The sequence below is a fragment of the Rattus norvegicus genome, chromosome 2 (assembly GCF_036323735.1).
Source record: "Rattus norvegicus strain BN/NHsdMcwi chromosome 2, GRCr8, whole genome shotgun sequence".
Classification (NCBI taxonomy): Eukaryota; Metazoa; Chordata; class Mammalia; order Rodentia; family Muridae; genus Rattus; species Rattus norvegicus.
Window position 1 is genome coordinate 81,612,263 of NC_086020.1, and position 72,089 is coordinate 81,684,351.

The 72,089-nt window shown below is 36.2% G+C and overlaps 1 long non-coding RNA gene across 1 annotated transcript; it reads right to left on the reverse strand.

The window, feature by feature from the left end:
• Positions 1 to 6,211: 6,211 nt before the first annotated feature.
• On the reverse strand, positions 6,212 to 57,382 carry LOC102551357 (uncharacterized). The gene is made up of 5 exons (XR_005500762.2): positions 57,229 to 57,382; positions 53,410 to 53,532; positions 52,119 to 52,183; positions 32,942 to 33,000; positions 6,212 to 6,847 (listed from the first exon to the last, which is right to left on the reverse strand). It is a non-coding gene; the product is annotated as an uncharacterized LOC102551357 (long non-coding RNA).
• Positions 57,383 to 72,089: the final 14,707 nt, after the last annotated feature.

Consider the following 72,089-nt stretch of genomic DNA (forward strand, 5'->3'; position numbering starts at 1 on the left):
CTCTCCAGGAGTTAGCTGGTCTCCCATGAGTAATGGCACACAGGCATACAGGAGGGTCAAGTCACTGTCAGAGACATCCAGACCAGGTAACACCAGAGATGAACAGATGGCGAGAGGCAAGCTCAAGAACCTAAGCAACAGAAACCAAGACTACTTGGTATCATCAGAAACCATTTCTTCCACCACATCAAGTTCTGGATACCCCTACACAAGAGAAAAGCAAGATTTGTCTTTTAATGATGATAGAGGACTTTAAGGACATGAATGACTCCTTTAAAGAAATACAGGAAAACACAGAAAAACAAGTAGAAGTCCTTAAAAGGGAAACACAAAAATCCCTTAAAGAACTACAGAAAAACAGTATCAAACAGGTGAAGGAATTGAACAAAACCATCCAGGATCTAAAAATGAAAATAGAAACAAGAGAGATAACCCTGGAGGTAAAAATACTAGGAAAGAGATCAGGAATCATAATGCAAGCATCACCAACAGAATACAAGATATAAAAGAGAGAATCTCAGTGACAGAGGATACTATAGATCACATCGATACAATTGTCAAATAAAATGCAAAATGCAAAAAGATCCTAATCCAAAACACCCAGGAAATCCAGGACACAAAAAGAAGATCAAATCTAAAGATAATAGGTATAGAAAAGAGCATAGATTCCCAACTTAAAGGGCTAGTAAATATCTTCAACAAAATTATAGAAGAAAACTTCCCTAACCTAAAGAAAGGGATGCCCATAAGCATAAAAGAAGCCTACAAAACTCCAAATAGATTGAACCAGAAAAGAAATTCCTCCTGTCACATACTCCTCAAAACACCAAATACCCAAAACAAAGAAGCTGGTTCTTTGAGAAAAATCAACAAGATAGATAACCTTAGCCAGACTATCCCGAGGACAGAGAAGGTGTATCCAAATTAACAAAATTAGAAATGAAAAGGGAAACAAGGACAGAAACTGAGGAAATTAGAAAATCATCAGATTCTACTACAAAAGCCTATACTCAACAAAACTGGAAAATCTCGATGAAATGAACAATTTTCTACATAGATATCAGGTACCAAAGTTAAATCAGGATCAGATAAACAAACTGTCCTATAATCCCTAAAGAAATAGCAGCATTCATTAAAAGTTTCCCAATACAAGAGGCCATGACCAATGATTTTAGTGCTGAATTCTCTCAGACCTTCATTGAAGATCTAATACCAATACTCTCCAAAGTATTTCACAATAAAGAAACAGAAGGAACACTAACTAACTCATTCTATAAAATGACAATTACACTTATATCTAAACCACACAAAGACCCAACAAAGAAGTAGAACTTCAGAACAATTTCCCTTATGAATGTCTTTGGCAACATAGTCAATAAGATTCTCATAAACCAAATCCAAGAGCACATCAACACAATCATCCATCATGATCAAGTAAGCTCCATCCCAGTGATGCAGGGATGTTTTAATATTCAGAAATCCATAGAGGTAATCCACTATATAAACAAATTCAAAGAAAGAAAAACACATGATCATCTCATTAGATGCTGAGAAAGCATTTGACAAAATTCAACACCACTTCATGATAAAAGTTTTGGAAAGATCACAAATTTAAATCCCATACCTAAACATAATAACAGCAATATATGACAAACCAGTAGCCAACATCAAAGAAAATGGAGAGGAGCTTGAAGCAATCCCACTAAATATAGGACTAGACAGGACTGCCCACTCTCTCCCTACTTATTCAATATAGTACTCAAGGTCCTAGACAGAGCAATCAGCCAACAAAAGGAGGTTAAAGGGATCCAAATAGGAAAAGAAGAAACAAAAATACCACTACTAGTAGATGATATGATATTATACTTAAGTGACCACAAAAGTTCCACCAGAGAACTACTAAGTCTGATAAACAACTTCAGCGAAGTGGCTGGGTATATAATTAACTCAAACAAATCAGTCTCCTTTCTCTACTCAAGGGGTATAGAGTCTGAGAAAGAAATTAGGGAAATGACACCCTTCACAAGAGTCACAAATAACAGAAAGTACTTCAGTGTGACTCTAACCAAGCAAGTGAAAGATCTATATAATAACTTCAAATTTCTGAAGAAAGAAATTGATGAAGGTCTCAGAAGAAGGAACGACCTCCCTTGCTCATGTATTGAAAGAATTATTATAGTAAAAATGGCCATTTTGCCAAAACAATATACCGATTTAATGCAGTTCCCATGAAAATTCAAGTTCAATTCTTCATAGAGCTAGAAAGAACAATTCGCAAATTCATTTGGAGTAACAAAAATCCCAGAATAGAGAAAAATATCCTCAACAATAAATGAACTTCTGGGGGAAATCACCATCCCTAACCTTCCGCAGTATTACTGAGCAATAGTGATAAAAACTCCATGGTATTGGTACAGAGACAGGCAAGTAGATTAATGGAATAAAATTGAAGACCCAGAAATGAACCCATGCACCTATGGTCACTTGATCTTTGACAAAGGAGTTAAAAATGATCCACTGGAAAAAAAAGATAGCATTTTTAGCAAATGGTGCTGGTTCAACTGGAGGTCAGATGTAGAATAATGGAAATTGATCCATTCTTATATCCATGTACAGAGCTTAAGTCAATCTGGATCTAGGACCTCTACATAAAACCAGATACACTCAAACTAATAGAAGAAAAAGTGGGGAAGGGCCTCAAACACATGGGCACTGGGGAAAATTTTACTGAACAATACACCAATGGCTTATGCTCTAAGATCAAGAACCAACAAATGGGACCTCATAAAATTGCAAAGCTTCTGTGAGGCAAAGGACACTAATTAGGACAAAATGGCCACCAACAGATTGGAAAAAGATCTTTAACAATCCTACATCTGACTGAGGGCTAATACCCAAAATATACAATGAACTCAAGAAGTTAGACTCCAGAGAGCCCTATTAAAAATGGGGTACAGAGCTAAACAAGGAATTCTCAGCTGAGGAATATCGAATGGCTGAGAAGTATCTAAAGACATGCTCAACATCCTTAGTCATCAGGGAAATGCAAATCAAAATATCCCTGATATTCCACATGACACCAGTCACAATGGCTAAGATTAAAAACTCAGGTGACAACAGATGCTGGCAAGGATGTAGATACAGAAGAACTCCTCAATTGTTGGTGGTATTGCAAGCTGGTACAACCACTCTGGTAATCAGACTGGAGATGTCTCAGGAAATTGGACATTGAACTATCTGAGGACCCAGCTATACCTCTTCTGGGCATATGCCCAAAAGATGCTCCAACATACAACAAAGACACATGCTCCACTATGTTCATAGCCACCTTATTTATAATAGCCAGAAGCTGGAAAGAACCCAGATGCCCTTCAACAGATGAATGGATACAGAAAATGTGGTACATCTACACAATGGAATACTACTCAGCTATCAAACAGAATGATTTCATGAAATTCATAGGTAAATGGATTGAACTAGAAAATATCCTTCTCTCTCTCTGTCTCTCTCTCTCTCTCTCTCTCTCTCTCTCTCTCTCTCTCACACACACACACACACACACACGAACAAAAGCACACACACACACATGGTATGCACTCAATGATAAGTGGATATTAGCCCAAAAACTCGAGTTACCCAAGATACAATCCAAAGACCACATGAAGTTTAAGAAGGATGACCAAAGTATGCTTTCTTAAGTCCTTCTTAAAAGGGGAACAAGAAAATTCATAGGAGGAGATATGGAGACACATTTGGGAGCAGAATCTTAAGGAATGGCCATTCAGATCCTGACCCACCTGGGAATCCAGCCCATATACATACAGCTACCAACTCTAGATAATATTGGTGACATCAAGAAGTGCATGCTGACAGGAGCCTTATATAGCTGTCCCCTGAGAGACTCAACGAGAGTTTGACAAATATAGAGTCAAATGCTAACAGCAAATCATTGAACTGAGAACAGAGTCCCCATTGGAGGAGTTAGAGAAAGAATTGAAGGAAATGAAGGGGCTTGCAACCTCATAAGAACAATAATACTAATCAACCAGAGCTCCCAAGACTAAACCACTACCCAAAGAGGACACATGGACAGACCCATGGCTCCAGATGCATATGTAGCAGAGGATGGCCTGGTTGGGTACTAATGGGTGGAGAAGCTCTTGGTCTTGCCATGGCTGGACCCCCAGTGTAGGGGAATGTCAGGACATGGAGGCAGGAAGAGGAGGTGATTTGGGAGTGGTACCACTTTTATAGAAGTTGGTGGAGGGACATGTGATAGAGGACTTATGGACAGGAAATTAGGAAACAGAATAACATTTGAAATGTAAATAAAAGATATCCAATAAAAATAACTTCAAAACGACAAAAATGCAAATACATACAAACACACATACATACATGCATGCATGCATAAATACATAAAAAGAGTACACAGGGATGGACCTATAGGTCCAGCTGCATGTGTAGCAGTGGATGGATTTGTCAGGCATCAATGTGAAGAGAGTCTTTGGTCCTGTCAATGTTCAATGCATCAATGTAGGGGAATGCCAGGGTGGGGAGGTGAGAGGGAGTGTGTGGGTAGGTGAGGGAGAGTGGGTTTCTACATGGTAAACTGGGAAAGAAAATAATATTTAAAATCTAAATAAAAAAATATCCAATAAAAGAAAAGAAATCACCAATGCTACTTGCTTCTGAGCATTCCCTACTTTTCTGTATGACTATTTTCTACCTGGTTCTTATATTTCTTGTTTATTAATTTTGTTTCATTATTTCCTATTGATTCAAGGAGAATGGCAAGAGAACATTATTTACTGTACCGATGGTTAAGTATCTATTAATAGATGAAATGATACAAAGGTTAATAAACAATAAATTGCTGTTTGAATCTAAAAAAAATAACTTTACACTGTGATATGTTTAAGCAAGAGTAAACCTACAGGATGTTGTAGTGATTGAAATAAACCAGATATAGAAAAAATATGATCTTGTCAACATGTGGGGTTTAATTTTTTTAAATTGAATTAATAGAAAATATAGAAAAATCAGACTTGTCAGGTACTTAATGTAATATGAATTAGAGGTATCAATAACCCTCTATCAACAGGAAGCAGTGCAATCATAAAATGTAGATGCTTGACATATGGAATACGTATGATTATTAAAAGTAGTGTTATAAAAAGTAACATTTGAAATTTCCTAGGAGATTGGATTCATAGATATGTCAATTTGTCTGTGGAAATCATTGCACAATGTATACAATATCAGAGTATAGATTGCTAACTAATCATTGGACTATGAAACTTATACACATAGCTCAGGATGTGCTATTATACAATGCTGGCTCTTTTTTTCTTGAAGAGATATTTAAACCTATTTTTTCATCATAGATTGGATACCAATAAAGGACCCAAAAAGATACTCTGTCCTAGCCTAATTTAGTGAATGTGCGAGTGTATGGCTTACTGACAGGAGCATAAATTGGGGTTACTCAAAGAGTACAGGCCAGTGGTTACTAAGACATACAGTTGTGTCATTGTGAGGTCTATGCCATACTGGGTGATAATCTACAACTTCTGTGATCCTTGAGTCTCTGATCAATGTACAGGTAGCTTGTTTCTCTCTCTAGCAACTCTTCACTGTTCTTACAATCTTGGGGAAGATTGTGCACCTGTATACTTCATGTGTTTTCTGAGTTTTCTAAATTTATTTAGCTTTCTGAGTCCTTCTAGTCTCATCCTTCTCTTTATGGGAGAATAGTTCAAATTCTAGGAGGTGGCTACAGGGCACATATCTGACTGCACATAACATTGTTCATCATTTATACTCAAGAACACTTTATAAAATGGCAAAATACTATCATAATATTGCTTGAGAAAATAGTCCTTAACTATTCAAACTCAGTATTTGAATATATCTTGTTATAAATTGTCTTTGAGTAATATTTGTATATGTACTTACTTTTTACTTTATCAAGGTCAAATTTTAAAAACTGATGGTATCCTTCCCTGAGATCTTTCTTTCTCTGTCATCCACTATGTATAGGTAATAATTTCATGTAATTTGATAAAAATGTTATTAAAAATTGTTTTAAAGAAATTGAAAATACAAGTATAAATCATAATATTTATTAATAAGTCTTAGAATTAAGTATTATTTATTTATTTTCATATATTTTAAGAAATAAATCATTAAGGAATTAAATTTCACCCATACAGCACATATCTATTCAAGATAAGAAATATATGGTGTCAGTATAGCCTAATATCATTATTCCCATTCATAGATCCACTGATTAAGGTAGCATTATAAGTTGCACTGTGGTTGTGTATGTGAAGGGAGTGGGTGCATGGGCGGGTGGGTAAACACACTCTTTGAGGCAAAGCGAAGGGGAAATGGAGTGAGGAAATCTGGGAGGGGGTACCTGGAAGGGGACAAATTTGGAATGTAAATAAATAAAATAATTTAATAGAAACATATGAAAAATATAGCATTATAGAATATTCTATTATAATGGCATGCTCTCATTTTCTCTTTTATTATAAGGTTATAAATATTTATTTATTTTGCATTCAATACTCCACTTAAATGAAGATGCAATACTCCACTTAAATGAAGATGAACTTCTATAATTGATTCCTAGTATTAGAATTACTGTGTTAAAGTGTACTGTGCCAAATTTCTATGGGTTACCTGTATATCGCTTTTTTACCTCCTCACCACCCTTAGGAAGCGTTTGCTTTTTAGCTTCGATTATTTATCAGGAAAAAAGTCATCCTCCGGCTATTATAGTTGGATACTTGTTCTCAAGGGTGCTCACCTCCACTTCTTCAGTAGGCTGATCATCGTCCTATAGAATGAAATTAGTTGATAGGAATTACGAGGATGTGTGTGGGTGTCACTGTAGAGAATAAGCAGAGAGCTTCTAGGGTAGGTAAATATTCATATGAGGAGAAGGGTTTTTAAGATGGAGTAGCATAGAGGAGGCAGCAAAGACAATTCGCCAGTTCATCAGTATACGACCAACACAGCATTCAATTATGAAGGCCATTCAGGAATAATCGCACCCTTTGTCCTGGAAAAAATATAGTGTGCTTTTCATAGTCTCACAGAGTTAACAGAATATTTGCACTATTCATAAATGTGTGTTTCTCTACAATTAATTACACTGAATCTGAACCCGTGTCTGACCATCATATTTCCATAGTGAAATTTCTAGCAAAGAACACATTTAGCAAGCAAGAAAGTAAAAGAGACATTGGACCAAGACTTAATATGTTACATATAAAAGTGGAGAAAGATCATTTACCTACATGCCTGAGAGGTATTTACTGTTTTCAGGTTGTGATACTTTTAACAGGGCCTAAACAGGAAAGGGGAATATTTTTGATTCATGTTTGTTATTAACATATCCTTTATATGGTGATTAAAGCCAAATTACCATTTAGATACCTTAATTTGAGACAGGAAAAAAAACACAGAAAATCTGAGAACAAATAAAACCAAGAAAAATTAATGCATATAAAATGTATCCTACAAGAAGACGGAGCCAAGGGGAGATTTGTAATCACTAATTCTGTAGTCTCACCACAGAATTTATGCATGGATACATTCACAAATCCTTTATAGAAGAGATATTGATTGTCTAGTGTTGTCCTAAATTTTTGTAGTGCTGGAAAAGCAGAAGTTTCATGGTTATAGTTAAAACATTGGAGATATGGAATTTCTTTTTTTTTTTCCGGAGCTGGGGACTGAACCCAGGACCTTGTGCTTGCTAGGCAAGCGCTCTACCACTGAGCTAAATCCCCAACCCCGAGATATGGAACTTCAAGAGAGAATGCTAACCCTTGACAAATTTTCTCTTAATTTTATTATAACATAATGGAGCATAGTGTTAGAAACATTATTTGGCATGCAAATTATTCTTAAATGTATTCAGATATGTGGTAATTTTGCCTGGATTAATTTCGTCACTTATAGAGACTTTTGTGAAGAGGGCACTTACATCAAAACAAGTCACCAAATACATGTATGCATTTATGTTGTCAAAAATACCAAAACATTTTCACAAACATATATGACTTTGAAAAAGTGTCCTTCAATCATCAGAAAAGTGTAAGGTTTTATTCTTTACTTTGAAGTATTTGCAGCCATTGAACACAAATACTTCACTTAATTCCATTTGACTCATCGTTGAAAAATACTCCAGATCTACCATTTTATGGAAGTCTCAGGGTTTTTGCTTCTCCCTGGTTCTATAAAATATATTTAAAATGATGATCTAAAATTGGAAAACATTTACTTTTCATACAATATTACAATGATTCTCTCTTCTAAAAAGATCAGCCTCTAGGGATTAAAGAGGTCATTTTGCTGTTGGCGGATCAATGAAATTGGAAATACATACCTATACTACATCAGATGGCTTTTGTTACACGTTAAAGGAAATACCCTGTACACCAGGGAATTGAAAACCAGGGCTATCCTAAACCCAGGTGAGTGAGACCAGAATTAATGAAGAAGTTAATCTCACTTTCATTGTTCATTAATGACACATTCTCCTATGAAATTTGACTTTCCTACGTCAAGTTTTCTCGCTTCTCTCTGATGATGGTCCTGGTATTGATCCTACCTGAAATGTCTTAAAGGGCATCTCTAAAATTTTAATTAATTCTAATTCTTTGGTCTGTCTTCAAAGAATATAACAACTATAATTCTGGAGAGAGTTGTTATGAATAACTGGAGGTGCACAGGATATATAGTTCTGCAAGTTGTCTTTAAATGAAAGTTTGTATCAACAACATAAAAGTGAATAAACAGAGATTTTTGGTTTCTTTCTACCTAAAATAGCAGTATAATTAAGTCTGTGCATTATAGTAAATCATATTTGTATAATTGGTAAGTTTAATTTCAAAGTTCTCTCCCTTTACTGAATCATTTTGTAATGGATATGCTAGTTTACACTGTGCTATGTTTTGATAATAACAGAACAATTGTGACAGATGTTATTGTGTAACCTCAAATAATAATTCTGAATTCTTTAGTTAAGAAATAAAATGTATTTAAATTTGTTCTACAATGTATCATCCAGTGATCATTTTAAGTAATAAAACTTTTGACTCAATTAAGAAAGCCCTTGCTCCATAAATTCAAAGACAGGGTTCAAATGCTGAGGACCTACTTAAAACCTGGGCAAGCTTACAGACATCAGTAACCTCAGGGCTTGGGAGGCAGAGACAGGACCCTAAGGCTACCAAGCTTGCCTGAGTAACCACATCACCAAGTTCCATGTTTATTGTGAATCCCTGACTCAATAATAGAGCAGATTGTAGCCAAGCAAGACACTGGATGCCAACATCTAGCTTTCACAGGCCAGTAAACATATGTGCCTATGTCGCCTCTTGCCACACAAAAACACTACACACAGTTATAATAGTGAAACTGATTATGTTTTAGAAAGAGATTCTATTTTGTAGTAAATTCTGTATTTAAATGTATTTGCAATTTTATAAACAGAATTCTAGAATTTCTAGTTTTGGGGGAAAGGACATGGAATAGATGATTACTCTTATTCATATGGAATTCCAGTTACACACTTTTGCTGAAAATAAGTACTTCCTCACAGGGAAACCCATTAATATTGCTGTGAATGCTTTTCTCCTTGGGTCTTTCAATCTTACCTGGTTCTGTTATTTGCAAAATATCAGGGAATGGCTTAGAGAAATTGTCGAGCATTATGAAAGGAAAATGATGTCTGCTCTGTATATCATCTCCTTTCCATATCACTAATATCACATCTGTACTTTTTCTTTTGGACAGAACTTTTAAAGGATTTCTGAAATTGTCCTTTGATCCTGGATACTTAGACAATGTGATAAAAAAAATAAAAATAATTTATAGCAAACATAAGCTCATTTGTAAGAACTTCAAACAAATGTCATGTCTGGGTTGGTTAAGTTGATTCTGGATGATTCTTCTGGAATGGATCTGGACTAGAAATCATTTCACACAGTCTTTAGTGTCGTGTCTGCCTCCATTTCATAGCATATTAATGGCAAATATACTAAAATCCTCCATACTTCACTCTCATCTACAACACTCCAAGTTTATTTCTCTCTTACACAGAAATGTTCCTCCAAGCCCTAGGAGTTTTCTTTTCCTTTTTCCTATTTTTGCTTCAATTTAAGAGTATGCAATCTTTTTAATCATATACTCATTTTAATTTTTGCAGTACAACTTTCTTTGCTTTCCAGTTTTCCTTTGCTTGATGATAGTCTTAAGCTTAACACATTTCCCATGTTAAGGTATTTTGGGAGGGTATTTGACTTTACACACTATAATACAAATCATTTCAAAGCATCTGAGACATTTACTTAACAAAATAACTTTATAGCAAAAGAAGCACAAATTATAGTTTTTGAATAAACTTTATTGCCTAAGCATAGGACATGAAAGCAAAAAACAAACAAAGTTTATTTAAAACTTACAAAGAACTGCAAGGCAAATTTAGGGAACTATTCGATCAAGCACAGATGGCCCCTGTGAGTATACAAGACACATCCTATAAACCAAAGTCTACTTAACTATTTCTTGGGTTGGAGGGAAGGAATGAAGATGATATTGGAGAATATTTGGTTTCTGTGGCATTTTAAAAGAATTATGACACTATCGTTCACATATGCGGTGCTTTATGATAATATTTACATACATGCCCCTATCTTACCTTTTTAGCTATTCATCCTAACTCTTTCCCAATGACAATTTGATATTTCAAGGTCACTCCCCCTTTGTCTCTCTCTGTCTCTCTGTCTCTCTCTGTCTCTCTCTGTCTCTGTCTCTCTCTGTGTGTGTCTGTCTGTCTCTCTATCTCTCTCTGTCTCTCTGTCTCTCTCTGTCTCTCTCTGTCTCTCTCTGTCTCTGTCTCTCTCTGTGTGTGTCTGTCTCTCTGTCTCTCTGTCTCTCTGTCTCTCTCTCGGTGCAAGTCTGTGCCTATAGCCACATCCATTGTGTATTCATGATTGCAATGGTAATATCTTTTACCAAATAGTGTTATTCACAGTCATCCTCAACTTCCTGTAGTATGTATAATATTCCCCCTCCTTCTTCCAAACTGTTCCCTAGGATGGGGAAGGAGTATCATGCATGGCCTACCAATGTCCCAGGATTCAACAGACCCTTATCTTCAATACTCTGACCAGTCTCTGTATTAACAATTCTCCCTGTGAAAAGCTTAAGACTAAATGTAGCAATATCCCATTGGCATAATCATACATATTTAGAAGGTTGCTCGACTACCTGTCTACTTAATAAGATTTCAGTTTTCTATTCTCTATTTTGACTATGTGTTTCTGAGTAATGGGTTTTCATTAGGTTTGTAGTATTAGGCACTGTGATGGTTATTCTTGGTTGTTAACTTGACTATATCTGGAATTAACTAAAACCCAAAAATAGAGAGCAAACTTATGAGGCAGTTTGCTTAATTTATGTAAAATGATCCACTTCTCTTCCAGACCTTTGAAGTAGGAAGACACACCTTTAACTCCGAGGTTGAGTTTGGAAAACACCCTTTAATCCAGTTCATTGGAACTAGGAAAACCCACCTTTTATCTGGGTTGTGCCTTCTGTTGGAAAACTATATAAGGACATGGAAGCTAAAAGACTTTGATCTTTGCCTGGTTATTCATGCCTTTACCATGTTCATTCCTTCACTGGCATTAGAGCCAACTTCTTCAGGATTCTAGTGTCTGCTGAAGACGAGCAGAGACATCCAACCTTGTGGGCTGAGCAACTACTAGGTTCTTAGACTTTCCATTTATAGCCAGCATTGTTGTATTAACTCGACCGTGGCCTATATAAATCACTCTAATAATCCCATATAGATACATATATATGTATATCTGTGTCTGATATATACTGTATATAGTATATCTGTGTCTGATATAAATACACATATATATGTATATATGTATATCTATATTTCTATAAGTTTTTTACTCCAGAGAACCTTGATGTGTGGATGATAGGTGTGGATTTGTCCCTGAGCAGTAAGCTTCAAATTTAACCAAAATGATTTGCTAGTCTCCAAAAAAATTATGATAAAATTGTATTGGTAGGCATGACTTGGATGACTGGGAGATGGATGTTATAGTTCACATGGTCCAAAGCTGGATTAGTTTGTTCAGGACTTAATTTTAATTACTTTCTTTAAATAATAGATTAAATAAAGCATTAATTGTTCTGCCCAAGTGTTCTTTATCTTAGAGCCTGATTCAGAAATACTGATACTATCTAGAGTATATTAAAAATGCATATTCATGCCTGCCTTGACCTCTTGACTCAGCTTTCCCTTGTAAAGTGATAACAACATTCTGTTTAACAATGTACAGCAGCTTATATAAAAGTATTATGAAGGCTGAGAACACAGCACTCACTTACATCACCTGTATTCTGAGATCTCTGAATTTAGATAATTCATTTGTAGGCATTGCACAAGTACCATTTAAATCCATTAACTTTAAAAATATTACAAAAAATTGAAATTTAAAAAATGAAATATGAATAAAACTGGGCACATTATGGTTAAAATTGTTAATTCAGTAATAGCTGTCTTAATACTAAAAATGTATACAAAAGAAAATACCTTTTCTGTAGAGAATTTGAAGAAAATCTAAATAGTTTTGCAAGCAATTAACATAATTATATACTCCTTTATACAATCATCTTGAGAGAAAACACAGCTCTTCATAAAATTGTTCCTTAGCATCCGTATTACCTCATGCAATTCTTTCTTTTTTATATTATCTTCTTGGTGTTGATATGCAAGGATTTTAGTAGCTTTATAAGAACATGATGTTATTCATTGTTTGACAGAAATTATAAATTGCACAAAGATTTCTCCTTGAATTGCAAGTCTATGTTTGAGAAGAGACTTGTAGCCAATGAAGAAGAGCTAAGGAATTCCTTCTCACAGAGTTTTGGAAATGAAAATGTTTCCGTTTATTGTGTAAGTATATTATCACGTATTTACTACCACTGAAGAGTAAATCATGAAGCACACATGGCAGACTTACATCAAATTGCTACATTTGAAATCATTCCTAATCGTTTAGATAGAAAACCAATGGTTGTAAAGTTTTTTTTAAGGAACATTGCATTTCATACATATAGACTTTCATATACTCATGTATTTGTATGTGCACCTATATTAAATTATACTATTATGCCATATATATTCCTATAAATTATGTGTGTAATACATATTTATGTATATTATCTATATTGTTATAGATTATTTAAGTAGTGATTAATCAAAGTGTATATCTTTATGCTTATCTGAGAATGAGTTTATTTAAAAATTTATATTTCAACTTTCTGGGATTCAACAGATTCCAGCCTGTTTTTTCCCAGAGTCTCTCCAGCTAGTCTCTCACTATGGCTTATAGACTTGAATAAGGAATTCCTTTCACCTCTCCTGGTATCACTCTTTTGAGATTGTTACAAAGCCCAATGCTTCCCTCTACTTCCCTCATGTGATTCAGAGATTCATTTCTTCCTCATCCATTTGGGGCTTACCTGAGTCCTGCTGTCTGCCTGCTGAATACTCCTGATGGTTCACAGATCACTAAAACCAAGGAACACTACATATAGCTACATAAAACTGACCCACAGAAACTTGTTCAACTGGCCTCATGTGCCAGAGAGTAAATAACACGTAGGAACATCCTCAGGATAAAGCTATAGTGCTCTTTACCAGACAAAAAAGAATGTCACTATGAGATATTACTCCTATGAAGACCATGAATACTTCTGCTGAGAGAAGAAAGGTATCTTGAACAAGAAAGAAAGAAAAACTCACCCAAGACATTTACCCTAGGTTTACATATCCTCGCACAAAAATTTCTTGTAATAGGACTTCTCCAAAAATCAGGACTAGTAAATTGATGACAATTAATAAAAATAACCTAAAATTTGCAGACTGAGACATCAGAAGAATGGCCATAAAGATGCTCAGACAATGTGGGGAGCGGGTGTGGTGGCAGTCCCAAGATGACGCCCGGGACTGCAGCTAAGTCTCCTGACTAGCACCTGACTTCCTCACACCTGAAACTAGCCACGTCCACTGTGAGAGCTGCTCAGGCGAACCATGACACAAGATCAGGCCATGTGACGTGGACCTATGAACTGAGATTACGCAGTCTGGACTGAGGAGGCGGAGTTGAGGGAGGATATAAGGGAGTGTGCTCGGGGGCTGGGAGGGAGAGAAGAAAAGAAAAGAAAGATTCCTGTTTGCATGCAGAAAGAAAGGTTCCTGATTAAACTGCATTGAGAAGAACGCTGTGTCGTTGCTCTTTTCTGCGGGTCAGAGACAGAAGCGAAAAGACAACTCAATGAAGACATGAATATGCTTCAAGGGTCAAAAATAAGGATACAACTAAAATAGGGATATTGGTCCAAGAATCAAAGTTAACATTCAACAAAGAGCACTGTTGAAGAAAACTCAAATTGAAATTATGTGGGAAAATAAAATCTCAGTAAACTAAAAAAAATATCAGGGGAAACTTTACTGGGTCAATGGATTATGTGAGAAGCCTAGTATCAGGACTGGAAGACAAGGTATAGTAAATAAATCATGCTACAATGCTTTATATATTTTGAAAAACATACATATTGGAGGTTTCTGAGATACCATGAAATCACCTTCATAACATGGGCACAGAAGAGGATTTTAATTAAAACATCGAAGAAATGTTCCAAACCTAAAGAAAAAGACACCTATTTACATATAGGAAACTACAGAATACTCACTATATAGACAGGGCTTTGAAATAAACTTGTTCTATTGTTGTTAAAATATTAAAACCAAAGGAAAAACAAAGTCATCTATAGTCTACAATAAATACCTCATCACTTAAAAAGTCTTTGTTCAGAACAGTATTAGTTTATGATACTTTTATAGCCAGAAATGTCTAGAAAAGTACATTCTGAGTTCTGAAAGATGACAGTTGTCAAACTAGACTATTATATTCAGCAAAACTAACTATTAAAACTTATGGAGAAATAAAACTTTTAAGTGATAAAAGTAGTTTAAATAACTTATTATAACTGTGCTATTTCTATTGCAGACACTAGAAGGAATGATTTAGTATGAAGAATAGGATAGACTCATCTCAGTTAAAAAGTGAATATATATATATGAATGATACTGAGAAAGTTCCAATACAGAGCAAAAACCATACCACAAAAAAATCATCAAAATGACAAAACTGATACACATTGGTCATTAACTTCCCACATTAACAAATTTCCATTACACAAGAAAATGGCAAGAACTAGTAGGCTAGTTTATTAAATAAGATCCATTGGTTTATGTGCCCTAGAAATCTGTCTGAAGGTCAATGATAGATTAAAAACTTAAGGCTAAAATGTCAGGGGAATGTACCAAGCAATGTAAACTGGGAAGCAAGCGTACATACCCATTAGATTCTAGTTTCTGGTAAAATTGCTTTCAACTGAAAATATGTGAGAAGATAAAAAAACCTCTGTTCATATTCATTGAAAACACAATCAATATTAAGATTCTAACACTTTATGCAGCACATACTAAGTGTAAAATACAGATAACCAATGCCAACAAAAAAAGCATCCAATATGAGGGAAAACATTTGTGATATGAAATAATAAGGGAGAATACCCAGAGCTAAATGTTTGAGCAGGGATGCATTTGGGAAGCCATGAGAAAGGAAGGATATAGTGAGGGGTTCAACCAAAACAAAATATCTATGAAACTTATCAGTTTGTAAGTTAATTTAAATGATTTAAGTAGTTTAAAGGTACTATGCATAACTAACCACTGCTGATCCCAGAAGACATGGAATTAAATACAAATCTCAGGGCCAGGTTTAGGTTAACTTCCCTATGAGTTTTGGTCATAAACACGCCAATGGTACCTCCAAACAATACAATCTATAGACATTACTCTTGGCTGCCAATAATAACTAGACATGACATATTCCTGAAGATATTGTGCATTTTGTTTATAGGACAGAGAAATTAATTTTTTACTGAACAGCAAATTTCCTTTTGGTTAGATTGTGTAGTGCTACAAGATTCTATGTAGACTCCTGGAAATAACAGACATGTATGCTTATATAGTGCTGGACAATTTGTATACTGAAATACTGACCTGCCAGATACGATATGCATATGCATGCAATATAGCCAAGATTGATTATGGGAATAAAAGTAACCACTCTTAATTGGATTTGAGGCCTGATTCAGAGGAGAGGGTAGAAATAATGTAGAAGCAGGATGTTGTAGAAGAGTTCTGTAAAATGTTAGTCTCTGAACATAGCACAGTAGTAACTCACGTGAACATCAGCTATGATTATCTACCTTAATATGATGAGTAGAGTCAGTAACTCCATAATGTGTGGCACAAAGGGACTCTTGAAGTCTCTCCCTTGGATAAGGAGCTATGGCAGTTGACAGCAGCTATTGGGAGGAAGAATCACTTTAGGAGTGTGGCCACTGGTAGAGTCTCATAACAGTGAATGACGCCAGTATCATACAACATGGGGAGTGCTAATCAACTCAGTGTATTGAAGATACATACAAACATACATACATACATACATACATACATACATACATACATACATACATAATACATATGTACATACAGATGGGAAGAAGATGAAATAGGAGGGTCCTTAGAAAAATTGTAGGAAAGAATATGATCAAGATATATTGGTTATAAATGTGTATATGTGTGATGCATTAGCATGCCATACTTACCTTCCTGTCCATGATTATTGGAACACTGTACATAACAGCCAAGATATCAAACCACAGCTGATCAACAGATAAGTGGATAAGTAATACCTAGCATATATTAATAAGACTTTTATTCAGCTCCAAAGAAGGATGAAATTACCTTCTTCGCTGGAAAATAAACAGAAGGTGCTATCATCATGTTAAGCAAAATATGACAGGCTCAGTAAAACAAGAATAAGATGTACTTTGAATAAAGATGTCATTCATAGAGCCAAGTTTTAGAGTACTTGGTACCCCAGTAGTGGTGCATTTAGTAAGGGTGAGAAGGTGTGGCCTTGCTGTAGGGAGCACATCCCCGGGGATGGGATTTGTGAGTTTATAACTCTCTCTTCTCTCCCCTTGTGATAAACAATGTGACTGTTCAGTTTCTTAAGCATTTCATCATTCATACTACTCACCAGCATGCTGTGCCTCCTTAACCAACTCTCATTCCTTTGAAAATATAAGCCAAAATAAACTCCTTTTGTAAGTCACTTTTTTCATGATATTTTATTGCAACAGAAAATTAACTATATATATTTTTCATACTCTGAGTCTAGACAACACACACATAAAAAAAGGTGTTGAAGGGATCTAAAGTTAAGGAGAAGAGAGAAGACAAGAAATGCAAAATATCTTTCAATACTTTCTATTGCTTACTATGTCTGGAACTTATATTTTATGTATTACATGCATATGTATGGGTATACACATAACATATATTACATAAAATCAGTAGGGAGCCCATTCCATTTATATAAAGAGGAAAGCTGAGACCCACACAGGCAAGGAAGCTAAATACAAGCAAGTTTCAATAATCACATATAAATGGAAATATGACAATGAAACACTATCTTGTACCCTTTTAAAAATGTTTTTAAAAGTATCATAAAAAGTAAATTTTATTCTCTTCAAAAATGACTCTGGATAAGTGAAGTGCAGGTCAACATGGACAGTTTGATAGTGACTATGGTTCATTATCTAAAAGTGATGTTTCTACTTTAAAAAGAAGATTGAACGATAGATCCATGGTTAATGTTTAAATATTTAAAAACTCATAAGGCTGGATTTATTCTAAATCTTTAAGGTAATGTGATAATATAAAAATCATATGTAGGATTAAGAGATTTAAATAATTTTCATGGGAATTACTACTTTATAGAATTTTTCCACATGCCATTTAAGTTCCCTTGCCTGGGAGTATATATTTAATATTCAACAAATTCTCAAATATTTTTCTACTGTACAGATCTCCATCCTATTGAAAGATGACATGAATTTAACAGGTACATTTTTATTTCCCATCTAGTAAACAGAAACCCCTAATTGTAGTGATGGGAAGTAATTGAAGGATGTGGGCAGGAGGATCTGTGAATGACCACTGTCAAATTCACTCATTTCAACATGATTACCACATACAGAGTGCAAAACCTCCTGTGTGCAAAGAAACAGCTCATTCCGTAACTTACATCCTAACATTCTACTTATCTTATCCTTTAGCTGATTTCTTAGCTGCTTTTCTATTTTAGTTCAGAGACACAATGGTGAAGGTAGTTCATTAAAGAGAATATATTGAGGTTTACAGTTCTATTATCTTCAAGACAGGAACCATGGAAGCAGGTAGGCATGTATGAGATTGATCAGTAGCTAAGAATTTACAACTTAACCCCAATTCAGAGGCAGAGGGAGAGCGCTAACTGGAAATAGCATAGGATTTTAAAACCTCAAAGCCTATTTCCTATGCAACACCTCCTCCAAGAATTATCTCCTAATTCTTATCAAATAGTTCAAATCACTGAAAAACAAACATTCAAATATGTAATTAAATGGGATCATTCTCACTCAAACCACCAGTTTGTTACTACATAAGATATGGGAGGTAGAGATCACTGCGTGTAGATTGTATTTGGGAAGGTAAAGTTTCAGGGACATTGTCAACCACCTTAGTACATGGAGGATGCTGCTAGCTTCATGGTGGTCCATGCAAGCAAACACATCCATCCAAAACAATCCCTGCACCAAGGCAAAGCTGAGACTCAGTAAGAGACATGGCCATGATTGAGGTGAGTAAATTGTTTTGTGCTGCAGACACATACCTCCTGAACAATATGTCATATGTCATAAAATGGAAAACTATTGAACTATAAAATATTGTTCTGATACATGCTACAATGTAGGTCAACTTTAATTCAAAGCACCGAGATAAAGAGCTGAAGATAGAGGTTATCATGAAATTCTGCAGACAGGGTCAGAAACAAAGGCACTAGCCACTATGTCAGAGAACTGGCCTCCTTTATTTTAGTTACAATTTTTCTTTATTAGTGATAACATTGCATATGCATATAATGAAATATGATAATATTCCCCATTTCTGTTCTCCAAATACTCCAGTGATGATGACACCACCTCTGGTAAGAATAAAACTGACAATATAATCTTGCTTAACCAAGTATAAACCTTTAATGTTCTATATTAGTGTTGTTATGTAAAACACATATATCCATAGGATGTGATAAACCATAAAGTCTTAGATTAAATACAATTATTTTTTATTGTTGGCTGAAAAACCTGATTGTAAAAAAAATTCAGTTCTGTCATATTTTAACATATGAATTCTTTATAGTTAACCATTATAAAGGAGAGGGGTTTGAGTTAGACCCAAATAGCTAATGAGTCACTTCTCTGAATTATCTAACTTTCATCATGTAAAAGTTATCAAATGACTGAAATGAAAACAGATATCTGCACATTTTTGTCATCATTTCTCCTTCTCTCTGAGAGGAACTAATTCTTAATCATTTTTTTTCTATTCTTGCTGAACTTTTCTCATGAAACAAATAAACCATTGGCCATAGCAGAGTATAGCTTAATTCTTATAGCACACATTATTTTTGTCTCCATTCTTTTGTACAGAAAGAAGCCCATTAGTGGAAGTATGTCTTCATCAGGGTGGTAGTACAGAAAGTCAGGCCTGCCTTTGTTATTTCACAATAGATTTGTAATCCTGTGAATAAATAAAGCTTTGCCTGTGACTCTGAAAGGTGTGATCTCATCAGGAGGGTCAATAAAGATTTTCTTATGCTGAGAGGGGTTTCCTCCTCTATCCTGGACAAACTTTTCCATCTGGCATTAACAGTCTAATCTTTATGAGCACAAAAGAAAGAAGAATATATTCCTGCTATAAAAAAGGTGCAGGAGACACCATCAGAACCTGATGGGACCGAACGGGTAAACAGTTCTCTGCACCCAAATCCCATGGGAGGGAGAGCTCAACCTTCAGAGAGGCAACACGCCTGGGAAACCAGAAGAGACTACACTCTGCCCATATCTCGGACGCCAGAGGAAAACGCCAAACACCGTCTTGAACCCTGGTGCACAGAAGCTCCCGGAAAGGGCAGCACAGATCTTCCTGGTTGCTGCCCCCACAGAGAGCTCATAAGCAACACCCCACCAGAAAACTTGAGCCTCGGGACCACAGGTAAGACCAACTTTCCTGCTCAAAGTGACGTGCCTGGTGAACTCAAGACACAGGCCCACAGGAACAGCTGAAGACCTGTAGATAGGAAAAACTACACGCCCGAAAGCAGAACACTCTGACCCCATAACTGGCTGAAAGAAAACAGGAAAACAGGTCTACAGCACTCCTGACACAGGCCTATAGGACGGTCTAGCCACTGTCAGAAATAGCAGAATAAGGTAACTCCAGAGACAACCTGATGGGGAGAGGCAATCACAGGAAACCAAGCAATAGAATCCAAGACTCCATGACATCTTCGGAGCCCAATTCTCCCACCAAAGCAAACACAGAATACCCAAACACACCAGAAAATCAAGATCTAGTTTCAAAATCATATTTGATCATGATGCTGGAGGACTTCAAGAAAGACATGAAGAACTCCCTTAGAGAAACACAGGAAAACATAAATAAACAAGTAGAAGCCTACAGAGAGGAATCACAAAAATCCCTGAAAGAATTCCAGGAAAACATAAATAAACAAGTAGAAGCCTATAGAGAGAAATCACAAAAAGCACTGAAAGATTTCCAGGAAAACACAATCAAACAATTGAAGGAACTAAAAATGGAAATAGAAGCAATCAAGAAAGAACACATGGAAACAACCCTGGATATAGAAAACGAAAGGAAGAGACAAGGAGCCGTAGATACAAGCATCACCAACAGAATACAAGAGATAGAAGAGAGAATCTCAGGATCAGAAGATTCCATAGAAATCATTGACTCAACAGTCAAAGATAATGTAAAGCAGAAAAAGCTACTGATCCAAAACATACAGGAAATCCAGGATTCAATGAGAAGATCAAACCTAATGATAATAGGAATAGAAGAGAGTGAAGACTCCCAGCTCAAAGGACCAGTAAATATCTTCAACAAAATCATAGAAGAAAACTTCCCTAACCTAAAAAGAGAGATACCCATAGGCATACAAGAAGCCTACAGAACTCCAAATAGTTTGGACCAGAAAAGAAACACCTCCCGACACATAATAGTCAAAACACCAAATGCACAAAATAAAGAAAGAATATTAAAAGCAGTAAGGGAAAAAGGTCAAGTAACATATAAAGGGAGACCTATCAGAATCACACCAGACTTTTCGCCAGAGACTATGAAAGCCATAAGATCCTGGACAGATGTCATACAGACCCTAAGAGAACACAAATGCCAGCCCAGGTTACTGTATCCTGCAAAACGCTCAATTAACATAGATGGAGAAACCAAGATATTCCATGACAAAACCAAATTTACACAGTATCTTTCTACAAATCCAGCACTACAAAGGATAATAAATGGTAAAGCCCAACATAAGGAGGCAACCCACACCCTAAAAAAAGCAAGAAACTAATCGTCTTGGCAACAAAACAAAGAGAGGAAAGCACACAAACATAACCTCACATCCAAATATGAATATAACAGGAAGTAATAATCATTATTCCTTAATATCTCTCAACATCAATGGTCCCAATTCCCCAATAAAAACACATAGATTAACAAACTGGATATGCAACGAGCACCCTGCATTCTGCTGCCTACAGGAAACACATCTCAGATACAAAGACAGACACTACCTCAGAGTGAAAGGCTGGAAATCAACTTTCCAAGCAAATGGTCGGAAGAAGCAAGCTGGAGTAGCTATTCTAATATCAAATAAAATCAATTTTCAACTAAAAGTCATCAAAAAAGTAAAGGAAGGACACTTCATATCCATCAAAGGAAAAATCCACCAAGATGAACTCTCAATCCTAAATATTTATGCCCCAAATACAAGGGCACCTACATATGTAAAAGAAACCTTACTAGAGTTCAAAACACACATTGTACCTCACACAATAATAGGAGGAGATTTCAACACCCCACTCTCATCAATGGACAGATCATTGAAACAGAAATTAAACAGAGACGTAGACAGACTAAGAGAAGTCATGAACCAAATGGACCTAACAGATATTTATAGAACATTCTATCCTAAAGCAAAAGGTTATACATTCTTGTCAGCTCCTGATGGTACTTTCTCCAAAATTGACCATATAATTGGTCAAAAAAACGGGCCTCAACAGGTACAGAATGATAGAAATAATCCCATGCGTGCTATCAGACCACCACAGCCTAAAGCCTAACAATAAGGGAAGAATGCCCACATATACATGAGTGTTGAACAATGCTCTAATCAATGATAACCTGGTCAAGGAAGAAATAAAGAAAGAAATTAAAGACTTCTTAGAACTTAATGAGAATGAAGGTACAACATACCCAAAATTATGGGACACATAGAGGGCAGTGCTAAGAGGAAAACTCATAGCTCTGAGTGCCTGCAGAAAGAAAAAGGAGAGAGCATATATCACCAGCTTGACAGCACACCTAAAAGCTCTAGAACAAAAAGAAGCAAATACACCCAGGAGGAGTAGAAGACAGGAAATAATCAAACTCAGAGCTGAAATCCACCAAGTAGAAACAAAAAGGACCATAGAAAGAATCAACAGAACCAAAAGTTGGTTCTTTGAGAAAATCAAAAAGATAGATAAACCCTTAGCCAGGCTAACGAGAGGACACAGAGAGTGTGTCCAAAGTATCAAAATCAGAAATGAAATGGGAGACATAACTACAGAATCAGTGGAAATTCAAAAAATCTTCAGATCTTACTATAAATACCTATATTCAACAAAACTTGAAAATCTGCAGGAAATGGACAATTTCCTAGACAGATACCAGGTACAGAAGTTAAATCCAGAACAGATAAACCAGTTAAACAACCCCATAACTCCTAAGGAAATAGAAGCAGTCATTAAAGGTCGCCCAACCAAAAAGACCCCAGGTCCAGACGGGTTTAGTGCAGAATTCTATCAGACCTTCATAGAAGACCTCATACCAATAATATCCAAACTATTCCACAAAATTGAAACAGATAGTGCACTAGCGAATTCCTTCTATGAAGCCACAATTACTCTTACACCTAAACCACATAAAGACCCAACAAAGAAGTAGAACTTCAGAACAATTTCCCTTATGAATATCGACACAAAAATATTCAACAAAATTCTGGCAAACCGAATCCAAGAGCACATCAAAACAATCATCCACCATGATCAAGTAGGCTTCATCCCAGGCATGCAGGGATGGTTTAATATATGGAAAATCATCATCGTGATCCATTATATAAACAAACTGAAAGAACAAAACCATATAATCATTCCATTAGATGCTGAGAAAGCATTTGACAAAATTCAACACCCCTTCATGCTAAAAGTCCTGGAAAGAATAGGAATTCAAGGCCCATACCTGAACATAGTAAAAGCCATATACAGCAAACCAGTTGCTAACATTAAACTAAATGGAGAGAAACTTGAAGCAATCCCACTAAAATCAGGGACTAGACAAGGCTGCCCACTCTCTCCCTACTTATTCAATATAGTTCTTGAAGTTCTAGCCAGAGCAATCAGACAACAAAAGGAAATCAAGGGGATACAGATTGGTAAAGAAGAAGTCAAAATATCACTATTTGCAGACGATATGATAGTATATTTAAGTGATCCCAAAAGTTCCACCAGAGAACTGCTAAAGCTGATAAACAATTTCAACAAAGTGGCTGGGTATAAAATTAACTCAAATAAATCAGTAGCCTTCCTCTACACAAAAGAGAAACAAGCCCAGAAAGAAATTAGGGAAATGACACCCTTCATAATAGACCCAAACAGTATAAAATAACTCGGTGTGAGTTTAACCACGCAAGTAAAAGATCTGTACAATAAGAACTTCAAGACACTGAAGAAAGAAATTGAAGAAGACCTCAGAAGATGGAAAGATCTCCCATGCTCATGGATTTGCAGGATTAATATAGTAAAAATGGCCATTTTACCAGAAGCGATCTACAGATTCAATGCACTCCCCATCAAAATACCAATCCAATTCTTCAAAGAGTTAGACAGAACAATTTGCAAATTCATCTGGAATAACAAAAAACCCAGGATAGCTAAAACTATTCTCAACAATAAAAGGACTTCAGGGGGAATCACTATCACTGAACTCAAGCAGTATTACACAGCAATAATATTAAAAACTGCATGGTATTGGTACAGAGACAGACAAATAGACCAATGGAACAGAATTGAAGACCCAGAAATGAACCCACACACCTATGGGCACTTGATTTTTGACAAAGGAGTCAAAACCATTCAATGAAAAAAAGATAGCACTTTCAGCAAATGGTGCTGGTTCAACTGGAGGTCAACATGTAGAAGAATGCAAATCGATCCATGCTTATCACCCTGTACAAAGCTTAAGTCCAAGTGGATCAAGGACCTCCACATCAAACCAGACACACTCAAACTAATAGAAGAAAAACTAGGGCACTGGAAAAAATTTCCTGAACAAAACACCAATGGCTCATGCTCTAAGATCAAGAATCGACAAATGGGATCTCATAAAACTGCAAAGCTTCTGTAAGGCTTCTGTAAGGCAAAGGACACTGTGGGTAGGACAAAACGGCAACCAACAGATTGGGAAAAGATTTTTACCATTCCTACAACAGATAGAGGCCTTATATCCAAAATATACAAAGAACTCAAGAAGTTAGACCGCAGGGAGACAAATAACCCTATTAAAAATGGGGTTGAGAACTAAACAAAGAATTCACAGCTGAGGAATGCCAAATAGCTGAGAAACACCTAAAGAAATGTTCAACATCTTTAGTCATAAGGGAAATGCAAATCAAAACAACCTTGAGATTTCACCTCACACCAGTGAGAATTGCTAAGATCAAAAACTCAGGGGACAGCAGATGCTGGCGAGGATGCGGAGAAAGAGGAATACTCCTCCATTGTTTGTGGGATTGCAGACTGGTACAACCATTCTGGAAATCAGTCTGGAGGTTCCTCAGAAAATTGGACATTGAACTGCCTGAGGATCCAGCTATACCTCTCTTGGGCATATACCCAAAAGATGCCCCAACATATAAAAAAGACATGTGCTCCACTATGTTCATCGCAGCCTTATTTATAATAGCCAGAAGCTGGAAAGAACCCAGATGACCTTCAACAGAGGAATGGATACAGAAAATGTGGTACATCTACACAATGGAATATTACTCAGTTATCAAAAACAACGACTTTATGAAACTCGTAGGTAAATGGTTGGAACTGGAAAATATCATCCTGAGTGACCTAACCCAATCACAGAAAGACATACATGGTATGCACTCATTGATAAGTGGCTATTAGCCCAAATGCTTGAATTACCCTAGATCCCTAGAACAAACGAATCTCAAGACGGATGATCAAAATGTGAATGCTTCACTCCTTTTTTAAAAGGGGAACAAGAATACCCTTGGCAGGGAAGAGAGGCAAAGATTAAAACAGAGACTGAAGGAACACCCATTCAGAGCCTGCCCCACATGTGGCCCATACATATACAGCCACCCAATTAGACAAGGTGGATGAAGCAAAGAAGTGCAGACCGATCGGAGCTGAATGTAGATCTCTCCTGAGAGACACAGCCAGAGTACAGCAAATACAGAGACGAATGCCAGCAGCAAAGCACTGAAATGAGAATAGGACTCCCATTGAAGGAATCAGAGAAAGAACTGGAAGAGCTTGAAAAGGCTCGAGACCCCTTATGAACAATGCCAAGCAACCAGAGCTTCCAGGGACTAAGCCACTACCTAAAGACTATACATGGACTGACCCTGGACTCTGACCTCATAGGTAGCAATGAATATCCTAGTAAGATCACCAGTGGTAGGGGAAGCCCTTGGTCCTGCTTAGACTGAACCCCCTGTAATCGTGGGTATTGGGGGAAGGGTGGCAATCGGGGGAGGATGGGGAGGGGAACACCCATAAAGAAGGGTAGTGGGAGGGATTAGGGGGATGTTTGTCCGGAAACTGAGAAAGGGAATGACATTTGAAATGTAAATAAGAAATACTCAAGTTAATAAAAAAAAAGGTGCAGCTGGGTAAACTACATGCATACTGTTTATTTGGTTGTACCCCAAGGTGACATTTTTGCGGCAGGTATAATTTGGATCATTAACTAATGGATGTGTTTGATTAACACTTAATACTTAATACTGTATGCATTGGTATACCACCTTGAAGATATCTTAAATAGCAACTAAGCACACACAAATACATAAATAAAATCTTCCAATTAGACAATTTTCTAATTCATTGTGAAATAAGATCTCAGAACTTTGCCAAATCCAAGTCATATCTACAATCAAGGCCAGATAAATTTAAGAAACATTCCTTTTCCCTGGTAATAGCTGCCTAAAATGCCGTATGTTGTTTGGTTTGCTCAATTGTAATAAAATAGCATAGACAGAATGATTTAAATAACACCAATTATACACCAATGACAAATAGAAAACCAGTCTAAAATGTTCCCATCTGAATGTTACAATGAACTGTATAGAATGAATGGCCTTACCGATGATTGCCGCAATATAAATTCCATCTCTAGTGTTGTCTACTGTGGAAGCTACAGGAACTGGTTACATGACAAAGGTATAAGATGAGCATATTCTGTGATTGTAATCTAAATGCAAATCACAATTTAATTTCTTGAAAACAACATTAAATATAGGTTAAAGTGGTCTACTCATTACCAGTCCTCACCCAGAGTTATTACAGGCTTCTGAGCAGACCAGTCATCAAAAGTAATTATGCTTTGCAGTTTAGCTTGAGATTAGGGTCATGTGCCTGATTTCTAGAAAGAAAATGCAGTTTTTAAAAGTTTGAACTGTGACATTTGACATTGTGACATAAAAACTTGCAAGTCTAAAATCATAGAAAACTACTAAATATATTTATAATGCACAGTAAAGGTTTTATGAAAGTGAATTACTTCTGTATAGTCACAATAGGTAAAAATATTCATAACAGAAAAGAAGTTATCCTGGTAGATATTGAATTTCATTTAGAAATTTGAGTGTTAAACTTACCCTGCATGTGATTTCTTCACACTAGCAGAACTCATGCAGATGAGAACACAAGGGCAGTACACTCAAGACTGGAAGAGATGAGTCATATTGCAGTGCTCCAGGCCAGGTGAATGGAGTGGGAAAGACCCTCTCCCCTCCCTCTTACCCATCCTCTGTCTATTGCTCCTTCCCTCTCTTCCTACATTTCTCACTCTGATCCTCCACCTATTCTTCCCTTTCTTATTTGCCCTTATTTTCTTCTTTCTTTTCTTCTTCTCTTCTTCCTACGTCTATCCTTTATCCAGTCCTGCACCATTCAGTGATATTCCCTTCCCTCTGTCCAGACATCTTACCTTCCTTGCCTTGCCTTACCTTCCCTTCTCCTTTTTCCCCTCTCTCCCTCCCTCCCTCCCTCCCTCCCTCCCTCCCTCCCTCCCTCCCTCCCTCCTTTCTCTCTCTCTCTTTCTTCTTTCTTTCTTTCTTTCTCTCTTTCTTTCTTTCTCTCTTTCTTTCTTTCTTTCTTTCTTTCTTTCTTTCTTTCTTTCTTGGTACTGGATGGATCCACTGCATTGAACATTCTAAAAATACCAACTAACATGGAGTTATAATCCAAGCCCCACTTTAATTTGAGCTTATTTTTTTCTGCTTTGTGATTTACTGGAATTTATTTTGCATGCTAAGGGTGATTAGACTATTATGGAAAGGGGATTATATTTAAAATTATTTGAAATTCCTGCCTACTTCAATAATTTGAATACTGCCTTTAAAACCCCCAGTTCTCTGTTCATCCATATAGACTAACTGAACTTCAACTTGTTACTGAGTTCACTGGCTCCATTGGCTGAGCTCTTCAGTGTTACCTAAAGCAAGGCAGATTTCTCATTCAGTGTGTTCACAGTTTTGCATGTAAATATTTTCAAAATGAAAGAGAGTAGTCTTTCTGCCAATTATTTTTTTTACTTTTATGAAATGCAACTTATATTCTATGCTCTTTGAAAGCATTGTCTGAATATCTGTTAATCTGTTCTTTGTGATGCTCCCTATTTACATTTATTATACTCTTGGGGCTCTATTTAGCCATTGTGTTGGTGTTGGCTTTTCATTTGTAATTAACACGAAGATTCAATGAAAGGAGTCTTTGCTCATAGATGTCAACTTTATTTTTGTCATTATGATTAATATTACTGCTACTGTTGATCTGCATTGATGGGTGTTAAGCTCAGACTCTCACATGTGAGGCAGCACACTGCCACTGATTGACATGTCAGTCTCAGAGAGGGTTTGAACAATGCAGAGTACATATCCTCATACTTGACAACCTCCATTCTTAGTACATATAACAGGTGGTGATAAAGAGGCCAGACTTTGAAAATACCACTATGCTACATTTCTTTGAATTTTAGTGACTTAAGTATATATATATATATTTCTCCATGAGACAAATGAAATTTCTTTGGGTATGAGAGTAATTTTAATTTTTTCCATCTTAAATGCCTAGAAACGCTAAATATAACTCTTTTCCTCAATTTATATTATATCTCTTTGAAAAACCTAAAGACACATCATCCTGAGTGAGGTAACCCAGTCCTGAAAGTACATGAATGGAATGTACTCACTTATAAGTGGATATTGGCTAATAAAGTAGAGGATAACCATGATACACTCCACAGACCCAAAGAAGCTAAATAAGAAAAAAAAGGCCCAAGAAAGGATGCTTGGGTATCACATAGAAATAAGAATAAAATAGTCATAAGGGGCAGATGGAGAGAAAGAACTAGGAGGGGGAGGGGAAGGGGAGGTGAATGGGAGATTCAGGATTTCGTGTTTGAAGGACAAGAGAAATAACCACATGGCCATAAAAATGAATGGAAATGTGTAACTGGCAGTGGGTGAGAAGAGGTGAACATTTCCAGAAAGAGGCAAAGACCTGTGATAATGGAGGCAACCAAGAATCAATGATGGGGGTGGGGATGGAGGGAGGGATTTAGTTGTGCCTCACAACAATAGGGATATAGAACTTGAAGAGGCTACCTTCTATAGCCAAGGAAGAATCCCAGTGGAGTAATAGAGACATCACCCTACCTAAAAATATTTCAACGCAAAATTTATTCTGTCTGTAAGAAATGCAGGCACAGGGGATGGGACAGAGACTGAGGAAATGGCCATCCAATAACTGGTCCAACTTGAGACCCATCCCATGGGAAAGCACCAATCTCTGACACTACTAATGCTACTCCATTATGCTTTCAGACAGCAGCATAATACAGACACAGTCCTCTGAGAGGCTCCACCCAGCAGCCAAATGGTGGATGGAAGCATGGGGACTCTTATAGAACAATAGGAGGAATGATTGCAGTCAAAGGGGGATAGGAACTCCACAGGACATTCAGCAGAATCAACCAACCTCAAACCTTGGGGCTTTCAGAGTCCAAACCACCACTCAAAGATCATACACAAGCTGAACCTAGGCCTTCCTGAACATATATAGCAGATGTGCAACTTAGTCTTTATGTGGGTTCCGAACAACTAGAGTGGGGCTATCCCAAAAGCTGTTGCCTGCGTATTAGATATGTTCTAACTGGGCTGCCTTGTCTGGCCTCAGTGGGAAAGAAAGTGCCTAGCCTTGCAAAAACTTTAACTGCCAGGATTGGTGGGATAATCAAGGGGTTTCCCACATGCTCAGAGGAGTAAGGGGAAATGGGGTAAGGATTGTGGGTAGGGGTGACCAGGGGGAGGGCAGTGAGCAGGATGTAAAGAAATAAGTAAAAATCAAAATTAAAAATAATGAAAACTTTTTTCCATTTCATTCTTCTTTTCTTTTCTTTTCTTTTTATTAGATATATTTCTTTACTTACCTTTCAAATGGTATTCCCTTTCCTGGTTTCCTGTCCATAAGGCCCCATCCCTATCCCCTCCCCTACATGGGTATTCCCCCCATCCACTCCCCTTACTTCCCCCTGACATTCCCCTGCACTTGGGGTCCAACTCTCTGAGTTTATAAAATAAATTTGGTATGGAAATGAGCATAATTCATTATATAACTTCTACATGTATATGGTACAACTCTACATTTCATAGTTGGATTGAGGTATTGCTCCTATTTAATCTTCTTTAATTGAATAAACTATTGTGATACAACTCCATATTAAACATGTAAGGAATGTTGAATGAGAATCATGAGGGTCTCTGCATTTTTTAAGTCACTATTAAATAATAGTGATTTGAAGAACTATATTTATTCATATGATATATGCTATCATGCTGAAGAAACTTGAGTGCTGGCCTTGCTATCTACAGTCTGCACAACCTCTGTGAGCCTATTTCCAAATGTCTGTATTGGGTTCTTCGATAGGACATTTTTCGTGGGTTAATATTACATACATCAGTTAATGTAAAGTACAAAGGTCACTTTGGTTCATGGGATTGATTAGACAATATTTAAAATGACGGTAACAATATTAAATGTTGGTGAGTCTTCCCAGCCTGACCTTATTATTTTACATATCACTGAGAAGGTTTCCTTCACTCTAGAGAAGAAACAATAATGGCAAATGATATGTGGATATTACTAAATATTATACATAAGTATATAACACTCTCCACTGATAAAAGTGTAAATTTGTCAAAGGTAATATGATCCAAAGATGTTCATCTCTCTAGTATATATAAATTAGCTCTGCTTTCAATAACTTCTGAAGGTTTCTTTGTTGACTTGTCTTTTAAATCACATCTCACTGTAAAGGTCAACAGTCAGAGAAGTGATGAGGGAATCAAACCACCTGGCCAGGTATAGTGTGGAGTGACATACAGAAGTAGTGACTTGGTTCCTATGTCTTTATGAATTATCATGAAAAATACATTTTTCAAATATAGCACATAATGAATTATGTTTTTTTCTCCTTTCAATGATTTTTTTTTTGGTTTTGCTTAATGTCATCATCATTCTCCTATATTCCTAGGCTAGCACTCAATTCATGATTCATACTCTTTCTATTTCAGCCAGCCAAGATTTTATTCATGAAATATTACACTTCTTGAATTTATTCTAAGGTTTTAAAGTTGTACCTTTACATAAAAATTGTATCAACTTTATTATAGCTATAAAATAAAACATCTTTAAGAATTTACATAAATATTATTTATTGGACTAAATCACAATAATTGGGTATAGATAAAAAGTTTTTGAATTTAGAAATGTCCATTTTTACATTAATGAAAAAACATTTCTTTAGAATCACTATTTTATAAAAGGAAAAAAAAACTGTTCGGTATAAATCTCCATCCTTTTTTGGAGAATGTCATTAGTTTTACTTTTTAATATATTGTACAAGAGAAAATAGTTCTTTTGTTTAGTTTTTATTCTTAGATTTTCCTAGCTATCAACATAGTCTTATTTTTCATTACTGAAGTAAAGAGGAGATATTAAATGCAAAATATTGTATTTAAATGCAAATGCTACCACTGAATATAACAGAGGGTAATAATTTGCCATGAGAGCCTATGAATAGTCATTAACTCCGAACTTTTATCATTTAGGGATTTATTATAAGAATTTCTAACAGGCACGAGTGCTCAAAATGCTCATGAAATCATCTGTGGATGGGTGTACCCATCCACACTATGAAAATGCTCCACAGGAATGACACATCGGCCATTAGGTACCAAGAATGGCTCTGCTTCATAGTAGTATCCCTAGAGTGCAAAATTTATTTCTCTGAACATTTCAAACAAGACTTCCAAAATGTCGTCTTACTTTTCAAATAACCCTGAAAACAATGTTACATTTATTAAATTCTTTCCAGAATGAATTAGTGAATATCACTGTGAATTTTGTGTAGAGAATTGTTCTGACAAAAGTTGGTACTTTGATTCCATGACTAATGTGTGTCTTTTGTATTTACATAGTTCTCTTACATGATTTTTAATCATGTATCCTTCCCATGTAAGACCTTTTTTCTTCTCAAATTGAAGGTATCTATTTCCTTACTTGCTACATATATATTACACATATGTTATCAAACTATTACCTATTACTTTTCATATATATTCATAAATGTAGAAGCACAATTCTCTATGTTTTCAAACCTATTGACACCAAATATTCTAAGATTTTTTTGAAGGGAAATAGAATTCTAACATTTATATGATATAGTACCTACTATGATTGCACTAATGAATGATTTGAACATTTATTTTCATAATTCTACAAGATGAATATTCTCTCAAATACTCTTTAACATACATAGAAATATTTCCTTCACTTATTTTTCCTAAAGCCTCACAATTATTCCAGTGTACAAGAGGCTCATAAGTCAAATACACAGAGCTGTGTAAGATCGTCAATGTAACCTGACATAAAATCCACAAAGACAATGAATGCATGTCTTTTGTGTATTCTCTTAGAAGAAGCTTTATTATTATGTCAGAAACATAAACTTTTAAAATATTTTTGTAGTTAGTATCCCTGATGGCAAAATAACTCTCTTCTATAGTTACTCTGCAAAAGTCAGTCTCAACAATCTTGGAAATTATTTTTTTCCTTGAAGTTCTGCTAGCCCAAGTGATCAAATATATTTTCCTCTATATATCTTTGCTAAATACTTCATTTGGCCATTAAGATGGGAATTCAGTCAGGAAAGCCATTTCTCCAGTTTTGTATGGGGGAGGGGGCACAGATTATGTTTTGGTAATGTTTACATGATGTTTACCTTAGAGATGAGTGTATCCTGAAGCTGTAGTTATGTTCAACTTTCCCAGGATTACACACCTGAAACACAATGCATCATTTATCAAGTGATTTCTTATATAGGTAACAAGCTGCTCCTACATTATGAGTTAGTAATCTCTTTCAAAGAGTTAAGATCTGATTTTATAATGTCCCTTTGTTCTTTAGCAGTTAGTTACTGAGAGTTATAAACAAGAACATCGTCTCATGACATAATAACTTCTAACCCACATTGAGCATCTAGTGAAATGACACGGATACCTTGACTGCTTCTCCTCTGAACCAAAGCATTCCCTCACCAGTGATGTCATCTGTGTTTCCTGTTTCATTCAGATACGTGGTCATAGAATTATGTTTTCATTTCCAAAATGAAACTTTTCATTTTCCTACGTCAGAATCTTCCTATATGAAATGAAGAATGGGCTAAATCAGAAGGACATGATCTCACAGATGGTGATCCTAATTTAATATCTTAGGCTTGTAAGGCAAGTATTGAATAGCAATTATTACAAAAATAATGTTCTCTCAATGGGTACGGTTGCTTACATTTACCATCCAGCCTATGAGAAGCTGAGGAGGAAGACTCCAGGGAGCTTTCGGCCTGCTTGGCCTACTACACACTGAGTACCAGGGTAGCCTTTGGTACTTAATAACATCATCTTACCTCAAAAATAAATAAATAGGTAGATAAATGGTAGGTAGGTAGATGGATGGATGGATGGATATATATATATATATATATATATATATATATATATATAGAGAGAGAGAGAGAGAGAGAGAGAGAGAGAGAGAACATAGTCCAAAAGTAAAGCAGTCTTAATTGTTTTGACTTCTCTTTCTCACTCAGCAAAAGAAGGAATATAGTTGTCATGCCCTACAAAATAGACAAAGCCAAGAGAGGGGTGAAGAGACAGTGAAACTGAGGGTGATTGTAGTTGCACCTTGAGTAAGGAGAAATAACCCTATTTAGTCTTACCGAATGTACGCATCAGCCTTAAATGGTGTTTAAAAATCATACAACTTATATGGCATTGCTAACATATATTTTTATTACACTTAAATCTATATGGTATAAAATACTATAATTCTATTGCAATATAATATTGTAATACTATTTTCACTTTGATGGAAATATGAGTTTGTCATCTTTCTCAGTTTACAATTTATTTGAAAATTACTATAATTATCTAACATGTCCTTAGATTAATATGATATATATGTTTCAAAAAAGGTAGTTGGGTTAATGAACATGCTGGTTTTACATAAAAATGAACACTGAAACATGTAGTAGAAACATATGTAGAATTCCTTGCTTGTAGAAGCCCTTTGACACCTACCTGATACAATGAAGTGGAAGTTATGGAACTTCCGATTTCAAGCTAAGGGTACAGGAAAGCCTACAGTGCAAGGACAGAGAGTGATCATATAGTATTTCACTCACTGTTTGCATTTTACAAACTGCCTTATATTTATTGACATTTTATGTTTTGCTCGCTGATTCTGTGATTAAACGCTGTTCTGTATTGTTAAATGTTTTCTCAAGCATATTAAGCTACCTCTCAAGATTGCTGCATGTGACATCTCAGACACAGGTTTATATTCTTTGTGTGATGTCTCATAATAAATTGTTTTCTCAAGTTGTACAACAATCTAACTTCTGAGCAGCACTGTACATAAACTCACTTTTTCTCCTCTCCTTCATAATATCAGCTAAAATAGAGTCATGATATTAGAATTAAGCAGGTGAGATACAGTAACTATGTGATGGTTTGAATAGATATGGCCCCACAGATTCATGTATTTGAATGCTTGACCCATAGGGAGTGGCGCTATTAGGAGGTGTGGCCTTGTTAGTGGAAGTGTGTCATTGTGGGAGAAGGTTTTGAGGTCTTGTGTTCTCAAGCATAGCCCAGTGGAATCTAGCCATGTATGTATGTATGTATGTAGGTAGGTAGGTAGGTAGGTAGGTAGGTAGGTCGGTAGGTGGGTAGGTATTTATATGGCAATAAGTAAAGAGAAGCTGCCTACATGAGAGTTGGAGTAGTTCAATGAAAGATAGCTGGAAGGAGCTGGAGGAAGAAAATGGATGGAGATTATGATGTAATTCTATTTAAATTAAAAATGTGTTTTTAAATTGTCCTGATATATAACATCCTTTGTTCTGTTACCATGAAACTACTCTTATGTTGGAATGTGTGGACTTGGCATAAACTGAATCTTTTACCCAGACCAAAAGTGCTCATATTGGAGCTCCAGTAAGTAAGATATCTCTTAATTTCTTTGAATCAAGAATCATGTATTTGTATCATCACCCAAAAGTCAATAACAAGTGGACAACATTCCTTAATTCAATAAAACTTTGCTTGATATTTTCGTGGGGTTTTTGTTTGTGTTTGTTTTGTTTTGTTGAAATGGGCTTTCTTTGTGCACTGGAGGCTATTCTAGAACTCCCTTTGTAATCCAGGTTAGTCTTGAACTCATGGAAATCCTCCTGGCTCTGCCTCCAAAGCTCTGGAATTAAAGTCTGCCACCTCCACAGGGCACATTTGCATCACATTTGCAGCAGATTTGATTTCTAGGAGAGGAAAATCTCTGAGATCTCTTTTACAAATTGGAAGCTTACCTCAGTGGGGTTCTCCATGAGAGCATTCTTCCTGTTGCTCCAGCAAGAGGCCCCTCCTTAGCTGCGCTAATCCTTTCAAAAGTTCCAGCCTCTCCTTCAGCACCAATGTCCACTGGAACTTCCCAGTGTTTCTTTTACCGCCAAACTATACATTTTTCTTTTACTTGTGTTTTTCATCGTAGGCATATATAAAAAAATTAGTAATAACCAGGGAGCAGAATCAATGTTATGAGTCTTGGAACTTCATTTTCAAAAAAATAATTAGTAGATAATCTTTTGGTTTATTATCAGTCAAGGTCTCAAGACATTAGCCGATGGCAGGCAGATACATTGTCAAAATATCATTTGAGTGGCTTCTAGCCCAGTTCCTAATGTTGATTCTTGTAAAAGGAATATCTTGTATAGTATATGCATTAACCACCTGTCAATTAAAAAGAAAAAAAAAACCTATAGCCTATAGGAAAGAGTAGAATAAAAAGTGTGACATCTAGGAGGCAGAGAAAATTCTGAGAAAGATCCAGGTCCTATAGATTTGCCTTGGAACATGTGATATTGGATGCATGGTACCGGAGCACAGGTAATCAGTCATGAGGCAGAATGTAGATTAAAATAAATGGGTTATGATCTAGTTGGAGAAGGGCCTACCTATATAGTCAAGGTATTTGCAATTATAATTTGAGTCTGAGTCTTATTTTGTAAGCATGGTCAAGGAGCAAGAACCAGAACAAATGTCTTTAGTTTCTGTTACAACAGTCATTGCTCTCAATCTACTGTCTCCTGAGGGCTTATGGGCCTATTAAATTGTGGATAATATTCAAATGCTTTTTTTAGTCCAAATTCCAAAGTCTTCTACATCTTAAAACAACAGCAACAACAACAAAATAAATAAAACAAAGCAAAAAACCCAACCACAAAACAGCAACAAAAGTAACATATCCAGGTTTTTCTGGCAATACCCTTTGGGATCAATTTCTGTATTATTTACTCTCCTGTTACTGTGATAAAACAGCAGGGTCAGAAGCAACTTATAAACAAAGATTTTACTGAGGCTTACAGTTCCAAAGGGAGAATTCATGATGGTCAAGGAATTATGGCAGTCAGAACAAGGAGATAAAATCGTCAACTGCAAACACAGAGCAGACAGAAGAGAATTGGAGCAAGTCTTTGTGAATGAACATTCCTCCAAAAAAAGCTCTGCCTGGATGTGAATGAAAAATCTCCCAAAACAGTCCGTGTGTGTAGATACCGATGTATGCACTGGGATTTCAGCACCGTGCAGGGATTTTGCCGGTGAAGATATCACCTGTGATTTTGAGGTCTATTTTCAGATTTCCAGCCATTGATTGCCCTACTCTGTATCTGAATAAACATCTCTTGATAGCAAACAAAAAATTATTTTAGGATCTACTAACATAGAATGACGTTTTATGATAAATTAAATAAAAGGTCTCTTAAAAACCATTAACTTAGAAGGACTTTAACTCCCACAAATCCAAGAACTGGGAATGCCATCAGTTTACATTTTAGACTCCCTGCTCCCTGCCCCTGCCCTGGCTCTCAGGTGTACCCAGCAATGTATTTTAAATTTTTCTGGACCTATTAATTTTGTTGTTTTGTAAAATTACAAAAGTTCATAAAATGCTTCTACAATGGAGCATGGAATTAATGTGTGCTCCCACGCCATGGTCACTCAAACCAGCTCCAGAATAAAATCTCTTATTCCCTTTAAGATGAGAGCTATTAGTTTTTGTTTGTTTGTTTGTTTTATTGTTGTCTTCTTTTCTTTTGTTTGTCAACAGCAAAGGCACCCAACATAGAACCCAGAGAATGAACTATGTCTCACCTAAAGATTCACTTGAATGGATGACATGTACCTCTGTGAACTCCCAGAGTCTAGGCCTTCTGGACATTTGGAGTTATTTTCTCAGGTGAATTGACAGTAAGGTGTTTGTTTGTTTGTTTGATGATGGTGTTGTTTTGGGGGTTGGTCTTTGGGTGTCCTGGCTTGGTCAGCAGTACATTTTGTTTATTCGGTGATAATCCTACAGTTTCTGGGGTCTGCTATTAAAGTATTTGGTTTAGGGTATCCCATTTGTTTAAGAGCATTTTAGTTTAAGCATTTAGTTTTCCTGCTAGCTTTCAGGCCTCTCAAGGCATTTTGGATTCTGGCTGTTTAGCCATGTTCATTATTTTGTTTGCTTTGGGAACTTTTGAGACATTTTCATTTTTGACCATCTTGGTTTTCATTGGCTTTGAAATATTTTGATTTATTTTCATTTGTCCTTTGTTTCCAGACATTCCTTCTTAAACACACAATACTATACTGCAGGTGCCTGCAACATAGGAGTTTTATGAGTGGTAAAGGAACTTCTTCAGCTCACTCAAGGAGACTGCAGGGTCTGGAGCCACCTCCTATTTGTGTAAATGTATGAGATGATCCCGAGACTCAGTGGGAAAAGAAAGTCTCAATGTAAAAACTGAAAAAAATCATCACAAAAGGAAGTACATAGAACTGACATAATAAACACATGTCAGGAAAAAAGGAAAACATATGCATACATACATACATACATACATACATACATACACATTTATGTTTGCATTTAACAAAATCCTAGGCAACAACCTTGTTTTGTTTTGTTCTTGTTTTTAATCACAACCAAGCAGACTGCTTTAATAAAACTGTAAAATATCTGTTACCACTATCCAGAGCAAAACCTGATAAAATTGGCTTTGCATGATAAAAAATAGTTCTTCAAAAAACTACACAAATTAAACTAGATATTGAATGGAATTATTAATGAAAAGAAATTTTAGGTTTATATCTGCTAATGGTAAAGTCTAAAGTAACAGTGTGCTCCTTTTTTCTCTAACCTTGCTTCTTTATCTCTGATTTATATATTTCTTGAACAATTTTTTCTTTTGACTCTGCTTAAGATACAGCATATAAATGATTGTTGACAATAAATATGGCTATAACTATTATATTAATTTAGGAGTTATAAAACTTTAAAAGGTACTTAATATCCTGAGATAAAATTTTCAGTATTGATTTTTTCTTAATATCCTTTTACTAAATGGTCATCTGAAACTGTAATTAAATATATTTTTATTGAACAAAGCCTTTGCTCTTACAATAATCATTACCTAAAGTTTGTAAATATTTTTAGAGACTGATGCCCACAGTAAATATTAGCACTCAATTACTCAATGATTGTAAAACATGTTCTACTGAAGAAATATTTAAAATTGTTCATAAACTTTGGTCTATTATATAAATAATGCATTATAAGAGACTTTTACATGTGGCCACTAAAATTTAAAATAGTTATGATCTTCTTCAAGGCATAAAACCCATATGTTTCATCACCTAAAAGAAAAAGATCACATCAAATATTCCATTCTGACTTAAAGACCCGAACTGTATGCACGTTACTTTACCTCACCCCCAGAAGGAGTGCAGTTTTTCACATCATCTGAGAGAAAACTCCGTAGCCTTTGCTGGATATCTCATCTCCAGTGTTGAGGAACCGGGTAACTAAACCTTTCCTCCCTTTCATGCTCCTTACATAAATTCCACCTGGCATATTTCTAAATAATGACTAGTCTTGGTTTTAATAACATTATGAATAAATATATAATGTCTTTTCATTGAACATACCTTCTTGTTGTTGACTGCTTTTAAACTAATATTTGAAATATTAAAGTTTTTCCATTGTCTATATGAATGTATTCCAGTTATTCAATATGATTTGGTTAAGGCAAGATGTTTTTTAGTTAAATTTTAACTCCATATACTCTGATTAGAGAAAGCTAGAGACTTTAGTTAATTCCCTCTTATTCAAACTATACAAAAGACATCAATGTCTAATAACAATATCCACAATGTTTTATACTTTAAATCTTGATGTTTATTGCTATCTAAAATGTACTATAGTACAATTTGCCAGGATTTAAAAATTAATTAAACAATGATTTAGTAATAAAAAGAGGAGGCAATGCTGCATTAACTCGTTTTACATTTTTATTCAAATATGAGAAAGACTAAAACAAATAATTGTACAACAGGGGGACTATATAGTCAATCTCATAAATTTTATTTTGTATCATGTGTAACCTTCACTGTATTGAGTCAAATGATATTGATTACTTAGTTTGAAGTATAAAAATTTATGCCACATATAAATGCAATGCCAGAAACAAAGGGTAAAAATTAATTCAGATCCAGATCATAATGGCCTTTTTTTTTTAGCTATTCTGCTCTCCCAAAGACTGCTTTCCTGCCCACTCCTCAAGTGTCATATACATCCTATCATAAGACTAAGCCTGCTAGTCACGAGGGACTTCACAATATTTGATACATGGTCCCTGTGTGCACAACATGTGATGATTGGTGAACAGGGGAACCGTGAACAAAATTTCCTGGAGAAGCAGTGTCATGCCGGTGAACAAAGACTCACGAGAGGAGTCTGTGTCTGAAGACATGAGGGAACTGACTGGAATTCCAGTCCTGTGGAGAGCTTGAGATGTTGCAGGTTCAAAAGTTAATTATCTTGGGTTATACAACTATAAACGCTCATCGAAATGTCTCCACGTTACAACGTGAGATTTTTAGTAACCTAGATCTGTGCTCCTGAGTTATGTTCACTCGCTCAAAATGACTCTGGCATGAATTACTTACTCTTTTCTTTAAGATGAGAGCTATTCTTTTCTTTGTTTGTCTTTGCTTGGGTTTTTGTACCTTTTCAGACCACCAGCAGTTCGAAAATCAATCCAAGATTCCTAGCATAGTTTACTAAAGCTGAAGCGTTTAGCTAGGGCTCTCTCCCAGCTACTATCTAAACATACCCTGACTATTCTAGGCACTGTGACTGGCCACATGATTAGATCTTTACCCTCTCTGCTCCACTTGTGTCTGTGTCTGTTCCCTTCCAGGTCCTTTTAACTCTGCTTGCATTTCTGTGCACTTCTTGCCCCAGCCATTGGCCATCAGATCTTTATTACAACCAACCATCACATCAGCAAGGCAACACCAGGTACATCTCTTAGGTTGCTGTTAGGCATAGAGGCCTGTCTGTCCTTCATGTTTTTAAGTAGCTGTGGAAGGACAAGCATTGACACGTATAAAACCAAGGACGGGCCATTATAAATAACAATACGAAGATCAGGCCAGAATTAACAATTGAAAATACAAAGACCCAAAAGATGCCCCAACATATAAAAAAGACACGTGCTCCACTATGTTCATTGCAGCCTTATTTATAATAGCCAGAAGCTGGAAAGAACCCAGATGCCCTTCAACAGAGGAATGGATACAGAAAATGTGGTACATCTACACAATGGAATATTACTCAGCTATCAAAAACAACGACTTTATGAAATTCGTAGGCAAATGGTTGGAACTGGAAAATATCATCCTGAGTGAGCTAACCCAATCACAGAAAGACATACATGGTATGCACTCATTGATAAGTGGCTATTAGCCCAAATGCTTGAATTACCCTAGATGCCTAGAGCAAATGAAACTCAAGACAGATGATCAAAATGTGAATGCTTCACTCCTTCTTTAAAAGGGGAACAAGAATACCCTTGGCAGGCAAGAGAGAGGCAAAGATTAAAACAGAGACTGAAGGAACACCCATTCAGAGTCTGCCCCACATGTGGCCCATACATATATAGCCACCCAATTAGACAAGATGGATGAAGCAAAGAAGTGCAGACCGACAGGAGCCGGATGTAGATCGCTCCTGAGAGACACAGCCAGAATACAGCAAATACAGAGGCGAATGCCAGCAGCAAACCACTAAACTGAGAATAGGACCCCCGTTGAAGGAATCAGAGAAAGAACTGGAAGAGCTTGAAGGGGCTCGAGACTCCATATGTACAACAATGCCAAGCAACCAGAGCTTCCAGGGACTAAGCCCCTACCCAAAGACTATACATGGACTGACCCTGGACTCTGACCTCATAGGTAGCAATGCATATCCTAGTAAGAGCACCAGTGGAAGGGGAAGCCCTGGGTCCTGCTAAGACTGAACCCCCAGTGAACTAGACTGGTGGGGGGAGGGCGGCAATGGGGGGAGGGTTGGGAGGGGAACACCCATAAGGAAGGGGAGGGGGGAGGGGGATGTTTGCCCGGATACCGGGAAAGGGAATAACACTAGAAATGTATATAAGAAATACTCAAGTTAATAAAAAAAAAAGAAAATACAAAGACACGTCTTAATACAATGTGAAGGAAAGTCACACCAAGTTTGTTTGCTTTTTGTTTTGTTTTGTTTGTTTTGTTTTCTGCGTCAACAGTTACATAGCTCAACTCCAGTGATATTCTTTCTCTATCAAAGGTTTACCGCTTTCTAAAACAGCTATCAACTTGGAAAAAACATTAAAATACAGGAGTCTTTAGGGAACATTTGCCATTCAAACCGCCACAGTCTCTATTAATATTGTCTCTCCTTTTTTAATTTTTTTACTAAAATATAGGTCAATATACTATATTAAAACTTCTAATTTTTCTTCCCCGTAAAAGTCCCTGATTTTTTTCATAGAGAAAATTTAATATTTAATTTTGCATTAAAAATTGATCTCATTATTTTTTCTGGATGCGGTCCATATTTAAGTTTCCCAAAACATTATCTGTTCTGGTTGCTTTTTTTGTCCACTTATTACAAATCTGAACATATCTGGAAAGAGGAAATTTTAATTAAGAAAATGTCTGCATAATATTGGCATGAAGACAAATCCATGGAACATTTTCTTAATTAGTTATTGATGTGGTAGGGCTTAGATGATTAGAGGTGGTGTCACTTCCAGGTAGATGCTCCTGGGCTATATAAGAGAGCAGGCTGAGAAAGAAGTAGGCAGCACTTCTCCAAAGCCCTGCATCAGTTTCCTCCTGCATGTTCTTGTCATACGTTCCTTTCCTGACTTCCTCAGTGATGGTGTGTAACCTGAGCATTGAACAGTAAAACCAACCCTTTCCTCCCCCACGTGGTTTTGGTCATGACGTTTTGTCACAGCCACAGGAAGTCAACTAAAACAATATCTATTTATCATAGAAACATCTTTTCTGAAATTGTTATACTTCATTATTTTATCAAATGAACAAGCAACTGAATCTCATGCTCCTGCATGCCTGTTTTGTGTAATTCACGATTCCTTGAAGTCTCAATCCCTCCACACTGTTAATTACTGTATCTTTAAGCATGGGTTAACCCATTTAATTTCTCATGTCCAGGAGGCTGTTTCCCAGTTACAAAACGTGTTTTACATTGTTCGTTTGCCCCTAAGTCGCCTTTTTCTGTTTTTCCTCTTGACACCTTTGCACTTGAAATTGTTTTCATATTTTTATTTCCTTATAGAAATTTTAATTGATACACCACCACAAACTCATTTTACTGTCTTAATATTTATTTTGTTTAATGGACAATAAAAATAAGGTTGATGGTTTTTCACTTTGTTTTGATTTTGTAATGTGTGAGTTCTTCCAAAGAAGTTCCATCTGGATCTTGAATCTTGAACAAATCTCTAGGACTTAGAGTACTCTGCTGGCTCACACCTTTTGGATTTTGACAGCACTCCTCACCTCAAATCTTAGCATCCAGAGTACATGCTTTGCTGTTATGTCGTCTTACTGTGTGAATGGAAACTAAGTGTTTCTGAAACCTTTCTGACTGGATACTGTTAAATCTCAAAATATCTATCTTATTCCCTGGAAGTTATGACATTTTTCTATTGCATGTTTAATATTTAATAATTTATATAAATTAATTTAATAATAATTTAATGTTTAATAATTTAACAATCACATTTAATAACAGTGTATTAATAGCTGTTGTTTTTCTGGAGTTCCTTAGAAAACGCTGGTTAAACACAAATGACTATTTTTCATGCAGTGCTGTATATATTTTTATAATCAATGACCATTTCTTAATTATATTTTGCCTTAACTTTTAATTTTAGAGGCAAAGCAAATTACAATGGCATTGTTGAGCCCTCTGTCCAATAATTTTATGATTTTGAGCTACCAACATTGTAGGTACTACGTAGGCACTTGAATTCATCCATCACCTTACGCATAAGTGACTGACCATGCTCAGCTCCCTAATTGACTTTCTTGCATTCATCTTTTTGTTTCTTGATTTCTATTATTATTATTGTTATTATTATTATTATTATTATTAAATTTTTTACAGTCTAGTCATTATCCCTGCCCCCCGGTCTACCCTCAGACAATTCCTCATCACATTCTTCCTCCCCAACTCCAAGAGAATGTCCCCACTCTCCACCTCACTCCCCTCCCAGACCTTCCCCCTCCGTGGGGCTTCATTCTATTGTGTGTGCATCTGTCCATGATGAACTCAGCCAGAAAATGAGACATCTAAACCCAAAGTTTCACTCTTTCTCACTTTCAAAAGCCAATCCTCCTTTTGCATTCTTATTTTCAACTTTGGAAAGAGTATTTGCCCATTAGTTCAAGATGAATGGAAAAAATGTTTGACTACTGTGTTTACAAACAAGTTTATGGTTTGATGAGTTTCTGGATATGTTGCCTGGAGTTAATGAATGACAATATTTTGTCAAGAAGACTTTTTTTTTAATCCTGGTAAATTTCATAGTTCTTAGCTTATATGTGCAAAGTATTAAAGCAAAAGAGACATGTTATATTGGTGTCTTTGGTGTTTTTGCAAAAGTATGGTTATATGGTATGAAGACATTTTGAATATACACACTAATAGAAACATGACAATATAAAATTTAGATTATAAATGCAAATTCATGAATGATTTTTAGGTAAAGGAAGCAAAATATGAAACATGATAATGATTTAATATAAAAGTAGTTTGATACAAACATGACTCAAGATAATTTGTTTTGCAGAAAGTAGATGTTTGATTATACAGTTTAATAAAGTTTGCTTTAACCAACTGAACACTGAAATAATGTATGCTCATGCGAAAGAACTATTTCTATCTTTCGGTTCTGGAGGGCACTCCTGACGCACTCTGGTTACCATGTTGACAAGTAAGTAGAAGACAACAGGCTTCAGAAATCTAATCTCCACTGAGCGATTGATTACTTTTATGATCATTGACTTGTCACTTCTGTCTTTCTTATCTTCTGTCTTCTCTCTCTGAGTGATCTACAACTCTAATCACACTTGGTGATCTCATTGTAGCACTAGGAGATTAAATGCTAAGTACCATGGAAGAACACAGTTGGGAAAGTTAAGAATATCAGAACTGAAAAAAAAAGTTTAGCTCTCTAGTGGGTTTTTCTCATATTTTCATTGATCAAAGTCTCGTTTATATTCCCAAACTCACATACATTTTGTACAATTAGAGAAGTTTTTCCTCTTCTTGCAATTAAAACAAATCAGTACCTTACCTTAATGCTCCTGAAACAGGTTCTGAAATGGTTCAGTTAACTCATGTACACATAAATGTGAACATTTTTTCTACTTAAATAAGTCTTTCAAGGCATTCTGTTGAATAAATATGAAGCATTAATACATTTTGGGTGGAATTTAGAAATTTTTTTCTTGTCACAAATCTATGCTTTTTAATATTTTTAATTTATTTATTTTTGCACTCCAGATTTTATTCCCCTCCTGGTCCACCCTCCAACTGTTCCATATCCCATACCTTCTCCCAGCCCTTCCCCCCTCCCCGCGGTATCCACAAAGATGACCCTACCCCCAACCTACCAGACCTTTAAACTTCCTAGGGCCACCAGTCTCTTGAGGGTTAGGTGCATCTTCTCTGACTGAACCCAGTCGCGGTAGTCTTCTGCTGTATATATGTTGGGGCCCTCATCTCAGCTGGTGTATGCTGCCTCATTGGTGATCCACTGTCTGAGAGTTCTAGGGGGTCCATATTAATTGAGACTGCTGTTTAGGGAAGGGTACAGTGGGGTGGGGAGGTGAGGGCATCTCATTGTTTTGCTAGAGACTTGGAATGGGACAGGGTCCCAGGAATCAATGCAAGTGACCTTAACTGAGACTCACAGCAGTGGGGATATGGAACTTGAAGAGGCCACCTTCTGTAGCCAGGCAGGACCCCCAATGAAATGATGGGGACATCAACCAGCCAACAAAATAGTTGACCCAAAATTTATCCTGTCTACAGAAAATGCAGGAATGGAGGTGTAGAAAAATTTTAAGGATGCCCAGCAATCAATTTAATATTATCAATCACAGTATTTTCACTGGCTTCACATTCTGCTTTAGGTCTCTATATTCACAGACATCATATTCTCAAGTAAATTAATATATTTTACTCTTTCCATAATTTTGTCTTCTGAAATCTTTTTAAACCATACAGCCCTCAACATTTTCAGATTGCTTGTTGCAGGTTTTGACCTAATAATATACATTTAAAATTTTCCACATCTTTTCACAGCTTGATAATATAGATTTTTAGTGCAGAGGGTATTTCATTGCTGGCATTAACATCATTATATTTATCCACTGACCAACTAGAGCACATTTTAATTGGTTTTAAATTTGCCAGTTATGACTAGAGCTGTGATTCATATTTGTATGCAAATATTTGTGGAGACATGTGTTTAAGTCTGTCTAGGTTAATAAGTACTTTGCAGAGTGATTGCTCAGTTGAATGGTACAGCATGTTCAGTTTTATATAAACCAGCGATCTGTAAACTTACAAACTATAACACCACAAAGCTAAGTGTTTTCTGTTTGCATCTCTTTCCATCAGCATTTGATCTCTCAAACGTCCTAAATGCTAGTATTCTGATAGATGTGCTATGATATCTAATAATCCTGTTCATCTACAATTCTGAAATTGCATATGATGTTGACTGTCTTCATGTATTTACCTGTCACTAGTATAACATATTTTTGATTAAAGATGCTCTTTAACGTCATTGGTCCATTTATTAAGACTGTACAATTTTCTATTTGTGTGTGCAAATGAATATGTGCATTTTTGTGCACATAGGCATATATTTGTGTGTGAATACTCACATATGCCAATGTAGTGTGTGTGTGTGTGTGTGTGTGTGTGTGTGTGTGTGTGTGTGCTTCCTTGTAGAAACTAGAATATGACATCCATTGCATTTTACAGGAAAAGATTTCTCATTGGCCTGCAGCCTAATGGACTAGGTGAGCTGGCCAGAAACCTCTAGGGATCCAGCCAGCTACTTCTGCACCCATATCCCAGCTCAAGCATCCCAGATTTCACTATGCACACGTTTTCTTACATGGTTCTCAGGACAGAACCTGGACTCTCATGCTTGCAAGCAAGCACTTCTCTGACTAAACTGTCCCTGTAGCACTTAGTTTAGAAGTCCCTGATGTGTTTTATTTAAGTGCCATTGATCACGCAAGTCTTCTCCCAGTTCCTGTTTGTCTTTCCACACTCTGGAAATTTTTTCAGAACTCTAAATTTCAGTCTTAATAAAGTATGTCTGCAAGTTATCTCTTACACATATTATAGCATTACATTCAAGCTTTCTAAGGATATCTATTATTCAAGTATTTAATATCATTTAGTAATAATAATAATTAGTTCACTAATTAACATAAATATTTAATTAGCTCCATGATAAATTGTGTCTGGCATACATAAATCCATTTATTCTAACATAATATCTTTAAAAGATGATGTTTGCTCCTTGGATCATCATTATTATTATATCACCTATGTATATTTCTGACTTGCTCTGTAGGTCAACCGTACTCCATTCTCTTCCCAACTCCGAACTGTACTAATCCCTGTCTCTTTACCCTAAGTGTTAAGTGAATGTCGATACTCCAACTTTATGTTTATTTGTTCGTCTGTCTTCTGTATGATAAATGCAATCCTGGGCCTTTCTATGTAAATTTAGAGTCAATTTCCCAGTAGGGGCAGAACAAGTTGCTGCTATTTTTATAGCAATTTCATTTAAAAACATACTTAAACTTGGGAAGAGATGACATGTTAGCAAAATTGGATATCTCTAGCCAAGAATATAGCTATTCATTTACATTTTCTTTGCTTTTATTCATTAGAATTTTGTAGTTTCTCTAATATTTCTTATACTTATTATGAAAGATACTTTCCTAAAAAGTGTCATTTTAAGCCACTGATCTTTATTATAAAGCTATGTTTTACTTTGAGTTCACTTCACCTATGTAAAAATGATAGGTAATTGTCATGGAAACATTGTAAATTGCAAATTACTGTAATTGGTTCTAGTTCATTTTTGTCTTTCAGATTTTCTATATGAATGACTAAACACGCCACCTGTGAACAAAGCCAGCTTCATTTCTGCTTTCCCAAATTGAGTACCTTTAATTCCTTTTCTTCTTTTATTGCAATAGCTAGTATTTCTTGCAAGATGGAAAGGAGGGGTGTGGTGTTTTATATTTCCATGTGATGTTCTTCTATTGGGAAGGCTTTGAGCATCTTACTATTTAGTACGGCACTGGCTTCAGGAGATGTTGAATGTGTGTATCTTCTATTAATTTGAGAAAATTATCTTCTGTCCCCGGTTTACATAGATATTTTAAAGACATGAAATACTATTATAGTATTTTTCAAATCCTTCTACATCTAAGGATAAATTTTCATAATTTTGTATTTTAAACTATGTATATGATTGATTGTCCCAATTGGCTTAGAGGTATTAAACAATACTTGCACTTTTGTGACACATGTCCCTTAAGTTATATTTTACAGCTCAATTTTTATCCTACTTTTGCTTTTTTTTAATGTTTTAGAATTTCATGCACCAATATGAAGTGTTTTAAATTTCAAATTCTGTCTCTAATTCCTTCTCTTTAATTTCTGACCGATGACACAGCATTTTCTTTCTCAAATTCATGTGATTTATTTTTAAAGTCACTGACGTACATTGTCTCGCCATATGGGTAAGTGGGGAAGACCATGTTTTCAAGCATGTTTTGCTTCTACAGGATGGATATGTGAGTAAGACCATACATCCGAGCATGTGTTGCCTCTTTAGGAACTAACGAAAATTGTCTCTTACTCTGCCATCAGCCCTCATTTGTCAATAACTCCTAAGATGGGATGGATTGTCATGAGCCTCCTGGCTTCCCTCTCTTATGAGATTTTACCTGACTTGATTCTGTGTAAGCCTTGAGCATATATCTACAACCTCAGTGGGTTTACATGTGAAGTGGCTATATTATGCCCAGCAAATACCGTCCCATTGTAGATATCTACTACATTGGTGTTTGCACTCTTGGTTGTACCTCTTACACAATGATCCTGAGCCTTGAGAAAGGGATGAGCCATAGGTGCCCCATTGAAAGCATTCCAGTCTTTTACTCTGCATGTTGACCAGTCCTATGTCTGTGTGTATTAATCACAATCTACACAAAGTATTGTTTCTCTCAGGAGAGGTGAAAAATGCCTTAAGCTATGGGTCTAAAAATAAGAACTCCAGGGGAAATCTATTACGATGTTCATTTAGCAGAGTAATACTAGTAGTTGCTTCTCCTCTATGACTTAGGCAGTCACAGTTTTTGTCCCAGTTACCAGTAGTAAGCATGCGCTCCACTTTGTGATGCTGGCCTAATATAATTAGATAGTTATTACCTCCTCTCGAGGTATTTGTGCACTATTGCACCTCTGGTCATATCCTGCGAGGCTACTTGCTATTATAGCTGGGTAGGACTGTTAGCAGCTTTTCTCGCTGGTAGAATACATAGAAACTACCTATGGTATGGAAGTAGCCAGTAGGGATGAGCCTCCCACAGCACTACTCATTTGGTTTTTTCCCTGTCTTAAGAATCAAGTGTGTAATATCATCAGCATTAGGGTCTTATCCTCCAAAGTTTCATTTTTACTTGTCTGATACTGACGAAAACTGCCATTTTGAATTTCAGCCTTACTTACTTTCTTGTTTTTTGTAAATAAACATTTTCATATTGTTGAAAACAATTTGATAATCTTCTTCAAATGGAGTCCTAAAAAAGAGTCCTTAGATTTCTATCAAAAGGTTATAATAAAATTTAATGTTTGAGAATTTCATAGTGCACATAATGTGTTTTGACCAAGTTCACTCCCATTCTGTTCTCTCTAATTCTTACCCTATCCTCAACACCAATTTTCCCTTTTAATTCCACATACTTCTTAAAAATAATCAGATTGCTGTGAATCTGTATACTGGTGTGGGCCATTTGCTAGACCAGTGGTGGTCTTTAAAGGACCATAATCCTGAGGAAAATTGATTCTTCTACAGTAGCCATCAATTGATAATAGTCCCTCAGCTAAGTGTGCAGCTTCTTGTGCCCTTCCTCATTCATGGTGGGGCATTGCCTGGCTCAGTCTTGTATAGATCTCTCTCACGCAGTGTCAGTGGCTATGAGTTCATGAAATCCTCAGACCTGTCACATCTGCAAACAACTGTTTCTGTTGCTGCCATCTTTCCCATATTAGAATAATGAAGCTGTTTTCAGAGAGGATTTATGTAAATATTCAAACTTTCCTCATTAGGAAATAAGAGACAAATTCTCTAGACCATGATAGTCTCCTTGGTTCATCCAGAATACTGAGAATTCCGGTAATTTCCACAATACATAGAACTAGAACAGAATGAATGGACAAACTCGCTAAAACATTGAAAACATGAACATTTTAAGCATATTACACTATGCCAGATTTCAGTGCCTAAAAATGTTATTGTTATTTAGGCTTTTTTTTCTTATAGTATCAAGAGAGTACATGCAGAGAATACAATGAAGAAAAGGTAGTGACTGATTTTTTTCTTCCTTTAAGAGGGCATATGGAGATAATTACCAGTGAAGTGCTAGGTATTTTACCATAAGACTATCTCAAGCTAAATGCCTGTCTTTGTATCACAGCATAAGTTGGTTTATTTTGGTTTAACAGATAGATTTACTTGGATTTTGAGTGACATTTGATTTTTCCCTTCAAGTTATTATACAAAAGATTTTAATAAAGGTGCTCATCTTTTAATTAAATTAATTTGTTATGGCAAGAGCACTTAGAGAAAATAGAATGTCAGTAGGCCTAGTAATTAAACAGTATCAATTTAGGGGAATCACAGAGAATTCTGTTCCAGGAGGATCTGCACACTGCACAGACTCCCTTACCAGGGAGTTCTGTGATGTTGCTGCTTTGCTGGATATTTCTCTGTTTTCTCCATGTGCTGAAATGTAACCTTTGCCTGTCCTTACACAATAATGCTCATTTAGTGAATTCTATTCTGTCAAGTATACAGTGGCAGAGAATGTGGAGAGAGATGGGGGCGTCTCTGGAGTTTTGAAGAAGTCTGGGAGCCATAGAGAGGCTTCTCCACTTACACCCTGTATAGGTCCTGCTTCACTCTATGGATGGTAACCAGATTGTTCTAGCATCTGCCTCTCCTCTGTTTCCTCTCTTTTGTATTTTTTTCTGGTGAAATATACAAAACAGTCTATTCACTCTGAATGGATGGTACCTGATAGGGTGACTTGCTAATAATACTTTTAAAGCTAGTACATTGTATCATATATTTGTCTGCCTTGGTAAAACAAAAAGTTATATAGAGTTTGAATTTATATATATTAGATTAAAATATTGCTACAGTTATTTCTCAAATAATCCAGAACTTAAAATCAAAGTTTAAACAAACAGGCTAAATATAGCTGAAATTAGTTTCTTTGGTTTCTTCTGAAAGAATATGCATCTGAGTGAATTTACATTATTTTGTTCATGGAGTTGTTGTTTTAACCTAATCTTGAGATTCTATATTTGGTACTCTTTTTCCTGTAGAGTGTTGAATCTGGGTTGTTTGGGGGATAAAATTCTGTGTACCGATGAAGAGAGAGAGGTGCTTTTTAGCAGTTCAAAGCATCTGAAGTATTTTTCTGCACAGAAAATAAGTACCCACATGAGTTAATACCAAGCTTATCAGAGATTTGTAACTGACAACCAAGAAGAGAATTCTTTCCTTCCCATTAAGGCGCAATCTCAGGTACTTATTTTGATCAGAGAGGTAGGAGGACATGAAAATATCTTTATAAGGGGCATAGATGTTGCAAAGAGAACTTATTAGATTGGTTTGCTTGGCTGTGGCTGCTTAATCCCAGTGGCTATTTGGATGTTTGAGAGGCTGTGAACTAGTGTTGCTCATCCATAGGGCTGTGAGCCTCAGTAGTCCCAGTGGGATAGCAAAGGCCTGGAGGGTTCTTGGAACTTTGTTAGTGTTAATCCACACTGTGAGGCAGAGGAACTGTGTTCCAACATCAGTGAAGGTTGAGAATAACCAAGGCCGAAGCAGCATCCAAGTAGATGCTCTCACCGTAAGAGGCAATGGTGGGCAGGCAAAAAGCACCAGTTTTTCAACTATTCCTCTTTGTATTAGTCACAACTACAGAGTGCCACACACTCTGGTAGAGTCTCATAGTAGGGTCATGGTAAAGACCCATTGTTTTCAAGAAATATCCTCACAGATGCATCATCTTATTTGATTCCAGATCCAGTCAAGTTTACAACCAAGAGTAAACATAAGTACTAAATGTGTGAAATTTTAAATCACTTGGTAAGATTCTAACACTTACTATATGTTGGTTTTTCATCACTCTTTGCCATAGCAGAATGCTTTCTGTTTAAACACTGCAACATCCTAGAAAAGATAGGTGCAATTTTTCTCTGTTATAGGGATGAAATTGAGTTTCTTAATCTTAAACAGATTTTCCATTCAACTAGTTGGATGAGAGGGAAGAACCTGGAAGCCATGCATTTTCTCTAATGCTCTGTCCTTATGTTGGTGAGGCAATAGTGGCACAGTTGAAGCCAGAGTGACAGGGATCATTCTAACAGCAGGAAAATACGCCAAGCTAAATTGGAGGCTATCCACCAGCCTACACAGCAGTGTATCTTACCTTTCTTAGTGGTGCAACCTTTTAATACTGTTCCTCATGTTGTGGTGACCCCCAACCATGAAATTCTCATTGCTCCTTCATAAATGTAATCTTTCTCTTGTTGTGAATCATAATGCAAATATGTGAAATGCAGGAAATCTGATATGAAACTCCTGTGGAAGGATCATCCACCCTCAAAGTGATCATGCCCCATAGGTTGTGAACAACTGCTATAGAGCTCCCCTAACACCAGTGATGAATTATCTCTGTATGTATACTTGGTCTAATGCTATTGCACGTCTATATTTTCATATGAAAAATTCTAGGTGTACTTGGAGTCATTCTTTTCTATGCATCTCTCCTGACAATTTGAGACTGAAATGAGTTGATTTAGGTCCATGGCATTTGCATTTTGTTTTAAAATCCATTTATTGTATATTTTCATGTTGTAGAACAGTGTAATATACATTGAGGCTTTTTAAATAAGAGAATATATCTAGCATGAATTTTTGTATATAAACCTTCAATGAAGACTGTTGGATACTGGAAATAAATAACCTGCCAGAGAATCATGAGGAATTGTTATCATAGTGGAACAGGTGGGAGTAGTCAGTCTAGAACTGTTATTCCAAGGAAGCCACCACAGCCCTGTTAGAGGGAATCTCTGCAAGGTCTCATGTGGTGCTACTGGTAACCTCTGAGGTAATTCTCTAGCTTTTCCAAGGTCATAGAGTAGAAACTGGTAGAGCAGGAATGTGTTAGGTGAGTTGCAGTTAATGGGATGAGAGCATAGTGCCAGTAAGCAAGTTGGATGAGATGGAGACAACGGGGAAGACAAGAGCATAGTGCCAGTAGACAAGTAGCAAATGCTGAAAGAAGAGGTCCAATGCTCAGATCAGACTGCAGGGACTGGGAAGGACACTCCCATCATGGTCTGAGGAAGTGAGAATCCAAGTGGCCATTCCATGAGTTCAGATCTCTATCTTACTTGTGAACTGTGAATTCTGTTTCTGAGGTCCTCTGAGATCTGGGGCTGTCCTAAGACTTTCAAGCACCATTAGTCTGTGAGTTGTCCCGGTACATGAGGAGTAGTATCAGAAACTTAATTGTCCTAGTAAGACAACATAGAAGAATTAGAACTTTTGTACTTACTCAAAGGATAACTTTGAATGGAATAAATTTTATTAAATATTTATGAGCAAATTTTAAATAAACATGATATTTCATTCTCCTAAGTATCATACTTTTTAAATACTAGTTTAAATAAAACACCAGGTGTGCATCATAGAAGACAAAATTTTTTAATAGTTACACACATTAGCTGCTAATAGCATCTATGGGGATTTGTATTTTGTAAGATTGTGGGCTTTAATAAAAATAGTACACAATTACATAAGAAAAATAACATTTGCCTCAAACTGTACATTTCATCCATTAGTCTACAATACCTGTATTTCATAGTTACAATACTATGATGGTTAATTATGAAGCTAAACAATGCATACAATTTTGGGCTATGTCTATGATGACATTTCAGAGACAATTAGACCCTGAGTACTCCAATCTAATGAGTGTTGTATCCCATGGTAGATTCATAACACAGTGACATTATTATAAATGCTATAGGTAGATTGTAGCCATGTTAGAGGAAGTAGGCATCCATCTGGGAGGGCGCTACAGAGGATCCAGCTTGCCTCAGGCTTGTCTAGCATTGCCATTTGCTTGTTATCCTTGAAGTGAGTTAATCTCCTCTACCACACACTATTGACCATGAAGGACTGAGAACTGAAGCGCTAAGCCAAAACAAGTCTTTGTGTGCATTCACTGTTGATGTCAAATATTCCCTTGCAGCAACTCCTAACAATTAACACAGACATGGAAGAACGCTCAGATCATTGACATCGAGCCAAACTCTACTGTCAAGGTACAGCTTTTTACAATACATATTTGGACTGAAAGTTGATTAGACGATAATGTTATCCTAAATCTAACTGAAGTGGGATACAGCATTTCTGATATTTACTGAAAAGATGAGAATCACATGTCTTCTGTTTTGCTCTTATCAATGTGTGCTACTTTGCAGAGTTCTAAATTTGGGAAAATTAATCTAGGTTATCAGGATCTGTGTGATTCATAGATATGATGAATTTACCTTCTTTATCAGAAAGCAGAGGGCTTCCTTCCAGCTCTGCTAGTGTTCAAGGTCATCTAGTGATGGAGTATGCTTTCTCATGCTCATATTGTCTCTTTCCTGTTATACATAGACTATAAAAACTTTCTGAATACTTTATTGTCTTATGCACAATTTTTAAAATGTACAAAAATAAACTCTCTAGCTTCACCCGACATTCCTATGTGATGACTAAAATCTGTTAATGCATGATAAAGAATAAATTATAATTTCTTTTAGTAAATCTGTACCTAACGATGTTATATCATATCTCTGTATTAATTATTTAAACTTTATTTGCATAGTTGGAAGCAGTTATGACTATTAATGCTAATTTAATATGTGTGTGTATTTGTGTTTGTATGTGTGTGGGCATGTATATGTTTGTGTACAATTGGGCTGAAATACTACTTTAAACATAATCTAACTTTGCATAATAACTAACTTTTGCCATTTTTCTTTTGATTACTGTTTTTTGAAAGGAATTGATACCTTAGCAATATGTGTCAATATCATAATGGAGCTAGGAAAGGTCAAATGAATCCCCAACAAGCAAAACTCATAGCAACTAACAGTAATTGCTGAGCAAAGACTTAACAAGGCAACCATGAATTTTCCTCAAAATCGTGTGTGTGTGTGTGTGTGTGTGTGTGTGTGTGTGTGCATGTGCATTATATTAAGGGGGAAATGTGTGTGTTTACATGAATGTGTGTGTGTCTGTCCAAACTTCTTTTGTTCAAACATGGATGAGACTTTTTTATAAAATGTGTTTTGAAAAGATATATTTCCTGTTAGTAGATGATAGCACAATGCTGACTTTTGCTTGCATGTCTAGCAGTAGATGACAATTCTCATTCCTCAATGAACTCATTTCTTGCTGTTCTGCAGAAAATAAAATTCTCTGGTTTCAGAATAGAAAGTATCTCAATAGAACATGCTCATATAGTAGGAAAATGGAAAGTAAGACCCCTTGCCCCTATTGGATGATCTGTAAGAAATATTGTTCCTGACTACAGAAAAAAGAAAATCCTTAAAAGCACATAAAACAGATGGCATTGCAGGTCACAACACAAACTTATAAAACATGGTGGACTTAAAACACCTGAAAGTCCAAATAAGATTTAAAGTGGATGAAGCAATTCCTCCCCTTCCCTAATAGAGACAAAAACTAACAGTCTCTGAAGAAACTCAATTTCAAACCAGGCCACAGAGAATTGCCACAGAACAGTTCAGGGAACACAAAACCATAACCACAAATCACAAAACACAGGAGAAAAAGTACAACATTTCTGAGGGCTCCAAAATAAACTAGAGAATAGAGAGAGACTCACAAAATATCAGACACTGGAATTTCCACAGGGAATAGAGTTGTACGACAATATTCAAATAAAGACACATTCAAAAATCCATCAAAACGAAAGCATGTGTTCTCTAAGCTGAGTAATAAGTACAAAAGTAATAAAGGGAACAATACGATATTTGAATGTGATAGTCATTTGAATGTGATGCTAATAACAGACTAGATACATCTGGACAACATCAGTGAATTTAAAGATAAAAGTCAAAATTTACAGCATCAAAATTAAAAGTAACAATAACTTTAATTAGTACATCTTGACGGGAGGTAGGGAGAAAAGCAGTTAGACATCACCAATAACATTCGACCATCCTTAAATAACTGAATGAAGAAAACTTGTGCTCTTGGAAGCCCAAGCATTAACACCAGGATTAGAGAAGTGGAGGCTTTGTCTAAAATATGAGAATGAAATGGGGATGAAGAGGACAGCTTCATTTTCAAAAGCATCCAAAGAGAAAGACAGACTGCCAGCAAAGACGGAAAGATTGGCCTGACAACTCATTTTTCAACAACAACAAATGTCAACAGATAGTTTTTTTAAAAAAATCCTTATAAGAGAGAATTTCTAAGACACAGGAGGTTTAAAAACAATTGCAGACAGCATTACTTCCCTTAAAAAATCAACATCATAGACCCTCTCTAATGTAAATATTGAAGGAGTTTTCCTAAAGCAGATTGAAACTGTTCTCAAAGGGGATACCTCCAATCAAATTGGAGAAAGAAACCTGGTGAAGAGATATATTAGTAAAACAGTATATTAGGAAATCAAATGCAGTACATACCTAATAAATGCTGGCATATCTTTATCAGTGTAAAAAGTAGACAAATGTGTTGTATATGTACAAAACCATCATTAAGAACAAAATAAATCAGATATTGAAAATGTAATTCTGGGTCAGAGAGATGGCCAAACAGGTGCTTGCTGGAAAGCGAGAGTAGTTCAGTTTCTGGGATCCCTATATAGGATGGAAAGATTTGACTCTTGAAAGAAATGCCCTCTAACTTCAACCCATAAGCAGTGGTTCTGTCAGGCAGTGAGTCAGGCAGGTAGTGGTGAAGGCAGTGGTGAAGGAGGGCAGGCAGTTATGTGCTTGCATGTGCATGCACACACGAAAACACACACACACACACACACACACACACACACACACACACACACACACACACACACACACACACTTTATGCCCAAGTTGCAGTGACCCTAAAAACAACTGAGTACCCAGTTCAGATGCAAATGCACAAGGGTCTTTATTAAGAGGTCAAGAGCAAGGATTCTCACCTTCCTTGTGTAGGGAGCCATTCTGAGCCATACAGTCACAAAGGATGTGGGGAGCGGATGTGGTGGCAGTCCCAAGATGGCGCCCAGGATGCAGCTAAGTCTCATGACTAGCACCTGACTTCTTCACACACCTGAAACGAGCCACGTCCATTGTGAGAGCTGCGCAGACGCACTATGACGCAAGATCAGGCCATGTGACGTGGACCTATGAACTGAGACTACACAGTCTGGACTGAGGAGGCGGAGTTGAGGGAGGATATAAGGGAGTGTGCTCAGGGGCTGGAGGGAGGAAGGGAAGAAAGGAGAGATTGCTGCTTGCATGCAGAAAGAAAGGTTCCTGAATAAACTGCTTTGAGAAGAACATCGTGGTGTCGCTCCTTTCTGTGGGATGGAGATGGAGACCACATCCTTGTCTCAGCATGACAGAAGTGAAAGCCTCGAGTATAGGGATGTAGGGTGGTATTTATTGTGGTTACAGCAAGCTTGGAGGACTTCCATATGGGTCAGCAAGTTAATATTTTAAAAATTGTATTTCTGGCATAATCTACAGGGACCAAACACGGGGCAAAACCAGGATGCCTAGATTCCTAGATTATCTATTTTCTGTGGGATATCTTAGGCTATCTATATGTACCTTGACTCTGCTATTGTAGTCTGACAGGCTGTTGCTTGATATGTGTGTGTGTGTGTGTGTGTGTGTGTGTGTGTGTGTGTGTGGTGTGGTGGGTATTATCATAAGATGTTTGCTCAAGTGGACTTTGTGGTTTTCTTTTTGGAATTTTAATATACCCACTGGTCTGGCCTCATACAAAATGGAGCTTCTCAAAAAAAAGAGTTGGTTGGGCTATACACACACACACACAAACAGAAGAAACACACACATAGGAAACAAACACACACAATAAATGTAAAATAAATTTAAGTTTCTCAGAAATATGTTGAAGTTCCTAAGCATGCAGTAAACACTATTTTTCTAGGAAAAAAAAATAGAAAGTCTGCCTTCATAGTGGAGGAATGTAGTAGTTTCACTTTCTTTTTTGGCGTTCTGCCCCCCACCCCCACCCTGTCCAGGAGCTGAGGACAGAACTCAGGGCCTTCCCTCTGCCACTGAGCTAAATCCCCAAACCGGATTCACCTTCTTAGGAGTTGGTAGAAAGAAAAGTGAAAGTATTCTTAGAGCCAATGAAGATGAGAGCAAGATCACAAAAGTTAGATCTGTTTGTAAACAGGAAGCATGTGGTGAGAACTGCTCTTATCCCAGCACCTAAAGTTAGCTTCTTAAGCTTCAAAACAATGAAATAGTCACTGTTTCCAACAAGCTGAAGTTAAAAACAAAAGATAGATAGAAAGACTGTGTTATGAAATCTAGAAAAAAATAAGACATGATCAATAATCCTTGGGCTAAATGAGAAACTTTCACAAATTACATGTTCATAATTTCCAAAACAGCGTCTTAAATCTTTACAGCCAAAACAGAGTTCACATGCAGATACATACAGCTTTAATTAGAGAATGACTAACTTTACCATATGTAGTTGAAATTTTAAGCGTTAAGTGCTACAAAGGATAGAGAAAGCCTCAAGGCATTAGAAAGGAAGAAATTTCTGTTCAATCGAACTGATTTTTTTTTCCACCGGCATCTTGATTATTGTCTGCCCCACAGAATTCAACTTGCGATCATTCTTCCTTCTCTCCTCCAGTGATAGGCTCAGGTTGTCTGTGTCTTAAAGAATAGAGTTCTATTGTTGCTTCAGGTGTCGAGAGAAAAGGAGAGGTCAAACATTTTTATAGTAATGGAAAAAGTAATCATTGCCTTAAGCATGGCATGAGATATAATAACTAACAAGTACCCTTTCTTGTTGATAGTTTCTTAGTCATTTAGACAATTACACAACTCTGTCTGCTACATTGGGATTTCTCCCTGATGACATTTATGTGTAATTTGGCATTAATGTTCTAACAAATTTTCTCTTTCCCTTCACTTATTTTTTTATAATTATTTGTTTTGAAAATGTGTGCATGTATGTAATGAATCTTACTGTAACCCCCCTACCCATTGCCTTCAACTTCCTTACCTGTCCAATGCATGCTGCCCTCTCAATTCATTTTTTTCTCATGTAAAATATTTTTGAAAGGCTCTAATCAACCTTTTTGGATGTTTGTCTATTAAAATTAGTTCATTTAATAAGAAAACAAGCTGGTAGTTATTAATCTTTTGGAGTCTATTTTAACAGTTTCAGTTTACTACTACTACTACTACTACTACTACTACTACTACTACTACTAATAATAATAATAATAATAATAATAATGATGATAATAATACTGCTACTCATCATCAAAATTAAATTTACATTCCTTTAATGAAATGCAATGAGCTATATGTACGTACATCCATGTTAAAATGTTCTTGATTTTTAAACACTTTAAACACACTCTTTTTTTCACTGGCCGGTTTTCATTTTCATTGCTCATGTTGTTTGATACTGATTAAATAAGTGTGCTTCCAAGCACAAGTAACAAGGCATTTTAAAATATTTTGTAACTTAATTGTGATGTTCATTTTCAAATGGTTGCATTAATTTCCTGATGATTTGAAAATCAATGAGTACCATTTTGGCTTTAAATTGTTATAAGCCTTTTGAGCTTTGTGCATATATTTAAAGATTTTGATAGAGAATATTAGGAGGAACTATAATTATTTCTTATGAAACATGAGTTTGCGTAGGAAGCCAAATTGAGATACTTCACTGTTTGTTGAACAGTCTTTCTGCTCTGTTTCTGGTTACAGCCATCCTCTGGCTTATCATTTCTTACTGAAGATTGCAATGCTTGACTTCATTTGAACTCTGTTTTCTGCTTAGCTTTCAGCTCTGCTATGTAATTGTGTTCTGATGGTTCTAATAAAGATACCTCATTGCACACTGACTCTTCACTTTGCAAATAGAACAGAGCATTCCTTGAGAACCTTACATGTTAGAAACATATGCCTAATTTTCATGTTCAATTGCATTATTGGCAATTCTCTCCATGCCATTATATACCATCAGCTAATAATTGATTCACTTCTTTTATCTCTGTCTTCCACCTATCATCTCTTGTCCTTCCTTCCTTCCTTCCTTCTTTCCTTCCTTCCTTCTTCCCTTCCTTCCATCCCTCTCTTCTTTCCCCCCTTCTTCCCTTTTCCCATTTTTTTCTGAGAGGTGGGAAGTCAGATGTGTGGATTAGATTGCCTTACCAGACTGGAAAAATATAATGCTGTTTTCTAAACACACATTTGGATTTTCAGACTGTGTGTGGATTTGTCAGTAGCTCACATTGAGGCATTTCTGAGTGTTACATCAAACTGTGAGTGAGCCATAGTTTATCAGTTTCCCAAAGCAGGCCACTGTGATGCCGCATGTTAGGAGAAATTATGCATGAAGTTGTGGTAAACTATTACTCCTATAAATCACTATTCTTGCATTGGCTTTATGTTAACGTGAGCTATGATATATTGAACATGCTGAGTATATGTTTTAGTCATTTTAGAAGTGGCACAATGTTGATGTAATACTATAAAATTAAGTGGCATACTTAAACATGGTGTCATGCGTCCGCAATCCCTGTACTGATGGGGCCAATACTCGAAGACTATGAGTTGGAGGCCAGCGTAGTAATGTTATGTTGCAATATTATAAGTTAATAATGTAATGAGGCCTTGTATCTGGCTTAAAAATCTTCCAGTTTTAGAGCACTTACTATACCCATTGATGCCAAGAGAAGTAAACACAAATATATAAATAAGATGCTTACCTCAATTTGTATATATTTCCCTTAGTACATAAATCAACATTATAAATATGTGTGTGGTTCTTGAGGCACATAAACATTTATAATTTTAAGTCAGATTGCACATATTAAAGTGTATCATTTATTTGTGGTAGAGAGTTTTTTTATAGTTTCCTGATATCTGGAGGACATTATTGCTATTTATAGTCACCAGACTTTGCAAAATCCTAACAGGAAACAACCATTTCTGCCTAGCCACAGATGACACGGATTGGCTATTCTTTCCACAACCCTCTATAACTTCTGGCAGTCACCATGCTATTCTCAACTTCTAGGTAATGATTTGAGATCACATGCTAGAATTCTTTCTCTGCCTGGGTGATTTCACTTCTACAGTTATCTTTAATTCATCTGTGATCCACAAAATGACAGGTTTTCAAATTTAATGGCTGAATATGCCAAACTGTATAGACAGTATTTTGTTTCTCCAATCAGCAGTTAAAGCACACTGAGATTATACTGTTTGTGGCTATTATGAGTAGTATGGAACTGAACACAAGAGTGTAGATTTCTCTTCAATATATTTAGCTCATTTCTTTTTATATATATACCTAGTGACTGGAATTATAGTTCTTTTTAAATTTCCAAAAAAATAACTCCATGCTGTTCTCTACAGTGGCTCTTCTAATTAACACGCTCGTCAGCAATGGGCAAGGTCCCCATTTCTCCACTACCCTTTGAGCACTGATTATCTCTTGTCTTTTTGATAATAGGTGTCCCCTGGTGAAGAGATAAAATGAGTTTGATTTGCATAACTCTAGTGATTAACGAGGTGAACTGTGCTTCCTGAACCTCTTGGTGCTTTGTGGATCTTCCTTGGAGAGATGCTATGTCTGCTGTTGATCTGCTAATCAAGTTCTTTTCTTTTTAGTTAGGTATATTTCTAATATGGTCTTGGTGTGAATTTGCGATCAGGCATATAGTAATGCAGATATTTTCTCACACAATTTGGCTGTCTCTACTTTCTTCATTGCATTTTAGAGGAAAATTGTGGTACTCTAATTTAGTGGTATTTCTTGTGTTTCCTGTGGTACGGAGGGATCACCATGAAAAAGAAATTCTTACCAGTATGGGTACCATGACACATTGCTTTATCCCCTTTTATGAATATCAGAGTTCAATAATGTCCTGAAGTCCTTGATCCACATCAAGTTCTGAAACTAGTAAAAAAGACAAGAGATTGTTTTAGCAGCCGTTTACTGCTACAGGACTTCATTCAGGATTTGGGAGCTCAGGAATTCACCTTACATTTAGTTGACATAGTTTTTTTTTTTATCACTTTGCTATAGGTTTTTTTTTAATCACTTTGCTATTTATCTTGATTTTAATGATCTTAGTGGGAATAATGAAAGTCTGCTCATGAAGGGATAGGGATTTCTTTTTCCTCATAGCTAACTACTGTGTTATATGCTGTTGAAAGGAAAATCATCAAGTAGGGAAGTTGTTTTTGGGTCATCCTACAAAGGAAACAAATGAGAAACTTATTTATAAATGGAATAGATAGAGCATATTCTATAGAACAATTCTGTTATATTTCTCAGTAAGTGAAATTCTATTTTCTTAATGAATAATAAACCAGTATAAAGCTAATGTGTCAAATAGAGTCATAATATTAAGAATTAAATGGTATTTGTAAGCATTTTATTTTTACTTTTTTAATTTTCCAGATTATAGTTACGTTTCCACCTTCCTTTTTCTCCATCCAGTCTGCCCCATGTAGCCCTCCCAGCACTTCTAAAATTTCATGGCTTCTTTCTCACTAAGTGATACTGAAGGCATAATATGCTTACTCCATAAAATACTGTTTGTATGTGTGCTATCAGGGTTGTCTGATTTATACTGAAAACCGTTTGGTTTCTTCAGGGAAGAATACCAATCTGCTTCCAAACTTTTCTCCATTGTTTGAAATTTCTCCAAATGGCTGAAGCCTTGTGGTCTTTTCCCCATCCACCTTGGCATGTCCTTGAAGTCATTGCTGTTGAGATCTCATTTGGATATTCATGCTGATGAGACCATATAGCCTTTGATATAGCTTTTGATGTAGCTTTTGATGTAGTTTTTGATGTTACTAAGAAACACAATCTCACAAAAGTCTCCCTGACCATCTGGCTCTTACAATCTTTCCATCCAACTTTGTACAATGTTTTGTAAGTTCCTTAGGCCTAAAGATTAGCTGTATTAGAAGGGGTTGCCTTGTAGGGGTAGGTATGGCTTTGTTGGAGGAAGTGTGTCACTATGGAGATAAACTTGGAGAACATCCTGCTACTTTGTGGGACCTAGTCTTCTGTTACCTTCAGAGCAAGAGGTAGAACTCTCAGCTCTTCCAGTGCCATATATGTCTAGATGCTACTATGTTTCAACCTTGATGATAATGGACTGAATCTCTGAATCCGTAAGCTAGCCCCAATTAAATGTTGTCCTTATAAGTTTTCCCATGCACCTACACTTACTGGATCTTTGACAAAGGGGCAAAAACCATATTTGGAAAAAAGATAGCATTTTCAACAAATGGTGCTGGTTCAACTGGAAGTGATCATGCAGAAGAATGCAAATCAATCCACTCTTATCTCCTTGTACAAGCTCAAGTCCAAGTGGATCAAGGACCTCCACATAAAACTAGATACAAGGACACTAGTAGAAGAGAAAGTGGGGAAAAGCCTTGAACATATGGACAAAAGAGAAATTTTCCTGAACAGAACACCAATGGCTTATGTTTTAAGATTAACAATAGACAAATGAGACTTCATACAATTGCAAAGTTTCTGTAAGGCAAAGGACACTGTCAATAGGAGAAAATGGCAACCAACGGATTGGGAAAAGATCTTTACCAATTCTATATCTGATAGAGGGCTAATATCCGATATATACAAAGAACTCAAGAAGTTAGACACCAGAGATTCAAATAACCCTATTAAAATGGGGTACAGAGATAAACAAAGAATTCTCAACTAAGGAATATCAAATGACCACAAAGCACCTAAAGAAATGTTCAACATACTTAGTCATCAAGAAATGCAAATCAAAACATCCGTGAGATTTGACCTCACACCAGTCAGAATGGCTAAGATGAAAAATTCTGGTAGCAGAAGTTGCTGGTAAGGATGCGGAGAAAGAGGAACACTCCTCCATTGTTGGTGGGATTGCAAGCTGGTACAACCACTCGAGAAGTTAGTCTGGTGGTTCTCAGAAAATTGGACATAGTACTACCTGATGACCCAGCTATATTACTCCTGGGCATACATCCAAAATATGCTCCAACACATAAAAAGAACATATGTTCCACTATGTTCATAGCATATTATTTATAATAGCCAGAAGCTGGAAAGAACCCTGATATTCTTCAACAGAGAAATGAATTTTTTTTAAAAAAAGTGGTACATCTACAAAATGGAATATTACTCAACCAGTAAAAACAATGACTTTATGAAATTCTTAAGCAAATTGATGAAACTAGTAAATACCATCCTGAGTGAGGTAACCCAATCACAAAAGAACACACATGGTATGCACTCACTGATAAGTGGATATTAATTAGCCCAACAGCTCAGAATACCCAGATACAAATTATAAACCACATTAAGCTCAACAAGAAGGAAGACCAAAGTCTGGATGTTTCAGGTCTCAGAAAGAGGAACAAAGCACTCACAGGAGGAAATATGGAGGCAATATGTGGAACAGAGACTGGAGGAAAGCCCAACCAGAGACTGCTACACATTCCACATGTAGTCACGAAACACAGAAACTATTGCAGATGCTGAGAAGTGTATACTGACAGAAGATTGATATAGCTGTCACCTGAGAGGCTTTGCCTGAGCCTGACAAATGCGGAGGTGGATGATTATACCCAACCATTGGACTGAAAATGGGATCCCCAATAGAGGAGACAAAGGACTGTAGGAGCTGAAGGGGTTTGCAACCCCATAGGAAGAACAACAATGTCAACCAACCAGATACCCCAGAGATCCCAGGGACTGAACCACCAACAAAAAAGTACACATGGAACGACTGATGGCTCCAGCTGCATATGTAGCAGAGGATGGCCTTGCTGGGCTTCAGTATGAGGAAAGGCCCTTGGTCCTGCCAAGGATTCATGCCCCAGTGTCAGGAAATGCCAGGGTGGGGAGGAGGGAGGGGATGGGTGGGGGGAGCATTCTCATTGAAGCAGGGGGAGGGGTATGGGATAGGGGGTTTCAGAAGGGGAAATTAGGAAAGGGATAACATTTGAAATTAAATAAATAAAATATCTAATAGAAGAAAAAAGACTGCTTTGGTCATATGTTTCTTCACAGCAATGGAAACCCTGACTCAGCCAGTGTGAGGGTGTTTGTAGATGTGTACATTGTCACTGGACACCTCAACTCTGCATTTTGGCTGTTTGCGGGGGTTGTGTGGTTTTGGCTTTTGGTTCGCATTGTTGATTTTTGTATTTTTGTTTTGTTTGTTTCTCTTTGTTTTCACATTGATCACTGATGGTAACAAAATGACATCTCTTTGATTATGAGTCAGATTATCAATGATACAATGCCATTTTTTTCTAATTTGTATTTAAAAATATTTTATATTTTATGTGCATATAAGTCTGTGTACCATGTGTGTGCCTGATGCTCAAAGACATCAGAAACGAATACGATATACTCTGGAATTACAGATGGTTCTGGACTGCTTGCCTGTTACCTGTGGAAAAACACCTAGTGCTCTTATTTACCAAGACATCACACCAGCATCTATATTGTAATTTTAAGTAGTATAATTATAAATAAAATGTTACCTTTTCATTGTTATTTTTTGTGTGTTGATACACAAATGTACTAAAGTACCATAAGTGGAGGATGCAGCCCGCCTCTCCTCTCTCGCATAGCATAGTACAAGGAAGTAGTAAAAATGATGATGACAAAAACGCTACCTCAAACATGGAGCACTGTAGAAACATGGGCTCTGATTACTTTGTTCCAATTTTTTGAAACTGACTTAACTATGTCAATTTTAATTCATTTTATTCTCAGAGGTAATGGCATTTTCATAGGTTTGTCTTGGTGATTTGCTTTCCTTCTGAGTTGTGTTTAGGTTTATATAGCCATTCAAGTATTAATTTTGAAGCTATAGCCTCGATTTGATGGAGAAATAGTTTAGTTATTAGTCAATTCCTTATTCAATGAGTGGGAGAATAGTAGTGCATAAAATAACTGAAAAGCTGTGGTACAGAGACAGGATGGACTCCAGGGACACTTATTACAGACATTTAGGTATCGGCAAAGTTGCCGAGGTCTTCAGTTAAGAGTATTCAGCTTCATGAAGAGTGGCCAGGTTCAAAGTAAGGAAAGCTTCTTTGGCTAGACATTCTATAGTAGTTGGGAGAATTGGCAGTAATAAAGTAGAAACTGTATTTTAGTGTATTATAAACATAGATATTCCAAGTTAACCTTCAGTGGATATTTTACTTTTAAAATAGTTATTTTGGATTTCAACAATGCCATATTCATTCTCAAGTACTTTAAATGTTCATGTAGTAAAAATGCTTGCTGCAAAACACATTGCTGGAGCTTCAAAAGATAGGTATTGTCAAACAATTACGTCTGCCTGGAGCAAGTACACACACTGTGGAAATGTAAGTATCCCACTGACAAAGCCAAACACTGGAGTTCAGACTATTGATTGCTTAAGTTTAGACTCTTCAAATGCAGACTAGTTATTTTTCTACAAAACCACTTGCCTGGATATTCTGCAAATTTAGAGTGGATTCCCAGTAGTGTACTATGTTTCAGGGTGAAAAAACCATCCAGGAGGCAATCGACTCTCTTGTTTAACTGTTAAGTTGGCCCTCAGAGCAGAATATTCAGAGGAAAGAATCCTCACCCAATGGGTTGAATCTGTCACTTACTAAAGAACTGTAAGCCTAAACTGGAGATGAATTGTAGCACTCCTGGATAACGGTGGGTATGGTGATAACGTGGGCTGTCTGCTCTTGTCATTCAGGTGAAAGTCACAGCTTCCCAACCACCCACTCAGGACAGGGAGTGATCCACTGCTAGGTCCTTAGAGATGCTCATTTCAGTTGTTTCTAAGGAAAATGAGATTAACAAGAACAATTGGCTTATAAAATATAAATGAATATTTGACAATAAAATCCAAGACACTACTTTGCTGGAATGTATGGGTACATAAAACCACAGACATTGTTCCTCTTTTTGTTAAAAACTCTTGGAATAAGCACTATTTATCTAACTTTACTTCACATTATTGATGTCTCTTCATCAATAGTATGAGAATAGGATACAAGCAGATAAACACTGGATTTGCTTTGGTATGATCATGGAGACATCATGAATGAGGTAGGTTATAATGAGGAGGAAGAGTTTATTTTGAGAGTCAATTTCTTAAAAGACTAAGGTATATATACAGTTAATAGTAGTTTTAATATTCATAAGTTTTCTTACTTTATACAATAACATCAATCAAATCAAACAAAGGTATTTTGTTTGACACATGTATGCTTAGGTGTTGTTATTATTATTATTGATCATTATTATTATATTTTAAAACTAGGATAGACAAATTAGGAAATTGGAATGTTTTTGCATTTGCTCATCTGCTTGGATACTTGATATGTCCGTGGCTCTGATCTGCTAATAGTTTTGTAATTAACTCTCATGTCTATTGTCATATTATAATCTTTTCAAATTTATTTAGATAAATATCTTAACAGTTTTAGTATAATTGAGTTATATATTATATATAAATATGCTTTATATTTATATTATATTTTATTATATTTATATAATACATTTATAATATATTTATGCAATCAAAGAAAAACATAACAATTCAACATGTAATATAAAACACATCTTTATTGAAAACTATATTGCACAGAAAAAATGTCACTGATGAGAAGCTTATTTGCATTGTTGGTAAGTCCTTTGACGTCTGAACCTAGGAAAGCTTTAATCCCTCGTCTGTATTTGGTTCTGCTATTGCCAGAAATACTTTTGGTTTAGTTTTTCAATGTTTGTGTTCTACAGTGTATGAAGTACAGTATTACACTAAGGATGTTTGGCTTACTCTTCCTGGTAATGGTAACTTTTGATTTTGAAGCTACCTTCAAGCTTGGTATGTAGTGCTTTCATAGCATTTATTTCCAACAGGGTTGAGGAAGCACATCAATGAGCGTTGAATACTACTATGCTTTGGTATCCTTGGTCTGTTCATTTTGGATGATGAGCATGCGTATGATTGCCCTGCATTTGACATTTAGAAACTTAGTTCAAAGAGTATGCAAATATCACAAATGTTGATAAATGCCCTTGAAATCTCGGAACTGTCACGTTCAGGGATCTTCAAGGGAATGAGTTAGTTCTGAGTTGCTACCAGAAGATAAGGCCAATGTGTTTTCATTTATGGAGAGAGATGAGAGGCAGTGTAAGCTATGCTGGAGACAGCATTAGCAGTCTCTGCATAGGATCCCCGCATGGATCCCTATGCTCCCTTTTTAGAAGGTTACAAAGTAAATATTGTCTTGCATGTGATCTCAGGCTAACCTTGTTTATGGCTGATATTTCTTCAAAACTGTGCAACAGAACAGAAAGTCTCAGTAGAGACCAGCTATTAGAAGTCAGTGATTATATATCTCATTTTTATAAGTCTGGTCATTTGCCTCTGGTTCCCTTCAGCATATTTTCCTTCTATGGTTGCTCTTTACTTCCCCTAGGATAGCAATTAGATTCATTGCACCCTTGGTTTCAGGAAATGATTCTTAAAGCAGAACACAGGGGAAATATTAGTCTGGCTCTGACATTTAGCTTTTAGGTGATCTGTGGATAAAGTGAATTTGAAGAATTGATGAAAAGTCAAGTTGTTCTCTACACCACAATGAACACAGATATATTGGGAGGTGCCATGGAGAAAACATATTAAAAGAGAAAACATGTTCAGATATTTGATATTTGTGGTTCTCTTAGAAGCTTCAAATTGGTGCAGATCTCAGCAGGAGCAGAACCACAAGCTGAAGACACAATCAGAGATCCAGAGCTTCTCCGTACCATGCATTTGTGGAGTTCGATGTTTTTCACAGCTGGATCCCATATCAAGGGACAAGTGCTCATATGATTGAGTTAGACTTTACACTGCAGGCTAGTTACTTACATCTTTCTACATTTCAAGAAGTGTGTGCTCTTAATGTTTAAAGGCATGCCTCCAGCCTCTGTGGTACCTAAAACTTTCACTTGTCAGTGGCTGCATATAGTGCAGAAAAATAATTTCTAACTCCAATATAGTATTTGCAGGGGGTGGTGTTTCTGGTTTAGACCTGTAAATGGCTGGATTTGGAGAACTCTGCGATCTCATTAGAAAATAAAAATGCAATTGTTTCAACATATGGAACTAAGGTTATTTAGAAATGTATAAAAATCTGTTGGAATTGAGGTGATAAGAGAATAGTAGACTCTAAAGGAAGTAACTGAATATGAGGCCTGTAAACCAGAAGTCTGAATACAAAGTATTAGATCTGGACCTTAAGTAGGGAGAGGGAAATGCAAGGTTATGGTGAAAACTTTCATGCTCCTGTAAGAGCCACAATAGTGCTAGACTGTCAAATGGGAAAGCCTGTGTCATTTTGACCCACAACCTGTATGTTTTGTCATATTCCAAAAGCAGCATTAAAGAAGCATTCAGATTCTGAAATCTATCAGAGTAAGAGAGCATACATTTAAAATATCATTGTTAATTTATGTGTACTTTTAATTGTCATCATGAAATACTCCCAAGGAGTAAAAGAATAAGAAAGAGAACACAGGAAAGATTTCAGTTGTCACTCTACGTACGTGTGATGAAGTCACACAGGACACAGTAAATATGTGTTTTTAAAAGCAAAATTTCAACTGATTCAAACAATCATATGCTTTCAATATTAACGTTTATTTTAACAGTTCTGACTTTAATTTAATATGCTACAGGCTCTGTGCAAAAATAAAAAAACTGACTGCAAAAATTTGAACATCAATTTTTTTTTCTTTTGTGAAGCCCTCCTACACACAGGTGAAGAGATTTCTGTGTGTGTCAGAAGCAAGGGAGCACTTTACTTAATGGCTAGGACCAGACCACCACACAGGATGGTGGGTGTCATACCCAGGGCCCATCTGCTCTGTTATAATCCATTTGACAGAGCAGCCACACGCAAGATCTGGAAGGCTGTGCTCATATACTTTACTTTCATAGACATTTCTCTTGTAAGACTGTAAAAAGCACTGTAGTCTTTCCAATTCAAAAATCCCCTTGAAAGTAACAAGAACTGATTTTCTAGTCATAAACATCCAGCTCCATGAAACTCTGAGATCTGGTGTATACTTTGCAAGTTCCAGAAATGAACCTTTTCCCAAATGTTAGAAACCAATGAATTTCATTAAGGAGAAGGAATTAAGAGTTTGTTTCTTTTAGGCAGAATATTCCATTTTGACCAAAGTATCAAACAAACAACATGAAAACAATTTTTCTATCTGAATATTGCAAATATCATTTGAAATTCAAATGTTCATCATTCTAGGTATTTGAATTTGAATATGTACAAATTGGCAAGATTGATTGATGCTACTTAGCATGTGAATAGACGGTTCTGAAACAGCAAAATTGGTAGATGTTTTTTGTCATAGGACCCAAGGAAGACCTCGCAGACCACCTTACAAGCATCTCCAAAAAGCTAGAAAAATGAATTCAAATGTCACCTTTATTTTATTCATTTTTACTGTTATCCTAAATTATTTAAAAGTTTTTTTTAGATAGATGGTCCAAAACCAGATTTTTAGACTGTCCAAAAACAGATTTTAAAGGAAAGATAAATAAAATTACTTATTTATTTTATATAGAATTGGTATATTAATAATTAACCAGCTAGCCTTTTATACTCAATAGCATTTTGTAAAATAAATTCTTGATGTCTTCTTAGAAATCTCTTCTCACAATATATACTGATAAGACATTTAGTATTTGTTAAAGTAAAAACCAACTGAGCAACATATAAGAGAAGCTTACGTGTTGTGATTGACAGTTGTTAAATTCTGATGTTAAGACAAGAAGACTAGATTTCTGAAATGACAATAAAATGATTTTGATTAAATTAAATATCTAGTTAATGAATTTGATGGGCTCTTGCACAAATTAAAGAGGAAAAAAACTAGGTGAATTAAGAAAGTGTCACAAAATGAGAAATGCATGAGCAGCATGAGGAGCTTGCAAATGAATATTTGAAGGACTGACTGATTTGGAAAAAGTAACTAACGTGCCAACTTTTTGTAACGGAAAGAATTTTTTTGATTCCTCCACAGATGTGGGATTTGACTCTGGTTCTGTGCTTTGGGGAGTGTTATTCGATCAGAATCCCCTAATGATGATTTTGATTTTATTTTATTTTTATTTTCTTGTGACAGAGACTGCATAGGTATCCACAAAATGCAGAGCTGCAAGGAAACACACAAGTTGATCTGTTCAGACAGGAAGGACATGCTGAAGATGGTCTTGTTGATCCAAAGCAACACTTTTACCAGCAATGACTTTAAGGATGAACTAGCTATAATTAAAAATTTAAGAGTAAAATCAGTATGCATGTGAACAGTTCAACATGGACACATGACCCTGAGTTAACTCAGGAGCAGATCTTCCTTTAATCTTCTTTACAAGTGTCTTTTGAGCTTACTTTCACTACAATGATTTTCACCACAATGATTCTAAACAGAAAGCCCTTGTTTTCTTTCTTCTTACTTTTTTATTAGTTATAATCCAAACACTGTTCGCCACCAAGAGTTCTCCCCCCTCTTTCCCCCTCCCCTTTTCTTCTGAAATCCACAGGAAGACCAACAGAGTCAACTAACTTGGATCCCGGGGGCTCTCAGAGAGTGAACAACCAACCAAAGAGCATACACAGGCCGGATTGAGGAACTGGCATATATGTAGCAGTCCAGGCTTCACATGAGCCCCCCAACAACTGGAGCAGAGGTGTCCCTAAAGATGTTGCCTGACTGTAGAATCCATTGCCCTACAGAAAA